At 35.9% G+C, this 72,089-nt stretch overlaps 4 protein-coding genes across 4 annotated transcripts; 3 read left to right on the plus strand and 1 right to left on the minus strand.

The window, feature by feature from the left end:
- The first annotated feature begins 15,989 nt into the window (after positions 1-15,989).
- On the plus strand, positions 15,990-17,904 carry LOC116170507 (ubiquitin-conjugating enzyme E2Q-like protein 1). The gene has a single exon (XM_031486956.1). It carries the CDS (start codon positions 16,036-16,038, stop codon positions 16,801-16,803), a length of 768 nt encoding a protein of 255 aa, XP_031342816.1. The 5' UTR covers positions 15,990-16,035; the 3' UTR covers positions 16,804-17,904.
- Positions 17,905-21,976: 4,072 nt separating this feature from the next.
- LOC116170508 (NEDD8) lies at positions 21,977-22,554 on the plus strand. Its single transcript, XM_031486957.1, has 3 exons — positions 21,977-22,157; positions 22,214-22,344; positions 22,415-22,554. The coding sequence occupies exons 1-3, from the start codon at positions 22,140-22,142 to the stop codon at positions 22,497-22,499; spliced, it is 234 nt and encodes a 77-aa protein (XP_031342817.1). The 5' UTR covers positions 21,977-22,139; the 3' UTR covers positions 22,500-22,554.
- Positions 22,555-22,688: 134 nt separating this feature from the next.
- On the plus strand, positions 22,689-32,940 carry LOC116170505 (transport and Golgi organization protein 6 homolog). Its single transcript, XM_031486954.1, has 5 exons — positions 22,689-22,880; positions 26,265-28,351; positions 28,399-28,594; positions 32,419-32,570; positions 32,620-32,940. The coding sequence occupies exons 1-5, from the start codon at positions 22,805-22,807 to the stop codon at positions 32,920-32,922; spliced, it is 2,814 nt and encodes a 937-aa protein (XP_031342814.1). The 5' UTR covers positions 22,689-22,804; the 3' UTR covers positions 32,923-32,940.
- On the minus strand, positions 32,848-53,361 carry LOC116170506. Its single transcript, XM_031486955.1, has 4 exons — positions 53,126-53,361; positions 40,660-40,992; positions 40,084-40,521; positions 32,848-33,443 (listed from the first exon to the last, which is right to left on the minus strand). Exons 1-4 carry the CDS (start codon positions 53,175-53,177, stop codon positions 33,178-33,180), a joined length of 1,089 nt encoding a protein of 362 aa, XP_031342815.1. The 5' UTR covers positions 53,178-53,361; the 3' UTR covers positions 32,848-33,177.
- Positions 53,362-72,089: the final 18,728 nt, after the last annotated feature.

The following is a 72,089-nucleotide window of genomic DNA, read 5'->3' on the forward strand; positions in this document are numbered from 1 at the left end:
TAACAAAAACCCCTTCCGAAGAATCATTCTCGAACAAAAACCGCTACCTATAACATCGAAACAATCAAACCCAAATTCGGAATAAGTTACAGCTTTTTTTTAGGGTAACGGCGCCTGAGACACACAATTCCATAAATTAAATCAATTACTTTTCCTTCTACCTTCAACTCCTAGAACACAAATACTTTCCGCATGACATTTTTTGTAACGAAGCGCCCCCAGATACCTTGTGTTCACATACCTGGTGTGATCATCCCACGGTTTATCTAACTTTCGCACTTGCACATAATTATATGGGAAGTGCTTTTAAAGTTGAAGTTTTAATATCACCATTGTGTTGGCCTTGAAGTTGCAACTATGCGCAGGCGCCATCTTTTGGGGAAAAAGAAATTAAACTATCCTTATTACAGCCTTAGTTATAAATGCCTTTTTAGATTACCTGTGCATTATTTTTTCCTTTCTCACACAGTGTGCTTGAATGATTGTCGTCTTTCATTAGACATTGCTGACCTGTAAAGAATATCTGCTTTAAGGACTATGGGCAATTTTTGTGAGATTGTGTTTGCCTTTGGGTCTAGCCTCACTCCTTACGATTATTGGATTTGCAAATCTACTAGCATTCACTATTGTTTATAACATATTTAAATATTTAAACAATCGTCTTGTAAATTTTTTCTAAAAGATGAGCTCGGGTAGATAATAAGGCATAGACGATTCTCTTATTGGATATTCTGCTTACCTGAAATTTAACACGCGATGAGGTAGGATGAGTGCAAGCAGGTAAGGTTTGGGTTACCCTGCTTCCAATGTTCCAATTTCTCTGATCTGCTTTTGTTCTTCGTCCAGATAGTTACCTATTACGTGTATGGTTTTCAAACGTGTTATAAGCATTCCGAAGAAGTGGGTGTTTTCGAACAACTTAATACACTTAAAGGGCTGTGAAAGAAAATGTACCTATTTCAGTAAACGATTGAATCTGCTTGTAAAAGAGATCATAAATTGAACGAAAACTGCTTTGAGTTGAATATCCACATTGTGTCAAAGTATCCATGATTGTTCTCTATCAGTACGGATTTTGGTAGCTTTTCCTACGTCTTATCTTCGTGAAACAGGATGAAACAAGGATGTATCACTTGCCCTGTTATGCAGTTTAATAATTCGGGTGCCCTGGTCCTAGCTCTAATGGATGAAGAGATTAGTAAGAGAGTTTTATCTCAAAATATCCTTCCGTTTAAACTAAGATTTCGAGCGTTTCGAAATTCATTTTTATCAATGTTGTAAAGTTATGTGTTTATAGTTCAAGTGTTGACGAAATTTCGATCAAAGTTTCCGTTATACCCTGCACTTGGAGTTTATGAAAAGCCATGAATTTTAAATTTCCGGCGTTTGACTTAATTAAATTAAAAACGAAAGCAACGCTACTTTCACATAGCAAAGTGTTTTAGTTTAATTTCGTAATTTGTAAAATGCTTATGATGCGGCAAACTGTGTACCCTGAAAGTCAACGTCCCTTCATAATTTTCAACACGTGTAAACATGGAAAACTCTGACAATCTAAAAAGCAGTGTAGTATCCTTCCCTTTTTTAAGGTAAAAACTGTTTATCTTATTAATTTAAGCCTACACAGGAACTGGTAAGTAATTTAGTTACGCGTCCCCTTAAATTAAGGTTTATAAAAAATTTATTAAATCTGTAAATAGGTCAAAATGTTTAGCGTGCTTTAATTTGTGGGTTACCTGAAACGCTTTCGTCATAAAATTGCAAATGGTTTGATTATAGGTATAGTGCCAAAGCACCAACCCTACATTTGTCTATCGAGCGCCGATCGTTTGTATTAAATCGGGAAAACTTAATTTCACAGAGAGCTTCCGGCATGCGCGTTATAACGACGAATTTATTTGTAACTGTATAAGGGACAAGGGCTTTTATGGCCGAGGTTTAGGATTTACAATATTATCTGCTAAGATTTACTTCCATTGTGAGAAATCCGTATCCCGTGACTAGAAAGCGTAAATGGGAAGAGATGAAATTAAATGCGTGGGAAGAGTGAACGAACTCAACTCAACAACGTTGGAGGTGCCAATAAAATCATAAATCAGAATTTGGATATTTCTTCCTTTCGTAGTTTTGCCGTATTTCATTGTAAATTTTATCTACTTTCTGTCTTATAGTGGTCGTGGCCCGGCATCCCTTAGTAGGTATGGGGGGGGGGGTGTAGAAAAAAAGATAGGATGTAGACCCAGAGATCCTCCCTGGAAAAAGCACCCCATAACCACCCCCAAAGGTACATTTTCTTATGTTTTTGCAATTTTCTCGGAGACTATTGATTTGATTGATTGAAAACAAGAGAACTAATTTAAAGAAAAGAACATTTTCTATGGATTGGTGTATACACTTGATATAATGGCCCGTATTAATAAAAGGGAGCAAATGCTTATACTTCCAAAATTCAAAGTAAATACTCGTAAGTGCCCCTTCATAGTGGTTTGTTTAGCAGCGCTGCACTGCGTCCTGTCTTGCTGCTCAGCAGCGCTGCTAAGTCCCCCAATGTGAAGGAGCACTTACGAGTATATTTACTTTGAATTTTGCAAGTATAAGCATTTGCTCCCTTTTATTCATATGGCCCAATCACTTGAAGAATAATCGAAAAAAAACGGTAATAAAATTAGGGTACACATAACAAATGTTAGGAGCTAGACTAAAACTACACATATTTAATAAAAATAGAAATTAAACTTCTAATGATCTATTTATTTTTTTATTTTAAATCAGCTCCACGACGAATGATTTCTACATTACCCATGGAAACATCCTATCTTTATTTCTAGTTCACAAGCAAAGACTTTTTGGGTAAAGGTTAAACTATAACACAACTCACACTATAGGCTCCACAGGTACCTGTTATTTTATAAAGTCGAGTATTGAGCTTTGATAATTGTAAAAAATCCTTTCCACTGTACTCTTACCGTTTTTGGGAACGATTCCAAATCACAGTAACTTTATGAGAACATCGATAAGGTTTCGAATAATTCTCCAAATGAGTAAAGTATGTCCGTTCTGCAGTGGAATTTCCCTATTGACAGATGACAGCGTACTTCGTCTTGGATTTCCCTTCCCACCTCCTATGCATACCGAGTTTTCCTACATTCCATGCATGCGAATTGTTGCATAATCCCAGATTACAAGATGAAGTGTCAAAGTCTGCAGTTCTACAAACAGTTACCGCTTAAAGTTCTTAAATATTTTTCGTATTCAAAATAACAAAATCTGATTATAATTATTGGTATGGCATTTTATTACTGTCTAATGATTTTCAAGTATAGATATGTATGTCCAAATCTGCACCAACAATTAAGGAATATAAACGAAGTAAATAAAAAAATCCTGGATTGCAACTTCACCACTCACCAGCGTTCTCTGTAATTAAACATTTCCAACGATATTTCATTTTCTTTTACAAAGGAGATTTTGTCTGCTGATATCGCTTTTAAAAGGGAAAGTACTACCGCGTAGCAGAAAAGTCCAAAATCAAATTAATTGATACTTGCACAGAAAGACAAAAAAAACCTTTGAATTTGTTACGTCATTATCCCTTCATTAAATGAAATTAATCTTCTGTCTGCAATTTATCCTGCTAAATCTCGACGTGAAAATTAATTCCATGTTTAATTCGTTATTAGATATCTTACGGATCTGTATTCTATTTACTAACCCTTATTTATTTATTTATAATTAAGTAAAATGGCATATTTTTAATTGACAAGCATATTTTCATGCCGCATATATACCTACATTGTTTTAATTTTAGTGTTCATTTTCTCACTTGAACTACAGTTGAACCATCTCTATTATTGTAAAAAAAATCTGACAGCCGTATATTTTGTGCATGTTTTGGCGCAACAATATACGGCACAATGTTTTTTATACACAAATTACGTTTAAACCTTACCGTTAAATTAGACACTTTTTTCTATCAAATCCAATTCTAATGGGTACATACAGACACGCAATACAAACGGTTTTAAATTTGCCTAGAGATTGATGTCTTGAAAACGCAGATCCAATTTGCCTTGTGATAATTGTTAAGTTTCAATCAATTATATTTATGACAACTATTCAACCAATATTTCGGGAAAATCAAAGAATCAAGCTGTATGTAGGAACTTATTGTCCTCCGCGTGGGAACGCCACTGTTTGATGATTTTACTTACTGACTCTTTGGCTTGTAGTTGCTCTATTATACCATTAAATCAATAAGTAGTGTCAAATGCAATAATACATCGTATGTTTTATTTATAATGCAAACGTTATAGGTTACAATTCAATGAAATAAACAATTCCATGCAATTTTCCTAACTGGAAAATCTATCTTCAAATTAATACAGAATTTGAATGAAAATTTACCCCAAAGTCTTACGCGCAAACGTCACAAACAATTATTCAGAGAAAAGCAAACGCAATTCAATTTATTAAGTATGTATAGAATGTAAACAAACCTACCTTTGTCTTGAACCGGCTGGTGTGATGTTACACGTGAACATCCAGGTAAACGGCTGAGGTTTCCAAATAATTAGGGAAAAGTAGAACGATGAAAGCAGGATTATGCCAACGAAGGCCTCCTTCCAATCTTACATCTTTTCCATAGCATTATTTTCAAAACCATTCTCCATAACCACATTTCCATACTTTCTATTCTTTTCTTCTCCCTCTCACCTAATGCCCAAGCATCACCACCATATAGATAGACCCTCAATAGAATTTTCACAGCATGCACTAACTCTGCATTCCTTTGCTCCCAGTCTCCCACCTCGACTGCTTTTCCACTCTTCATTTTTCTCACTATCACTCTTATCATCTACGTCGGCTTCAATTTCTTCCTTACAATTTTGTGGTTTTTTTTTATTTATCCAGATCTTCCATAGTATGCTCTTTCTATACAGGGTGTCAATTTTAAAACTTGCAGTCGGCCATATTTTCGAAACTAAAGAAGATATTGAAAATCGCGCAAAACCGTTTCGGGGGTATCGAAGGGGAACCAGAATGACGTTGAGTGATAGCCTCCCACCCCCTTAACCCCCCAGCCCCCCTCTTCAAAAATCCTAAATGACAACCCCATACTTGCGACAAGCTACTGAAAAATGCTTTCCAGTGGTACCAATAAAGTCAATTAAGACAATTTAACAAAAATTTAATAATTCATCCTTCCTGAATATTATACTTTCTTGTAAACCAGATCACGCTTTCCAATTTTATTTAACTGCTCTATCTCGCTACACTCCTCGGTTAACCATTTCTTTTTTTTGCCCTATCTTGGTCCTTCTTTTCTAAGCGCGGTATTGTCCCTCTTCGTTCTTTTGCCTTTTATATTTCCCTCGTTATTAGATACCAATCATCTCTTGAGTTATACAAGCTTTTTTTCTTTTCTTCCTTTTATGCACCCTAGGTTCTGCTTGCAAAAAACGGTCCTTATATTCTTATTTATCTTAACCCGCTTCACTTCGCTGTTTTCCTCTTCTGATTTCTTCGGCCCCTTTAGTTCTTTTTCGATCTATACCATCCAATCCCACCTTTAAACTTTCTAAGTCCCATTATTTGATGGTTTCCGCTGACTTTCACCTCTTTAGCCTAATCTCCAGCATGGCTATCAGCAGTACGTGGTTGGTGCTGATGTCAGCTCCTGGGAGCCTGTGCGATTGTTGTACCACTATGTCGTCCACCATTATAAAGTCTATTTGTTTCCTATAACGATCGCCAGGTTACTTCCAAGTGTATAATCGCCTCTTAATGATTTTCAAACCAAGTGTTCGTGACACACTCTCTGCACAACTTTCTTCTTTTCCAACCCTCTTCCCAATTCGAAACTTCCTTACTATACTTTTCACCTCACCTTTCCCAACACATACATCCCAATAACCCATTAGATTGTGGCAGCAACCCTTGCCTTCCTCGTTTATGATTTCATCAATTTTTTACATGTACTTCTATTTATCTATTCTTATTTTGCTGATGACTGTCTCCCTCTCACTTCCAAAAGACATACAATTTTTCGCAAAATATTTCCCCCAGTGGGAAACTAACCACAAATATCTGATTCGAGAACAATTCATGTTTTCATCCTTTCTCCTACGAGGGAAAACCCAGAGGGTTTTTAATAGGGTAGCTTCCCGTTGCCTTTGTCATTATGATGTCATTGGTGTTGGTACACTCCTCTGCCTTTGAGAATGTCTATAGGCAATGAATTCTACACGTAACAAAATTTCTCCCAAAGACCTTTCACGTGAGCTATTCGAACTGTTTTTTGTAATGACCATTAACTTTCCCGAACGCGCTTACTTTAAAACGGAAAGTATCGAGAGGGGTCTCAAAAATTAACAAAAAATTGAACAAGGATTTTAAAACGGGTTTCGGCAACGTTAGGAATTTAATTATTAATTGCTGGACTATTTCCGAAATTCATTTGCTATTCCTTCCACGAACGGAAGGTATATAAAATGCGACTACGGGGATGATCTGAAATCGTTGTATTAATATTTTACATTGGCAGACTTTATCTGCGTATTTTAAGCATTGAAAAGCTTTTAACCCTTATGGCGGTAGCGGACAAAGGTAAATGTAAACCATGGTTGTAAGGATGAATGATCTTTTGTTAGGGTTGGTAGATTACAAAGATAGGTTTCGCTTTGCGTTTTGGAAATATTAATTCTGTCGGTTGGCAGTTAGGGACAATGGTCGAACTGACATTAACGTAAAGCACCACTAAGTCTATAGAAATGGAAAGCAAATATAACTACTCATAAAGTAACCTTGTATTACCCCAAAATGACGATCGAGTATTGGACGATTTAGATCTATCACGACTTAACAACCATTTATCAAAACTTTCGATATGAGAATTATGACAGTTATAGAAGTAACGCACGAAATTTTCCAATAAATCGGGTATTCGTACAGTACCCGTATTCCGCTACCTTTAACTTTAAGAGAATAAGGATTGATCGAGCGGAAAGTTCGCCAAGTTTCCCTAATTTTACATACTAAACAAGAGAAAACTTCCTTCTGCGAATAAAATGTGAACCTAAACTTTCACAAATTGTTGGAATTCTTTTCAAATTAACTACGTTACAATGTTTGGAATGTCCATATTAGGAGATCGCGCAATGAATGAAATTCCCATTTTCTTTTATATTTGGCCAACGAGAATAAGTCGCTGACAGCATTGTCCGTTTTGTTTTACAAACTACGAGAAATGTTTATTTTTGGAAAGCGGGACAGGCGAAAAATGAATTGCGCAAAAATAAAAATCTATTACTGTTCAATTTGTCAGGGAAATTGAAGTTGCTCCCGGTGAGTGGAACCTATTACAAGCTTTGTTTTGTGACTCTTTCACGTTATATACCTATTTTGTTACTGAATTGGTAAGTAAACTAGAGAACGTGTTAAATTTTAGCGAAGAACACATTGTGAGCGGAAAAGTGGTAATTACATTTGCATCTTGTCTGTATCAAAGATCATGGAATTTTTAGATGTTGCTTTCACGTAACACATTCATCTGACACTATTTAATTAAAGCTGCAGAATTTTCAAATACGACACCCATTTCTGGCGTTTCGTGACAAACGATGTCTACCGCCAGGATTCCTGACACGCTCGTCCCAAGTACAAAGAGGAATAGGACAAAGAGAATGATTAAACTTTCTTGCGTATTTGAACCTTATGAGCCGTATTACCAACAGCTTCGCGCTTGATTTGTAGAAGGTACGTCTCAGTCTTAATGTGCATTACATCTGCAATGATAGTCAGATAGACAGTGGTCCTGTTTTGGTCTTGCTAAAGCTGAAAGGGGTAAAGGAATTGAGTAGCACATAAACAATAAATATTTTTACTTGAATAGTCACAGTCGATGGCACTTTACACCCAAAAACAAAAGACACGGCATATAAAGTGCGAGACAAATTTAACATTTGATACAGATCGGGTAACTCAAATACTATAAGTCGTAATTAATACTAAACAAAAAAACAATAATTTACTAACGTTAGAAAGCAAAAATAAAATTTTTGTTCGCCACTGGAATAAGTACGTCACTGTTCAGGTACAAAAAACAAAGAAGAAACAGGAAAAACCAAAAGAGAAAAGCACTAAAAGAAATATGTTAATGATGTTAATAGAGTAATTCAGTAATGTTTATTGTTCAACAGACTCTTAGTAATCCATAAATGAACAATTATAAAAGTAAATATAGAAGCGTATACATACATTATTATTAAATTATTATAAAAAAAGTAAAATAAAAAAAAGATAAATGGAATATAATTGTTAGTAAGAAAAGTAAATAAACAATAACAGAAAAGAGTGTTGCACCATCTCAAAAATACAGACCTACCGGCTTTTAAAACTTCTAGAATTATGTTTCAACAATATATCACTAAATCACGGACAATATATCCATTAAAATATAGACAAAAAGTCAAATAAAATGGCGTGTTAAATTTAAATTTGTGCCCAAGCGGTCAGCCAAGGGAAGGGAAGTTATTTAAAGACTAAAGTCTTACTAAAGTTTTGCTTAGCGGCGGTTTATTGAAGCATATCAGGAAGCCGGGGCGATGTGACTGGGGTTTGAGCACTGGATAGTGAGTGTTTATTTTTCATTTGTGTTTACAGAAATGATATAAAGATAGCAATTGTTTTAAATTCTTTTTTGTATATGCAATGTCATGGGTCATCTCTCAATGTGTAATTACTTAAATTTTGTTTTAGATTTTGATATCTGACGCGCTCCCCCTCCCCTCACCCCATTGCTTGTTTACGGTTACGTATAATGAGTCATGCATCCTTGTGATATATCAGAAACGTCAAACTTAACATGCAGGTTATCTGCCAAAAAACGTTCTCAACAGATAACCTGCGCGTTAAGTTTAACGTTAGTGATACATCACAGGGCCGATTGTCTTGTTTCAATGTGCACTTGGTTACACACTTATGCTTTATTAAGTATGCAGTGGGAATTGCCATGTATGTTTCAATCAACTGTTTCCTCCGCGGGGAAGGCACCCAATACTTATAAATCGCTTTTCTATCATCTGTTTCCTCCACATCTCACATCGGGCGGAAGGATTTGTGCTTGTAACATGTTCAACAAAGTTGATCCCTCTTGCACTTTATTTTCTATTTATTATACCACTTGCATCGTCCCGTATTTATTAATTTGCATTTACGGTTGATTCGGTTGGGCACAAATCTTCGTAACCTCCTTGCAACATACCATCAAGTGCGCCACCCTACTTTTTAAATGTGCAAATCTGGAAAGATATAAGGGAAGTAACAATGAAATCGTTTAAGGAAATATGACATATTGCTGTGACCCTAATCATTCTGACCGCACAAAAAAATAAATACACGTTCGACGTGCAAATAATAATGCTGTGTGCAATGGTCCGGCCAAAATGAACCATATTTAAAACATCTTAAACTTAAACATGAGACATTTATCTGGATCCAGGGGTTCGAATAAACACACGATTTACATGAATTCCCACAACCAACATTTAATTTACTCTAAACACGGAATACGCCGAATGCTCTTGTCTCAAGTAACATTTTTCTACGAAAGACACGCAGTTTTTGACCATTAAAATGCATTCTTATCGCTAAGAAATTACATCAACCTTTTAACAAAAGTAACGAAAATGTCCATAAATTTAAACAGAACTGTCACTTAAATGATTTAACAAAACAAAATTTATAACAAAAATAAACGATAAACTGCCATACATTTAGCAATTCTAGGAATTATTCTTTCACACAGAAAAACAAACCACTTGGATACAACTAGAAACACAATAATAATTCCGTGCTTAAAACGTAAAACCCCACAATACTAATAAAATTATTTACAAGGAAAATTGGACTAACCATTAAACATTATTTAAGGCGTCTGAACGTCCACATTGACATTGTTTACATAGCAACATTTATGGTTCTTTAACGACAATCCAAATCACTTAAGTACATTTAATTTAATATCCCAGAAAATATACCTATATATCTCAAACTTAATACGTTACTATCAAATACAAACCCCAATAAATCCAAAATAAATTATGCCCAGTTTTATAAACGATAATTGAGGATAATCAAAAACTAAAAATGTTAGAATGGGAAACATATAGCCTTATAATCAAAGGTGGTTAACATTCTAATATTTTTAATCATTGATTAACCTTAATCATCACTTATGAATTAAGGCATTATTCCCCTATTCCGATAATGATCGGTTACACGAATTGAAAAAGCTACATTAATTTCCAAAAATAATCAAAGTGATGACGAACAAAAATCGCATCGATATTGGAGGTACAAGTAACAAAAACTGATAAAATCTTACCTTTAATGTAGTTAACGCTGGCGCAAAAAAGAGCCCTCTTCGAGCAATACCAGGCTGAAAAAGAGAACCCGAGTCACATGCCTCGGTAATTAATGAATGGATTAATGCCTGAAGGGCCTTAGTCTACTTGTAACCAACTTCAAAATCATCTACGTGAACATCCACAACTGCGTCGTAAAGAAGGCAGAGTACTTAACCCCAATCGATGATATATCGAGGTTACAATGAACCACGGGGTCCCCGATACTCGCAAGTAAATGGAACATTTCGGTTACTGGAATTTATAACTCGAACTAATCCTGACATACTAAGTAGAACCACATGTCACCCCCAATAAACATATCTCGTAAATAATGAAATTACGGCAAAGGTGGACTGACGTCAGTTCGAACTTCCAATGGCACTGTCTAGAAGAATGCGCAACTCAACCATGGGTTTAGCAAATGAAGAGTAACTCACAGATTAATACATCCAAACTATATGCTCCAAACCGGAGATAAGTGCCTAACCCCGCTTCCAAGTTGTATCGAAACTATGCATAATCAAAAAGAGTCAATTGCCAGGAACAACAGAGATACCCACATGGATTATTACTTTTAAAAAGAATGACCTGGAAGAAGAAGTTGAAAATCAAAGAAAGTCCCCAGGCATACGCGAAAAATCCACCGACATCTTGTGACGCCAGTAAACAGTTAAAATTTAGGTATGCCAGCGAATCTTAAACAATTAATTACAGTCACTGTAAAACAGAAATAGCACGTCACCTCTCGTTTTCAGTGGGGCACATTTCTACGTAAAAATTAACCCCTCGCCAACCACCCTGTCCCCACAACAACCCTCATGTCAAAAAATTAAATAGAAATAATAATTAAGTGACACCTTATTTGAAAGGTCTATCTGTAGGTATCCAACCTTGTAACATTTTTTATTTGCTACTCAGTTGTAAACGTTGATTAACAAGACAAAACGCAAACGGGTAAACGTCATGTTTAAACGCTACTGACTTGTAAAACTGACAGCAGACTTGTAAAACTGACAGCAGACCTGTAAAAATTTTACAAGTTAGTAATCTAGTAATTTAATTGGCCAGAATTAATGCGAAGTCTCTGTTACATGGATAACATGATATTTTAGACATTTCTTCAAGATTAATTTAAGAACTAATTATTTACGTTTACTATTGTTTTCAAATGAGTAACAAATAAAATATTGTACATTATACGCCAGGTAATAGTTTTTACTGGCTCTAGGAGATGACAAGCTCGCCTAACGGCTCGCTAGTCAATTTCTCCTATCGCCAGTAAAAACTCACTTACCTGGCTAATAATGTAAAATACTATTACATTACGCCGATAAGCAATGTGAGCAGAAAATAAATACTCCCTTCGGTTTTTATTATTAAATTTAACGGTTTCAAATGGCTCGTTTTAACTGGAACCTTCTTACAACTAATTTCAAGGTACTGAATGGAAGCCCTATAATTACGACACTGTGACTGAGAGTCTCTCGAAGCGTGTTGGGGTAAAATTGTCGCTTCAAGCATTTGGAATTAATGACACGCGAACGCGAATTCACTACCATCGCTAATTTTTAACATGTTACGGTCTAAATTGGTCAACGTTCTGCAAATAAATCCAGTTGGAAGCAGAATATGTTATGGATAACTATTACTCTTGAGCTCATGACACTTTTCAAGGTGTTTCCACGAATAGAGGGGTAGAAGAGAACGAACGGTAGCACGAGTTATTTGCCTTGCAAATGTCATACACCCCATGTCGACATATTTAATGATGCATGGTTGGGATGCCGGGAATCCTTTTTCAAAATCCATTTTCACAACTGACATCTGTGATAATAACACGGAATCGTCAAAACGACAGTATTTATGGAGCATTAAAAACGACGAGACGGTCTACGTACCGTTTTACAGAATTGGGGCTCATTTGAGTTGAAGGGTGGGATTTAATTAAACGGTCTCATCCAATGTCATACGTAATTACCACCTAATGTACCCAACATAAAAAGGAAAAAATTACAAGGTCTTCGTATTTGAATGTGTTGAATGTTTTAAAAGTGTTATATTAGGAAGGAACCCACACGCTAAGCTCTATATATAGAAAATTAATAAAAAAATAAGTATTTTACAAGCAGTTTGCTGTGAATATTTTACGCACTCCATGTCGTCGCTTTAATGAGAAAGAGGCCCAGTCGGCATTGATTCTCCATTTTTTTTTTTTTTATATTAACGAAACCAAGCCAAGGGAATAAAATGAAATCAGTGTGGAAAGCGCTTTTCTAAAACATGCTGTGCGTGCTGCAGTTTCCGACCGCAAGCTAAAGTTGTAATGTAAGTTAAGTTGTGTCGCACTTTTCGAGCCCAGTCCACAATACAGTTGCGTTCTTTGCACTAATTTAGATTTAGCGCCTAAAGCTGGCAACTACTATAATACATCGCTGAAAAAAGGAAATGATCCGAATTTTTCTTTTTGGCGCTATTGTGGCCACGTTGTCCGTTCGTCCGTCCGCCCCTACGGCTGTGTCGCTACGAAATTGCTCTACTTTGTTCGCTATTTGGTTCGTTATGTTGTCGAGGATTGCACCAAGGAAGGAATTTTTTCAGTGTTTATTACTAAAAAGGTTATAGTAAATATTTTGTTTTATTTCACTTAATTATGGTTCGTTATGGAGTGGATAATAAAATTTTGTTCACTCCTCACACTTTTCAAGTTTTGTGCCTATTGTGGGTATGTATCAATCCTATACGCTTCTTGCATTTTGCTTCTATATTACGGAAAACTAAAACATGAACTTCAGCTTTAGTGATCATTTTGAAACAGAGACACACAAAATTTTTGATCTAACCTCAATTTTATTTAGGAAACGGCCAAAAATGTATTGATAGAGAAAATAAAATTAACTGCTGGCAGCCATACTTATTACTTTATTTTATAGCAGATGTTAAATTGACATTTCAATAAGTTTGAATGAGTAGGATAAGTCGCTCTTTAACCGTAAGGGGGGATAAAGTGAAGCAGATGATTGTGCATTCTAATAATATCTTATTTCAAATAGGACACAGAGCACGATATAAAATGACGTTCAGAACATGTGGCACTGCCGTTTCTATCGAAACGACTGTCGCGACTTGCTATTTTTGAGATCTAAACTAAATTCAGAATTGTCACAAGCTTTACAATGATTTCCATGGTCCAATTGTCTGTTTGTCTGTACATATATAGAAATCGAGAAAACCGAGATTTTACGTTTTATAGTCTGAAGTTTGCCATAACAGTGAACACGACTTTGACTGATGGGCGGTACAACGTTCGCCGGGTCTGCTAGTTTATTATACTGGGTGGTTTTAATCGACTTGTATCTCTTTCGGTTTAGGAGATGAAAATGCAAAAAAAAAACTCAACACGTATGCACGTGTTAAAAAGAAATGGGTTGCGCAGACTTAACTTTTTTTAATTAATGGACAAATGTTTCTTTTATTAGAAGAAGGCACTTCGTATAAAATCAAATTGAAATGTGTTAAAAAAATTGTTTGAGCATGCGAAGCACATAGCTTTCTTACTTGTAGGCCCTGAAAATGTTTTTTATAGAAGAATCGGGTATGAAGAAATAGATTGCGCATGCGCAAATAACCTTCTTTTTTACTTTTTGACCACTGTTTCTAAAACTTAATTGAAGATGAATTGAAAACACATTTAAAAAAATGGATTGCAGATGCCAACCTTTTTAGTTACAGGCAGATTTTTCCAAAATTTTAATAGAAGGTGCATTTAAAATAACGGATTTGTCTAGGGTGATTAATTTTTTCGGAAAAAAACTACTATCAATGTGGAAATGCGCTTTTTGAAAATCATTTACGATGATTTTTGTAACTTATTTAATATACGAAGTGGAAATGTTGTCTGGAACTCTGAAGATATCTTCAAAACTACAAAGTATCTACACTTATAAAAAGTTTGCTACCAATCTACATACTTTAAATTTGTGGTCAGTGGCGTACTTCTTCATGGTTAAGAGGGGCATTTTTTTGAAATGGAAACCAATAGTTTTCATTACATATTATTAAAAAGTGCACTTTTCCAATAATTACGAATAACTGTATACCAAAATTACATAAGCCCTAGATTTTAATATTCTTTAACAAACTATGAGAAACCACATAGTTTAAAAAAAAAAGCTAAAAGAAAATGTACAGGGTGAATATTTTATCTGGATCACTGGATATATCTTCAAAACAACATTTCTTTTAAAAGCTTCCTATACAGGGGTCCTAGGCAACTCAACTTTCGTGACCCCTCTTTCTTTCACTGCGCCCTTTTTAAAAGACACAATGCAATTGATACAGGGTCGCTATTAAAGATGGGCCCAAAGCTCTTAGGCTCAAACTTTTTGAGATATAAACATTAGAATACTTCCATTTGATATTATTTCAGATATTTTGATGTAAAAAAATATTTGTAGTTATATGATTTTTGAGTGCGACCGCCATCTTGAATTTGTTTCAATGGCAACCTTGGTCATGTACGATACGTCATTAGAAAGCTTATTTTTTTCTCTTTCTTACTACCTTAATCATGTGTGGTATTAATTTAGAAAAAAATTGCAGAAAAATAAGAAAAACCTCGTTATACGCTTGGCTGGATAATGTATTGCAAATTAAATTTAGATACGTTTAAATTAACAGAACGTCAAAAACATACTTAAGTGTGAGGTGCAGCGAATAAATAGTTTACATTTTATAAGATTCTATAATTTTTTTTAAATTTTCAAATAAAATTTTTTGAATATAGCTGATTAAAAAACATATTATATTACATAATTAAACTTAAGAGAGAAACTGAAATTATGGAAAATAATTGTGTAGTGTAGTGTTAATTAATTTTATAATTTTACTAGTTTGTTTGTGTTTTTTATGTTGTCATAATAACAAAAAGTTCATTCTTTAATATACAAATTGTCACCGTTCGCTACTGTATAAATAATTTTGATTGTTTGAAGTATGTACATAGATTGTGATATTTGGCTCATCAACTAACAAAAAAACCCTTCCAACAAAAACATTAGGTTCTTCCACCATTGTTGATGTCCCCGCGTAGAGAAGTAGTTTTCTTTATGTTAAATATGAAAATGTCCTTTTTTGTATTTTTTGTACTCCGTGGACTAAACGATCATATCTATACCTACCGTCGTTTTGAACGAGAATCTTTAACATAAACGGACATTTACTATTTATACGGTCATAATTTGACATGACGAGGTATATATAGATTTTACATTCAAACATATTTTCTTATTTCAAATTTGAACTTTATCATTGAAATTGCTGTATCTGATTATCAGAATACAAAAAATAGCGTATATACCACAGGACTAAAGTGCGTCCTAACCCTTCAGGTGCAAACTGCACCCTCAGGATTAAAACACATACTTTAGTCCCTATATTATACTATTATTAGCCACCTAATTAAGTGTAGTTTACGCCCTCTTCTGTAGCAGAGGGCCTTACGTCAAAACTTATTTGTCAATGATATAGCGCCATGTTCTGTTACCAATTACGATCCATAATATTAACATCTAATTTTCATTTCAGATTGCGTTTCAAGCACCTTACATGAAAAGAAACTAAATAGTCCTTTATGCAAGCCAACAAAATGACCTCGCGATCAAAGGAAAAGGTGACGTCAATGTTCCGACGGATATTTGGTTCATCAAACAAAGATGGGGAGGGACCAAGCAAAGCGAGCGGCTCGGCAAGTGGATCTCCAGCCCGACGACTTCTGAGGGGATGCCGCGACACCGTTTCTCCGGCGGCCGGACCGGTTGGAAGTCCAGGTTTCGCATCCAGAAAGAACAGCAAGAAAACCTCCGAAACACCTCCTTCCAGTAAAAATGTTCGCAGCAGACGACTTATGAAAGAGTTCAAGGATCTTCAGCGATTGCAAAACTCACGTTCCGACCCCGTCTTCACAGTGGAATTAGTTGAGGATAACTTGTACGAATGGCACGTGAAGTTACACACAATCGATCCCGAAAGTGACTTAGGGGGCGACATGAAAGAATTCGGTGTTACATATATATTGCTACATTTAATTTTTCCGGAAAATTTTCCTTTTGCTCCTCCGTTTATGCGAGTGATTTCCCCGCGAATAGAGAAAGGGTTCGTTATGGAAGGTGGCGCGATTTGTATGGAACTTTTGACTCCTAGAGGGTGGGCGAGCGCTTACACCGTCGAGGCGGTCATAATGCAGTTTGCCGCAAGTGTGGTCAAAGGACAAGGGCGTGTGCAAAGAAAAACAAAAGGCCAAAAGGTATTTAACAGACGAACGGCCGAAGAAAGCTTTCGGTCCCTAGTAAAGACTCACGAAAAGTACGGGTGGGTTACACCATCCTTGGCGGATGGTTGAGCGCTCCAATTCTAGAAAAAAACTTTATTCATGTTACGATTGTTTGTATATTCAAAGATATTTATTACCATACGTTTTTTAGCAAAAGGCTTTGATCTATGTGCACGATCTGAGTCTTTTAATTAAAAACTCGTTAAATGTTATTGAATGTTTAGATGGTGGGAATGTTAAATGTTGTTTCAATGGTGTACACAATAATTTTTGATATTAATGTTGCCAATTAATTAAGACTCTTGGTGGCAAAGGCGTTCTGCAAAACAGGGTGAACAAGTCAGATTTTTTTTATACTCGGTAATGATCATATTCTTTCTTGTCTTCCTGAATAATATTCCGTCCTTTGGTGCTCAATTAGAGAGTAGTAATTTTAACCATAACTACTAGACGATGACAATTTCTATTACTGCTCTGCACAAAGACGTTTAGCTCAAGGAACACATTTGCCATCAAGACTTGATATTTTCAAATCGCCGCGGACTATATGAAAGTATCCCCTTAGTGACCACAAGTTATTTCTTTTATATCCCTTTAGTTAAGAGTTTTGTGATAAATCATAAAAGCGCAGTCTTTGGCGGCTTATTTAGTATACGTAGACGTAGCTAGAAAAATTAAAAAATTTCCGATGCCGTTCAAAAGATAATAATGAAAAATTAAGCGTTGTTTGGAGCTTATTCAATCAAATCAGTGATTAAATGCTGAGAGTTTATACAATGTGTTCGTTTATTAAGTGACTCACGAGTAAATATAGAATTTTATATGACAATTTAGTATTATAATTTTAGGAATGATTTTAATGTAAACTATCGTAAATAAGACTGTTATTTGTAAGTAAACACGTTTTGTTCATTTCTGTTTGTTGTGGTGCGTTTGGTTTCTTTAACACAACCTAAGCGTCACACCACATAGAAAACGATGTCGATTCACAGGTGACACTTTTTTTAAGTTTAGCAATTAGGCAGGTCGTTTAGAGGCGCATGTTCTTAATTACATTTACGTATTTTGTCTTCCATTGTTGATTTAAGTTGGATTTTAATGACAGTTGTGTACATATACTTATAATTCATTAGTCAAAATATTCTTGTGAATAATAAATGTGTTACGTTACGCGGATTCTTCTTAATTTACTCATAACTTGCCTTGCAGCTTGTTGACATGTAACTAGTTTAGACTAATGTCTACGAAAAGTCACAATAAATTCGGTGTACTTCTATGGGGCGCCGTTTGTGTCATAATTATGCACCCGTTAAATATATTTTTTTTTCATTAAAATATTAATTGGTCGATATATATATACACAGGGTGTTCATTTGAAAACCACTGATTAAAGGAAACAACGCCGAGACACGTCAAAAGATTTGTCATGGGGGACAAATATTTAACCAAAAACTACTTCACTACCTTTCACCTTCTGTCACCTAGAGTCATTGCCTTAAAAATTTTAAATAACAAGGTATCGAGTAATAACTTAGTTTGAAAGGTCTTTCAAAGTCCTTAAATTTGACGTTTGATTTTTTAAAATCGATCGATTTTTCGAGAAAATTAGAAAAATCTCAATTTATTTGTTTATTTGCAACAGATCCAGTTAAAGTAAATTTTGTAACAAGGTCCAAAACGTACCTATGCCCGGATGTATATCGCCAAATAAAAGAGATCGAGGTGACCCTCTATTTTGAACTGTATAATATGTGTTCTCTGTAACCTGCAGGTTTCCATATGGGTGTCTCACTTGCTCTCGCACGGACACGTTTTTAGCTCGGGTAGAATGGTTAGTGAGAATTGTTTTCTGGAGTGGTTTACCACGGCCACAGACGACAGCCAGAAGTGACATTTAATGTTCAATAGATGTAGAGGATTTACTTTGCGATATTTCATGGCTTTATTGAAATATCAACCTAAAATGGTTATACTGATGGTGATGGTCTGATTGGTCTCTTATACCTATATATTAACAAGTGAATGTATAGTATAGGAAGACATTTACATGAAACATGTCTAGAATTTTTTGAGGAATCCGGAAATGCAATAATATACGGGTACCTATACATATTTCCATTTAAGGAAAAACTATTCTTTCTGCTACACTTTTTTGGGGCACCATGTAAATATACATTTTGTGCCAAAATATGCGCAATCCAAAAACAAAATCGACGTATCCGAGAGCGCTCTTTTGCGAACACCCCTCCATTTCATTCTTATTGAATTTATCCGGTCTTTAATCACAAAACCTTGATTTTCAGATTGAAATTTTTTAAATACGAGGGACTACAGAGAGTAACTGCGATGACGTTGAGCACGCGACTTTTTTAAGTTATTCGTAGGTTTAAAGATTGTTTTTTTTTACTTTTTTTGAAATGTAAACCCACACAACAATTCTTAATGAAGCTAGACGGCTCATGGAAGGTATGAAGGAGTCCCCTCAACGTATTTTGAAATGTATGCCATAATGGTGTAGTATCAAGGAAAACTCTGGGCTTCTAAGTTTCTAAAACTGAATAAAAGGTAGATTAGGAACATCACCGGTGTGCTCACTGTGCACTGGCCGGTCAACTATCACCTTTCACAATATTGGACTTGTAGGAGAGCCCACATGCAGGTTCTGTGGCGATGGCGAGGTAGAGGAAACAACCGAGCATGTGGTCTGGCACTGTGATCCTTGATCAGAGACAGTTGGCAACAGTTATCTGGATACGCGCGGGGAGGGTAAATTACTTAGGCTAAACAGGGACCTATCATTTATTGAGAGGAACGGGGTCTGAACCAGGTTGCGCGAAGGGAAGGGGGTAGGCACAATGAGCCTTTGGTGTGCCTAAGTGCTACCTGGTCGGGCTCCCCTTATGAATAGAATAGAAAATTGTGTTCAAGCTAATTCAAATCATTCAAAGGCTTCGAGTTCTTTAGAAATGGGCCTTGCAGGTAGGATAGGTTATATTTTCAGGTCTCAAAAACGGCATCATACACCGAATTGGTAGAATTTGTAAACTACACCAACGCCTCTAGTTAGACCTGAATCGCAAAAGGTCGACCCTCTAGGGTGCCCACGGGCCCTGCGGGCCATTTACTCCCGCAACCCCCCAGCATTGGCGGTCCTGTATTTATTCGCCCTTTTAGAAAAATGCCAGTAAAATGCAGTATGGTGCTTATGGACATACACTACATGCTTGAAAAACTTATTAACAAACGTGTCAATCAGGGCCGGATTTACAGCTTGCCGGCCGCCGGGCCTCCAAGCGCGAGGTAGGGATGGGGCCCCTGTCTATACTAAACCATTTTACAACCTTCTCTACGCGACTTCTTCGGTTGGAGGCCCATTACATTTCACTAGCAAGCAAGCATGTGCTTGTTCTGCTTGTAGGTAAATGGGCCTCCAACCGAAGAAGGTCGCGTAGGCGCGGTGACGCGGTCAGCGGCAGTCAGCGGACAGTAGCGGCAAAGTTTTTCAGGCAGCAAATCCGCTGAAAGGCTACGCTAAAAATCAGCTTTCTGTTAGCAGTTATGCGCAAGTTACTCAGAGGAAATTTCTTATGCCTACTTATGATTTGTCGCTGTTGTCCGCTGATTGCCTCTGACCGCGCCCCAATGACAGCACAAGGGCATTACTTATGTTGTGTTTGATGAGGAACAAGGATAGCTTTAATGCTGAATAAATGACCCAAATTAGTAAGAGAGTCATTTAGTCAAAGAGTACCCCTAATAAGTGATACAGCGCAATGGTATAAACGCGCGTTGGCTATAAGAACTCGCCCGCTAGGATTCCAAAAGCGGGCCCTCGCGTAGAGGTGGCCAGAACTAACCGCCTCTTTAAATATTGCCGCGTATTGAAAATTTACAGAATTCTTTATAGAATTTCGGTTTAAAATATTTGAGCGGTTGTCACATTTAATTTTCTTTCTTATTGGCTGTATCAAAATGTGGACATGATATAATTAGAAAACATTACTTAAGTATAAAAGAAATCAGCAACGATTCAGTACCTATTGTTAATTACATTGGTATTTTCCTGTTTAGTTGGCGTCTATTGAATAGACAGTAATTACTATTTAATTTAATAACCAATAACAGGTACAATTGTAAAAATGTAAATTAAATTTGCTATTATCCATCCTTTTTAGATCGTCTACTACAGTCAAATTAAAGTAGACAACATATTCATAAAATTGGATTTTATGATGAGCATAGCGATTATTTTACAGGAAATTTGGTTTGCTTTAATTTTGTATAGATGCCTAGGTACATACGCTGAGTTGTTTAATCATTAACAATCAATCATTACAATGCAATAATCCTTGTCCTCAGAAAAAAGAAACATCAGTCTAATCCAATAATCAGTCAAAATATATAGTGCAGTTAAATAATAAATTAATAATTCTGCACCCGTCGAATAAATTTAATTAAATATTTACACGTTATTCTCATTTAAACAATTCAATTAAAAAAATACTCTCGACCCGCATTTATGCTGCAGCACTAGCGCGCATCGGTCTCCTAGCAACTAAGCGTCGTACACATGTTTTTCAATCACCATTGGATAGTAGCGGAAAAACACATAAGTATATGTATTTAAATTTGCCGCTCAACTTGAGCCACCGCGCACTCTGCTAGTGATTCATCCATCTAAACAATTGATAATGCAGTGTATGTTCTCATTTTTGAAAACAACATTGGCTTCCACTCTAAATATAGGGTTTCTGGAGCGTTTAAATATCTCCGGAATGCGTGGGTCGATCGGACTGAAATGTAATGAGATTAAAGGGGACATTAATAAATTGTGCCATAAGCGTAGAATGGAATAACATATCTCTAAACATCATACATTTCAAGGAATAATAGATACCTAAATAAGTACAAGCAAACACTAAACATTTGGTAACGCTGGGATTTCTGCAATGATATTTATAAACTTCTAAACAAGTAGTTGCCTTGAAATAGCCCCTTAGGCGTAGCGTACGCCAATAAAATTGAGAAAAAGCAGTAAAATTTGTTAGGCAACACACAATACAAATGCAACACAATTCTCTATGCCGTTGAATCTCTTATTATGGTTACTCTTTGATTTAGTCCATTAAGATCTGCATATGGTGGTGTGAACTATAGACAATAGACATATGAAAATAACGCGAAAATAGGTACTGTATAGTAGTCGAAAAATTGGTTAAGTAAACTGCTAAAGCGAAGACGCGGCAACGTAGCGTAAATACTAAATAGTAGTAAATGAACATACCGGCAAATACCTATTCTTTTGTATTTAATTTTCCACGAATTTTGCAAGAAAACTCACTCCACAAAGCAAGCTCTAGTGCAACTTTTAGATTAAATTATAAACAAACTAATTTATTAGAAAAATGCTTATCAAAGTGAAGGTTAGTCATAGCGGTATTTTTAGGTTAATTCCAAATACATCCCTTTACTTTTGCAGACTTTAACTGGTAAAGAAATCGAAATAGATATCGAACCCACAGATAAGGTAGAACGAATAAAGGAACGGGTAGAAGAAAAGGAAGGCATTCCACCTCAACAGCAACGACTTATATTTTCTGGGAAACAAATGTACGTTGACTGTGGTTGCGATTGTATATCGCATGAAGCTCGATGACACTTATAATTTGTATTCTTGTAGGAACGATGAGAAGACTGCGCAAGATTATAAAGTACAAGGTGGCTCTGTACTTCATTTAGTGTTAGCCTTACGAGGAGGATATTGATAATAAACAATACTGTTACATACTATAACGTCTAATATACCGTAATGATTGTTAATTGTTTGCTTCACTTCGGCAACAGTACAACTGAGGCTAGGGTTTTAAAGCTTGCATACAATGTTGTGGTTTATTTGCATCTATTCAAAATCTGATAATGTAACTTGTAAGTTAGTAATGTAACTCTTTCACTTAAAAACTGTTTTATATATGGATTCCTTTCATTTACCTTTTGTTGTTACAACATTCCAGTCCAGTGTTAAATTGCAGCCGAGTTTTGTGCTTTTTGTGAGGTGGTAGATGCAAGTTAAATGGCAAATGTGAACTTTTCCAGTAAATCGGCAATCCTAGATTTACTTGAAATATTAAATTTGGATAATCCTGTTGGTAAGATTTAGCAATTCCAGAAGTTTTAAATTTGTTATTTTGTAACCTATTCTGGTTAATTGACAAGTGTCTGTGGCGACATCTAGTATGTAATCATGAGTAGGATGTTTCGCTTCATGGAAATCTGTAGTTGTAATTCACTGCAAGCGGAAAAAATATCAATTCATCTTGAATGGGAAGGTCAACAATAGATGGAGCATAGTGTGCACATGATTTTGTTTGTTGGTTATATACAGGGTGGTGGAACAATATGGGCGTAGTTGAAAGAATAGGATAATGTGAGTAATGAGACTTGCACCCTATATTTTTCGTAAATAGAAAATTTAAAATTTATAGGTATCGCATGTAATCATTGTACGCGGAATGTTGGTAGAAAATGTACTTCTTCCCATATACAGAGTGGCCCAACGAGAAGTATAGAGAGGGCTTTTAGGGTATTAAATTTAGAAATTCGAAAAATCCCCGAACACGTCAATTTTGTATTCGAGGGGGATAACTTTTGGAATACAAATCACGAACCCCTCTACGTAGGGAGCTTAACCCCTAAAATTTTAAATGGAATCCTATGGCAAATGGCACATTATTTGAAAGCCAATTTAATCGTGATTACTAATCTGCTTTGCTTTTTAAATTCTATTGATTCGTTTCGGAGATTATTCGCATTTGAAATGGTTTTTTCTAAACCAAAACAAATGCGATCTAAGTCACCTTGTATTAAAATTTTATTTTGACGCTTAATTTGTTGGTTAAACTTAAGTGAACCTGTCAGTTCTCCGAAACGAATCAATAGTTTAAAAAGCAAAGCAGATTAGTAATCACGATTAAATTGGCTTTCAAATAATGTGCCATTTGCCATAGGATTCCATTTAAAATTTTAGTTAAGCTCCCTACGTAGAGGGGTGAAGACTTGGGTTCGTGATTTGTATTCCAAAAGTTGTGTCCCCCCTCGAATACAAAATTGACGTATCCGAGGATTTGTCGAAATTTCTAAATTTAATACCCTAAAAGCCCTCTGTATACTTCTCGTTGGGCCACTCTGACCACTATACATGTCGCTATCCGCTTTCTTATGCTTTTTTTCTGATACTAGAAAAAAAGGCACGCATATAGGGCTTTCATTTCAAAACGAACCACCGCTAGTGATTTTGACAAAAAGTCAAACTGCAAATTTCTGTACGTTCTAGCTAGAAAAAAAAACTAAACGGCCTAATCGATAAAACTAACCATATTTCACGTGGTCCATCAAAAATATAGAGATTACTCGGGGATGTAAGGGATGAATAAATTAGGGAGTGGCGTTCTAGCTACTACTAAAAACGTTCATTGACACATTTTCAAATCTATCTCAGGGTAGGTATGGGTTTCTGGATATGATATAAACTATCATATTTTTAGCGCATTTTTTAAGAATTAGAAAAAATGTGCTATTGTTTGCGTTTTGTCCGCCCGTCCGGACCCACTTCTGCCGTTTGGAACTACTTCTAGGGGAATGGTCCTAGCTCGGGTCCTAGAGTGCTGGAATCCATCAAATTTCGCTGTCTAAAAGGGACCCACGAATTATTTCCTGATATGCTGTTTTTGAAAGTAAAACGTGCATAACTTTTACATACGACAACCAATTGGTCTTAGATTTTGTATACGCATGCCTTTAGTGGTGTCAAGTTAAGCTTTAGAAAAAGGGGGGGATAAACACATGTTCTACCCTTCATGGTATTCTAATGAAAAGTTTCATCTAAATAAATTGGTTTGTACAAACTATTAACTTTCCCATACTCTTTTTCGAGATCAGTGAGCGACGGGGTCTGGGGGGGGGGGGGGTTAAATTAATTTTGTCTCATTGTATTCTAATTAAAGGTCTCAATGAAAGCAACTAGTTTTATCCTTCATGGTACTCTAATGAAAGGTCACAAAGGGCGATTGAAACGTCTGCAAAACAAAAACTATTTCGGTTAAAAACATGCGCTTTATCTGCACAAGAGTTGTGCACAATGTATACCTACTTGCCATAAAACTGCATTAGTATTTGGTTTTGGCTGGAGCGCAGCTAGCTAAATTTTTCAGTAGTTGCTTCATAGATAGGATACATCATATGGGAAAATTTCTGATAATTTTCAATAGTTTGAATTGTAAAAACGTACGTGTCTATCATCAAGAGAAATGTAATAATAATTTTTGTTTTGTTTTCGTTAGCGACTTTACAGGAATTTGAACACATGCGAAATTAGATCATTCACTAGTAAGCGAGAGACACTTTGTGACCCAAATGAGTATAACTTTTGTTTGAAAACTGAATTTAAAAAAATGTTCGATAATTTTGTTCCTTAACTCATCAAGTACGTACACAACGAATTTCGTGGAATTTTTTTTTTCGAATTTTCAAAAACTAATGTTGGTTTCGTGATTTTCATGTCCCAAACCCCCCAAATACTAAACTTCATCGAAATTAGAATTTTTTTGTGCGCCCATTCGTGGTAAGAATTTTGAAAAATTTTTTGCAAAATCGGAAAGGGAATACCAGACGTGCCACCAGTCTTGCTAACTTCTATATGGTTGCTGAGAAAAAAATTAAAGGAGAAATGCAAATTTCACCGCTTTTTGGGGGTGACTCCCAGACAAAACACGTTGGACCCTCGGCTTATTTGGAAAAAGTGCTTGTTTTGATCACCAAATTTTAAGAGCAACAATGTCAAACGCATTTTTCTCTCACGAAGCGTAACGTGTCCACTACCGGACAAGAGAGGGGAACTGAAAAATACTTATCAATCAATTCCAGTTCCGGTTCCAACTCTTGACCAATATATACTAGTTTGTAAACGTTCTTGAAAGTATCATCGGGAAGATTTGGCCGTTAAAACCTTTAAAACTCATTGCGTTCACAGCCAATAAAATTGCAGCTTCCGAATTTTTGTAGGGTTGCACGTTTCTTTTTTTAGAGTTAAATATTATGAGAGGATATGTAATTGGAATTTTTAATGGCGTGGTAAAATGAAGTCACCATGAGTATATTACCGCTTAGTCATATCCGTTCGTTGATAAGCGCAGTTTGAATTTTGTCAATTTAAGAGAGCGAAATTTTTTTAAAATTAATACGGGTTGCCGTGATAGTGCCCAGGTCGAAGTATGCGAGAACGGAAATTACTTAATTCGTATTGAACCTTAAAAGTGCCAATTGAAAATAAAGATCGGGACTTTTGGTTCAGGGGGTAGGGTAATACGGCTAACAACCGGGCCCTTATCAAATTAAACAAAAGCAATAATTTCGCATGTGTATCTAATAATAAATTTAATTTAAATCAATCATGGCGTAATCAGTCTTTCTGATAAACAGAATAATTACGCAAACTCCATCCATCCGTTTATTTTGAATCACATTTTCCTTTCCAGACTGTAAGGAGCTGTTAAAGGTTTGTGAACGCAACCTACAAGCCTTTGAAGAGCGAAAATCATCACATGGAAATGCCATTGCTATCGCAGATGCCACGAAAATTAACGCGAGCGACTCGTCTCCTCTGTGGGAATATACACAGGTTAGTCTGTCACTCTGCTACGATTTAGGAAACGTACTAGACAGTAGTGACCTGTTAAACCCTTTGAGTGTCCAAGAAGTCAAAAATGTGAAGAACATTTTTCGTAACCTGATCGGAATAGGAATTTCGTCGAATTTACTACCGAACTTATCTCATCACTCAAAATTGCCTTACGACGAGTCCATTTGCGTTTTTACGCGATATAAAAGGCTCAACGCTACAACACACGGAATTATTGTTCTTTCAAAATTTCATTCCTTAAAACCGATTCTCTTCCCTTTTTATCTGAAATGGGTCCTATCGGCGCTGTATCAAATAATTTTTTGTCCAATAAAGCGACCGTCTGACACAGCCGACGAGAATGGGTTTATTATGACGCAAGATATTTATGACACCTTAGTAAGTAATCGGGAGGTATTTCGAGGAATGCTAGAGTACCTCGGTCAATCTGTCCACGCAGTGTCCTACATTAGAGAGACCATGATGTTAATTGGTCACAAACAGTCGCCGCTTTGGCTGAAGCGAGCTGTTTCGTCAACGTTGACCGCGTTGGTTTGCAAACCGAAAGGCGTCGAACGCGTAGCCTGGGCAATGCTGGATACTGTTGGAGTTGATGACGGTGACGATAGCACGAAATCGTGGAAAGTGCTAGAGGCTGTGGGCAAAATAGTGTTAGAAACAACGAAGCGTTCTGATTTTCGGGTGAATATCAGCGAACAAGTGTGTGGTTTGCTTGATTTAAAGGGCAGTTCTGGCGGATTTGTTAGACCTTTTGAGCGCTTGTTTACGCTGTGCACTTCCTCACTGTTCCATCAAAATGAACAGTTGTGCCAAGAAACTTTTATTAAACATTTGCTGTGCCCACTCACTAACCTCACTACCCCAACGTCAGATAATTTATTGCCCATTTTATCACAGAGAGTGCGCATTTTGCAATCGCTTCTCACTGACGAGAATTTTACCATACCCCTCGTAGCCAGGCGGATCTTACACTCAGTGATTCACGTCATATTTCGATTATACAGCGTAACGTGCACATCCTCCGACTTAAAATCGCTCAATGACGATATCAAGAGCGTCATGTTGCGATTTATTCGCGACTTGAACGCCGGTGAGCAGTTCGTCTTGTTCGATTTACTTTTATTCGATTTCGCCAGTGAGGGATATTCGAAATTTCGCGATGATCTGGAGCTGGAGGTGCAAGAAGATTATCTTCGAATTAGGTCAAGCGAATTTGCAGTGAAATTTCGAACCTCTCACAAAGCCGAAGCACTCATCTCTATAATCAAAGGAAACAATCGCGAGACCACGCATCTGTTCGCTTATTTCCTGAACTGTTTGAGTTCACCCGATAAGTACTTCGACACTAGTTCGGTTAACACTGATTTGTTGCACTTGGAATCGGAAGCCACCGTAAATGAAGTGTCTGATAGAAAAATTACTGTCTACAAGTTTCTGTCGAGTTTAGCTGAGGATTCTGATGTACAAGAGTACGTCAACAAAGACCCCGCTATTCTAATACAATACATGCGTATGGTATTGCTCAAAAGTATCGAAAAGGGATTGCATAAGAAGCAAAATTGCGAGTCGGACGATTTCCAAACCTTGTTCTTGGTGGTCATGCTGTGTCAGGTGTTGATAGACAATACGGAAGCCGAAACCATATCCCAGTATCGCACCTTAGTGCCTCAGCTTGAAGCAATTGCTAAAAGCAATAATACGGAGTTGGGTGCTTTAGTCCGGGAAGTGTTGACTAAATTAAATGTTGGGCAACCGAAAGCAAATCGCCCAAAGGAAATGACACCGTTGGATAAAGCAATTGAAGACATTTGCGATCCGTTACTCCCAGTCAGAGGGCATGGTTTGATGGAGTTAGCGAGGCTGATTGAAGCGAAAGATGGGTCTACGTTGGAAAGAAAGCATTACATTTTGAATATATTTCAGGTAAGTAACGGAATGAGTTGTTACTTTTTAACATTCTGTTATTCTAGCAAAACCTCAAGGATGAAGATTCTTTTATTTATTTGGCTGCAATTAATGGTTTGGCTGCAATGGCTGATTTATTTCCCGATATTGTGTTGACCGTTCTTACTGATGAGTTTTCTGAGTGCTCAAGAAGTGATAAAGATGGACACGAAGTGCGCATTAAGATAGGAGAAGTACTTGTGCGGGTTGTAAAACGTTTGGGTGAGTATATTTGTTATTAAATGCTGGTCCGTGAAGCAGGATTACATATTGCGGCACAAATGTTTAATGTGCGTTTGTGCCGGGAAAAGTTAGCCCATAAAATATATATATTATTATTATATATAATTATTACAAAATCCCTATACTGACTTGAATTTTAATAAATTTCGGGGACACAGTGGCTTCGATCAACTTTCGACAATCCAAAAGAATTAGCTAAATAAAATTTTGATGACATAAAAAAAATGACCAGAAAACTATCTTGGTCGCACAATGGGTTCGATTAAACACAGCTAATGAATTGACAATAAGACAAATTTATTTGACAAACATAAAAAATTTAAATAACAACGCAGGAAGAAAAAGAGGCATTTAGAGCCCTGTTTTTACACATACCACGCACGCACACGTTAGACAAACAAATAAAAAACCTTAATTACTAAAACTAGGGCTCCATCAGCAGTTTGGGAATGACACTCCTTCGCTTCATTCCGAACTCGCACGTGTCATTCCTGGTGCGACGGATTAAATTCCCGGCCCGGCTCGCGCGATGCAGTTTCAATATTGAAATTTTCAAATTTTGATGGTATCATTTTAAGTTTGGCCCAAAAAGAGCACATGACGCTTATACTTTTTAATAGCAGATACAGAAAAATGTTTATTAGTTTTTTTTTAATTATTTTTGTATAATTTGCCGTTTTCAAAATAAATATACAGGTCTAGGTAAGAAATGTATCGGATCTAACCTCATTTTTTAAATGGCCCTATGGATTTTCATTTAAAAAGAGAATAAATAATAAATTCTCATCTCAAAAATATAACACACCCGAAATGATACTAAAAAGAAGTTGAAGTAATTCAAATAAATTCAAAAAAGATTTAAAAGGATTCAAAAAATATTCCAAAAAATTTAAAAAAAGGGGTCGAATGAATAAAAAAATAAAAGAATTTAAAAAAAATGAATGCATGAGTATTTTTTTAATATTGTTAACATATCTCCTTTTTTGCTTGGGAAACTTTGTCTTGAGTAGTGTATGTTCGTAGTTTCCTGCGTTTTCACGAATTAATAGCGCCATTTTTTATTAGAAAATAGTGATATTTACTTTTTTGAAATCAGAAAAAAATGTTCTATCAAATGACACAAAAAGCAAAAATGACTTCAATAAGAAAAAAAAAGTTGATGATGGTTAACCAGAGACGAAACGTAGAAGGAAAAAAGTTTCCATAATTATGCGTCATTTATTTTGAAATATCTTTTTAAATAACTTCGGTACAAAATAACGATTTTGCAAAATTTGGTTTTTGCAAGATATCTCCGAAAGTAGTCGGAATTTTTTCAGTTTCAAAACGGCATTTTGTTAAGCATCAAAATACGCAACTTTGCCAAATTTAAACTACCTACTTATCTCTTACAGTTTCCTACCCGATACCCCCTCCCCCCTCCCCTCGACAATCATTGTTAAAAAAAGGCCCCGCAAAAATGTTTCGTTCCAGGTCGCGCATTTGCTAAGGACGGCTCTGATAATGACGTTGCCTTTGATCTCAATGTAGATGGTGTCGTGGTCTCTGCCTTCCGCATTTTCGTTCAGCCTTGTATTTTCGTTCCACTTAGGTCGAAGTCGTATTCGTGGTAGACGACATTACAGGAAGAGACAGTAGTCCGAAATATATAAGTAGATTGAAGAGATTCCTTTACTGGATCTATACGGCTCCGGCATTTCTTATGTTAAAGTGCGTCTTTGTTGATAATGGATTAATTAATTCCGAAATAAAACTTTCATCAGCTTCGATGCGGCTTAAATCACGTAATGCACGCGTAAAATATTTATTTTGTGCGAGTATAACTTTTCTATTTTTAGTTTGCGCGATTGTAAAACTATTAATTTTTGGTCGCACAAGTTTACGATAGAAACCCCATGCCACTAACGTGAAACAATGCAACCCGAGTATGGCGTCACGTATTTCTCGATGCCAATTAAACAGTGCACTCTTATTAATGCAAAAAATACCCCTAGCTTCCTTCAAATAAATTGGAACTGCGCGGTCGCGATTAACTTTCTTAAAATACTTTTACCATTAATTCGCCGCTATGCTTCCACTAATTTTGCAGTAACTTAGGTTCTCCCACAATCAAATTTCTAGAGAAAGACCTGTACTCTATTGCGATCGCTACTATTAATTTAGACTGTTCCTACGCTAATTTCGCTTTAATTTATTATCGCAAATTTAACGCGGACAACCTGCACGGTAAACGATTGCTACTCGTCTGTCTCCTTTTCACTTCAACTTTACCTTTTATGTTACCGAGTAGAAAAATGGTTCGTCCCCACCCACAGAGCTTCGATGTCTTCCGCAGCGCATTTCAACCAATCACGAACGTTTATCTAATTCTTCATCTAATCGGCTGCCCACCAGAAAAATCGACATGGAACCAACGCAATTTTCGCAGCTATTTTTAAACGCGCTTCGTTGTCGCCATTAAATCTACTCGTGTTCACTCTTCGTATGAAACGGTACATATCTATTTTACACATTTATAAAATTCGAAAAAAATGAAACCGGGCTCCCGTTACACCACTCCGCCAGAATATACCTCTTTTCATTGATATGCACTACTAATCCACGTTTTATTTTCCCGCAAAGTATTGGTTTACGAAAACAAATTTCCCTTTTTCGTTGAGAAACACACAAAAAAATGGGATGTTACAGTGCCGTTGTCGGATTTTTTCGTATTAGCTCGATGGAGTCTGTGGTATACAAAAACGTATACGTTTTATTACCAAATATTGTTTATGGTGTCTCGTAGATGTTGATTTAGAGCTCATCCCTCCTCGAGAAACACCCGATGGAGTAAAATGCTCTGATTAAAACCTTAATTCCTGATAAAGTGATAACATAAAATATGCATATTTAGAAAACTTATGAAATCTAGCATTCCGTGTGCCATATCACACAGAAAAGACCTACATCAACTTGTTGAATGTTGTGCTTTGAAGATTTGCTGTTGTGCGTGTAATATAACAGATACCGCGCATCCTGACAGCACACGGCATGCCGGATACCGGAAGTTTCAATATGCGATCGGATAGATCGTTAATGTCACATATAAATTCATATTTGACAAATTTTCCGTAAAATCGGCAGTTTTTTGTAGAATAGACTGTATACAGTAGAGAATATACCAGATAATGAATTTCCAGGGGCGAAAATTTTGTTTAAATTATACCGTTCGCGAATTCTCAGTAAGCGAATTTTTAGGAACAAATATAACGGTAGGGAATATTCCAGAAAGGAGCGAGGGGGAAAATTTGTCTACGTTCTTAAAGACTTTTCAGCCTACAAAAATATTCTATAATATTTTGTAACTCGCTCAAGTTAGGGATTTTTTGGGTTCCTAGAAACTGATGACAAGACTTCAAAAGCTTAAGACCAACGCTTTATTATTACATCTTATGATTTAGAGGTCACTAACCGACTCATCAGTTAAGTCCATTAAGAATATTTTCAAGGCCACTTCAAAGACCTCCATCTTATTAGAATCGGTAAGGGTCTCCGACTGTTGGGATACAAAAATCTCCCATATTTTAAAACTTCTCTTCTCTTCTCTTTAAGAAGGCTCTTAGCCTCCATTTCTCAAACCCGAAAGAGGTCTACATCTACATCTTGCATATCAATTACGACATTTTTAAGAATCTAGGACTATATGAACCGTTCGGCCTTTTTAAACGTTAGTGTCAACCTCAAGGATTTTCGGGAAAAATCTAAAAAAATGAAAAAAAAATTTGCAGTCATCAATCTATCTATATAAAAATCTTTGATTATAGGTGAAAGGGCTCCTTTGTACAAGTCTCTTCTGCTCAACACTTTTCTTGTTGGTACTAAGGACGAAGATCATCTCGTTCGTGCGTCCAGCTTATCGAATTTAGGTGAAGTTTGCAGAGTTCTGGGTTACAAACTGGGCACAATCGTCACGGAGGTGAGTAAAACTGTTTTTTGGTTCAACAGTTATCGCTTAATTTTCGCAGGTGCTTGTATGCGTTCATGGTGTAATAAGTACAGATAAAATGATCGAACCACGACGCGCCGCTGTTACGGTCATACGTCAGTTGTTCGTCGGTTTGGAAAAGGAAACGGTCGTGTTCCTCAAAGACGAAATACTTCACGTGTACCGAACTCTAAAGGAGATTTACAGGAACGACGCCGACGATGTCATGCGATTGCAAGCTCAATTGGCCTTAGAACAATTAAACGAGAACGTTAAGGAATTTTTATTTCTTAATCCTACACTACACTACGAAAAGAAAATTGTAATACTAGATGCGAAATAAACACATTTTTTTAAATAATATTCATTGCATACTATACAGGGTGTTATCCAGGTGAGATGCAGTCAAAACACGTGACCAACATTCAGATGCAACACCGCGTATATTGGACAAATATGCAATTTACTTAAACTGTAAGTATCTAGGAATAAATAAGCTGTATCACCCAATTATATCACACCCTTTATACGATGACCATCTGCCGCGGTTCTTCCAATTTAGCTAAATCCGTTTCTTTTAAACGTGTTACAAAGGATGCTACACCAAGTGAACTTCCTTTACTTTAGAAATTGTACTGTTATTAGATTCCAATTCTATCTCAGCATGTGTGCTGCAACTGCTCGTAGATGAATCGGAAGAGGCTATTGAGACATTGTCCATTTCTCTCGAAATTCTTTTCGATCCGCATCTGACTGCTGCCGCGACAAGCCCAACGATCCCCAACGTCATTAGTACGGCCAGAAGAGCTATTGGTATTGATTTTGCGGTTGATCGGATCTCCTGCTTTATATCTTCTTTTTTATCTGTAAACAATTCAAATTAGTTTATAACAGTGAAACTGATTGAAGTTTGTGCAATTAATTACATTTGTAAGTGTGGTGAATGAATTTATAACCGAGGTCGAGCAACCTGCTTGGTCGATTAGGCAGAAAATTATTATAATTTAGATGTCCTGCGGTAAAGGTTTTTTATCCTCAAATAGCGGTTCTAATGATAAAATTTTTCCCAATTAATTACGGGCTAGTATTTTAATTAGAGATGTAAAGTTTTTGGCAACGTGCAAATGCGCCGAAACCACATGTAGTTAAATTTAATTGCATACCTCTGCTAGCCACTTAAAAAAAACAAGACCCGCTTAAAATTTAAATAGAATACCATTTTTACATAATCACATGTAATATAAAACGTACACGCTTTTATCGTAACAGAATTTTTTTGTTACCATAAATTAAATAATAATCGGTTGTGTATCATATAAATTAACCTCCCTGGATGCATATTTGTTCAAAATAACTGTACATGCGAATATGGCCAATCTTTTTCTCATAACGGTACTAATTGTTCGTGTTTTAAGTTTAATTAGTAAGTTTTTGTATAGGAATATGAAGGTTCTTTGCAAATTTTTAACGTTCAGAGTATACAAGCGCGGAAATTATTATATTTGAAAATAAAGTGAAATATTTATTAGAGCACGACTTTCACATGACTGATTTAGAGAAAGTGTTTCCTTCCGATTTAACAACAAATCAATTTTCATATTTTTATAGTTCTATAACAGATGTAAAATTGTAAACTATACCTATAGAGTTGACCTGGTTTGTGTAAGGTGTTCACTTCCAATTCATTGTGACACTTCAGTAATTCAGTTGCCGAAGACTGAACGTTTATTGGTTGCCATATATTATTTCACGTAGGATGGAATGAAAAAGATAGATTTTCTTTGAAACCCGATGATTAATTGAAAGGTCTTTATTTAATTAGCATCAGCAAGAGATTAAGGTTGCAATGATCCGCTTTCTGTGTCATTTTGATGAGTTTTTCGTACAATTTGATTAATTATTCGAATAATAATGTTAAATTAAAACGAGGTGTGCCACTTTTTATAAAATTAAGAGAGAAAATGCTTTCTATTGATCTCACTTTTAGTGGGTTCAATAAAGCAGCTATTAATGTATAATTAAAACAGATAGGTCGCTTTGAGTTGTTTTGAAGTTTTGCATCTTTAACATTGGGTATTACACATCGTCGAGACATTTAAAAAAACAGAAAAAGTTAAAATGTTCCTTTTAAGACCTACGTCTTTTGTGTATACGGTTATACGAGGTGATAATAGATTATGAATAAATCAGTAACCGGTAAAAAGTTTAAAAACGATTAATTTACACTTTTGCTATCCGTTAAAACCCTATGTTTTGTTTTTTTGACATTTCCCTACTGCGGAACATTGGTAAACTATTCCAGTGATAAGTTCAACTACTAAATTTTGAGAAACCTGAAGCCCAGTTTGATCCTGATTCAAATCATCAATCATCTTTCAAAACCAGGCAATAGAATAAGTTTGATTGTATTGCACAAGGCGTCTCACCATCCAATTTTTAGCGCATTTCCACAAAAATAAAAAAAAACGCGCTATTGTGGCCACTTTGTCCGTCCGTCCGTCCGTCCGTCCGCTCGTTTTGCGACGCTACTAGTTCTTTATCTTAAGAGCTATTGTTCTACTTTTTCGCTATTTGGTTCGTTATGGTGTCGAGTCTTGTACCAAGGAAGGAATTTTTTCTGTACCGCTTACAAAAAAAGTTATTGTAAAAAAAACAAAAAACCGTTTTTTTTACATGTTCCATAATTTTACACTTTTGCCGTTTATTAACGATCCTAGAGATCGTTTATAATTTTGCATTGCTATCTGTCGTCTGCCTGTTGGTCTGTCCGTCTGTTCCTTTGTCTGTCTGTTCATCTATCTGTCCGTGTGAACGATAACTTTGTTTAGAAATGTTCGATCACTTTTACATCTCCGTTAGTTATGAACTGAATTGCATGAAATTCAATATGGGCATAGCTTTGGCCATATAATACGCAATGCCAAAAGTTGAATCGAATCGATTCAAAATTCACAGTGCCCTTTTCGCATCTCGACCATTTATAAACCGAATTGCAAACTTTTTACTTATAAAAGTATTTGAATGAAATTTGATACATATGCACTTGGAATAAAGGAAAATCAAACGCCAATTTCAAAATTTGGTTTTGCGCATGCGCAGTGGCAACTTTTTTATCTATGGAAGCATTTAAGTGAAATTTGATACTTAGGCGCTTGGAACAAAGGAAAATCTAACATTCGTTTCAAAATTTAGGCTTGCGCATGCGCAGTTCCAACTTTCTTATTTAGAAAAGCATTGAAATGAAATTCTTCTCATAAACTGAAATTGAAGTAGCACGTCAAAAACGGATTGCCCATGTGCAACGCTATCTTTCATATTTGTGGCCGGATTTTTACGATTTTAACAGAAGTTGCATCTTACAAATGGGAAATGAATGCATAAGTGAAAATGCGCTTTATGTAAAACGTTTACGATTACTTTTTAACTTGTTTAAACTGCGGCTACCTTTCAAAATGAGAAAAAAGGAAACTGTCAATTGGAGAAAACCTCGACCCCTCGAAACGAATTTCTTTGATTGTATAAAGTTAGGAATCGACCGTTTTTGGGGATTCTGTATAACATTTTTTTTATCAAGTCAATTTAACGTTCCTGAAGAGATCAACTCACGGGAGTTTATTCTGTGAGTAGGTTTGTGTATTTTTTATGAATGATAAGCGAACCCAGATTTTGCTGATTTTTTCTCATTAATTGTAAAGTGGAATTTCAAGTTCTTTTGTGTGGATTAAGATTTTATTTAGCATCCAGAGGCGTGTAAATTTATTTTTGAATAGAAAAATGTACCAGGTGTTGGATTACAATTTGTAATAGTAAAAGAATCTAAATAGTTATTAGATTTGAACGTGATCACGAGATAGGGTATGAGCTTATAGTGTTCATTCAATAACACCAATATTTTAAATCACGAACAATGCAAAGAAAAGTGGAGTTGGAACAAGATTATTGTCAGCAATATATTCAAACAAGTCAATTTACATGAGTATTTATATTTGCGAGTAATCAAACCAGAGCATAATTATTAGGTTTTGATTTTCAGATTTTAATGGGAAATAAACCGCAAGGTATGAGTAATTGAATGTTTAGTCATTACTGAGCTAGCCGTGGTATTAATTATTTCATTACACAAAATTAATTGGATATTACGTCATAAGGTTCTAATAGTGCGTACTACAGGTGAGTAGAAAAAATGGCAATTCTACGAACCTGTAATGCGCAAATTACAACCAAATTACGTACCATACTTTTTCTACGACCTCCGTGATTTTGAAATGAAAATAAGGCAAAACTCAAAACGACGTCTGTTGACAGTTTTAACATTTGTAGGTATTACTTCCAAACTCACATGATCTGTTTTAATTTTTTTCATTACGCACAGGTGTAGGTAATGGGTACTATATCATGCCTCTAAATTATACGTTAGGATCTCATTTTCAGAGAGGTCGTAGAAACAATTTTTTACCATTGCCATATAGATTAACATGCATTTTCTACAAGTGGGGTTTAAAACCATGGTAAATATAACCAAGCCGTTACAGTGTACCGGGTGACCCAATAAAACTGTTCCTCGGTCATATCTCAGGAACCGTTCGTCGTATGACTTAGGGGTAAAAAAAATTATTGGGTAAATCGGTTATGAAGAATCGCTGGAAAATATTTTCAAGTTCTAAAAATGACCACCAGAGGGCGTAACTGCCATCTTAAATTTTAAAATTGCATTTTCTTTAAATTGCGCATAATAAACTAAACATTCTTTTTCACATTTTTATTGAGAACCGGTTTATCTATCATTTTCGTAAAAACAAAAACTCAGTTATTTCAAAAACAAAGATGGCGTGGGGCGTTCAATTGTTTTTGCAATAACCTGCTTAGACTTCTTAACCGTTTGACCGATTGTAACAAATTCGGTATGGTTGAAAAGAGCATTTTTTGGACAATGAGAATTAACCAAAATATAGTTAATTTAGTTGCATCCTTCTCCCAGGGGGCTAGTTTTGACACCATGACCCAAATTTAAAGAAAATGCAATTTTAAAATTTAAGATGGCAGTTACGCCCTCTGTTGGCCATTTTTAGAACTTGAAAATATGTTCCAGCGATTCTTCATGACCGATTTACCCAATAATTTTTTTTTACCCCTAAGTCATATGACGAACGGTTCTCGAGATATGGCCGAGGAACAGTCTTATTGGGTCACCCGGTACATCACTGTAGCGCTCGGCACGACGCTGGCGCACATGGTTGGTATTGGAGGTTTCGCTGTACCTCGCTTCTTGTTGCGCACAAACCCGATCGACATTTACTCACATATACAAGATGTCACAGATCGAATAGCATTGCATGAGTAACTTTACAACAAGATACAATTTTCAATGCTAACTGTCAAAATTAATAAAAATAAGAAATTACCCAAATATATTTAGGGCCATTTTAAAAATTTTACTTACATTTAGCTTAGTATTGAAAATTGATTATTTCTTTCTAGATAGCGGGTACAGATACAATTAAATGACCCAAAGTTTCTAAACAAATCAGAAAATTAAAAAAAATACCAATGGCGCACCTAAAAAAAGTTGATAAGTAAAAAATGGAATATGGCCCCTGAAAAGACACCATGGTCTCTCATATTCTTAAATTGAGCCCCTTGTTGGATATAGAAACGTAAAAAATGGAGAACCGACTTCTATACTAAGGGTGTCTGGTTAGAATACGGGCTCGGGCATGGACATTGGGAAATGTATAGTGGGTTAGGTTGGTAGAACAGCCTTGCGTGAAACCCGACCCACTCAAAAATAGACACAAAATAAAAAATAAAAGTTGATATCCTTGGGTGAGTAACCGCTATCTTGAATTTTATTTTCGCTGGATAAACTAGGGGAGACGATGCGGCATCCTAAAGCCTCACCGGCACCTGACAGCATTTTTAACACCATATTTTGGCAATGCACGACTGGATGTAGGGTGTGACCGGCTAGCGGAAAGCAAGAATTGCTTGCTCCAATGTTTGCGGTGTGTGCTGCGGTGCGATCTCGACCTCGTTACTCGCACCGTTTGCTCCCCGTTGCCATTTTACCTTGAACGCGCACTCATATCTGCTCTCGAAATTGATCTGATCGGAATTGAGGGATGATCAAGGGCGGCGCTATGGAGTGCCGGGGGTGCAGTGGAGTGAAAAATTAACAATGCCGGGAAAATTGCTCGGAAATCGTTGCTCGGGGGTTTTCGCGGTTGCCGAGTCCAGATTTGCCCTCGAAATTCCCCGAGAATGCCAGGAGTGGTGATCGGGGGAAGTGGGGTTGACTTTTCAGTAAAAAATGTCAATTACTCCGAGTAACGAATTCCTATAGCAATTTCTGCGAACGCTTAATTTTTCACTCAACTGCACCCTCGTGGCTCCACCCCAGAGCATTACCGGGCAAAATGGAAGATATGGACTCGGCGGCCGCGAAAATCCCGAGTAACACATAGTAGGTATATTTTTTATCGACTCGGAAAACACTCGTTGAATGAAGGTATTGGCATTGTTTAAATACTAAACAATGGTATTGGCTCCACTTTTTGAAATATATAATTACAATTTTCGGATAATGTGCGATTAATACATATATGAATAATATTGACCCATGAATGCACCCTTGGGGACCTCCTTATACCTGCACTACTCTCGCACGTCTTAATCCATTACCATATAGACGTTTTTTACTACTCTATAATATTGCTCAGACTTCAACAAGCTGTGACCGATTGGTTAATATTTAGATACTATTATTTTCTTAAATGAAAATTGAATTAGGTTTCAGCATAAAGAAAGGAAATTGTAACCGATGCTTGTTGAATATCCAATCCAAATGAAAAAGTGATAAAGGCGACAGACAAGTATTGAATGAGTAAAGACATTCAATCACGTTTGTCGGTTCAGGTGAAAGTTTATTGTACTTTTACGTTGTGTATTGTTTCTGTTTGCGGTGACGGAAGACAGCGTCATCAATTACGCACAGCATTCGTTGCATACCTACGTATTAAGGTCAGAATATGCAATTACTTGAACTTATTTACACTGTGTTCTCTAATCTCTAAACTGGACCGAGTCCTTTCTGCCGCACTAGATCTACTACAGTTCAGGGGAATTAAAAAATTGAAAAATTATCTTATCAAATTTCCTAATTATTTCACTGAAGTTGGACTGCTGTTTTCAATGAAGACTTTTAGAGACATGATTAATGTTTACGAATCTATAATTGCCTTATTAAAATGAGATAATATGATTGCATGCTTTTGTTCTTTATTTCAACGCCCAACCAACTTCATTGACAAATTCTGAATGAGCATTATTAATACGCATTGAATCTCGTGAATTGGCATACTTTTTGGGGCTATTTACACATTTGTTTCATTTCAATAGATACGCTCAAATTTTGACGTGGAGTTGGTCTTGACATCTAATAACGCCAAAACAGATGCATAAAAATGACCGCGATTCTCTTATCGCTATGTTGCTTTGTCTCTCTTACCTGATTCTGGATCTTGCAGCAAACGTGCAGGTCTCAAATGCCTCGACCTTCTTGCGTAACTGTCTCCCTCCTCAAAACCAATTGGGTCAGATTGCCCTCGGCCCACAGCGTTTGAGGGAAGACTAATTCCAGCACGTACAGTTAAAGTTTCTGGTTGAAATGAGCACAACACTAAAAATCTTCTTGTGCTGTGCGTTAAAATTGGTAAATTTTCCTGTACAAGAACGAACGTGCCAACTGTCGTTTCATTAACTTGACTGCCACACTTCTCGTGATCTATTTTTAATGTGTAGGTGTCTCTTGGGCTGGACGGTTCGCCATCTAAAGCACATCTCTCCCCATCTGCCGCCTCGACGGCGATACGCCCGCCGAAGTAAGGTCCCGTTGAGACCTCAATGATACTTGCGTGAGGTAGACATTGTGTAGCTCGTGCAGAAACTATGAAAAAAGGCATCGTGAGTAATTACACCTTAGTTAGACAAATTATAAGTTGTTTGACGGAAATTAAGCTGCACGAACGGTAGCCTTCGTTAAAGAAGTATTTTAGCAAAAATTATTTTACCATTAGCTACTTACATCCTTTTGTCGGTACAACGAGAATATTTTGGTTTGTATCGCCATGGGCCCGATCTTCTCGCGAACTATTTTCCTTTTGCGTCCTAACTTCAAACGAGTAAGTTGTCGCCATTCGTAAACCGAGGATGTCAACGTCATACGACGTGAAGCCATTCTCGTTTGTGATACTGTTGTCTTCTGGCTGCGACACCTTTTGGTTTCGGCACCGTTGGAAGCCCCAAGTTTGCAATTCGCAGAAACGAACGTGAAATCCATTTTGAGGGACGTTCTGACTGTCGGATTCCCAATGCAGCCTGATTTTGCGGTAGTCAGATTCGCCCATTAAATTTTTAACTGGGAAAAAAAGGCACATGATTAATTTACTACTTAGATCATCACAGGCTGAGTGCAAATCAGTTCCGCGTTCCTTGTGTATCTCAAAATTGTTATAATACCGTTCTTCCAATTTTACGTTCCCAATTGAAGAGGAATGTACCTACGTTTTAAACGCATTTATTGCCCGGTAAAGGTGTAAATTTAATTACGTAAGAACAACGCTATGTACATTAAAGTAATGAGGAAACGGTTCAATGAAACACGTTTCGTTCGCGCTGTAGGAAGCAGAACGAAACTTTGATGAGTTTTTGATTGACGATAAACGCTAACGGAACGTTTTATTCTGTCTACTTTAAAAGATGATGACGTTCTTTTTCACCTACATAGTTCTAATGGTTCGGATGATCACTATATCCAAAAAAGCTCATTGAATTTGACTCGGTAATTATTCTATACATTGAATCTGGATACCTAAACATTTCTGCGGTTAAAACAGTGTAATTGGCACGACAGAGAAACTGCTGTCACAATTTGATAATTAGTCCCGTCATTCTATACCAAAAAACGACAAATAGAAGAAATAATTCGTGGTTTCAATTTTTCTGGGGATGTGTGGATGAAGGTCCCCTAATGATTGTGTAATAACGTCCCGAGCGATTTTGGTGACGCCGAAGAGCGGGGAGGGGGTTAAAGGTACAGTTTTACAATTTTTCGGCTATATCCCGGGAGAGTCGTAGGAAAAAAATTTCTCATCAAAATGGAAAGTTCAGAAAGTTTTCTACAACTATGTTTTTATACATTTAAAAAAAAGTATTGTTTTCCAGCTACGGGCTCTTGAAGTTCTTCAAAAAACTCTCGTTTTCGGTAGAATCTTTCCTCTAGCTTTCCTCAACGTACAAGTTGATGGTTGTAGTGAATTAAATTTCCTTCAAGAATTATTGACATCTGTGGTGTTTATGCTTCGACAGTTCGATTTCACTTACAACAAAAATGAAGTGAAATTTCGTGAGTGAAGATAATGTCCAATTTAGATGTACGTACAATTCCTCTCCATGAGAATCGTCTACGTCCTCTTCATCTTCTGCTTCTGCTTGGTGGAGAGATAAAATCAGCTCCTTTGACTCTTGGCACAGGGAATGGTGTGAAATATGCCAGTTTTCTTGCACCCAGAGCTACCCCTGCAGTTGGTAGTAGAACAACGACAAAAAATGGCGGGTAAAATTTCCAAATTCAGCAGAGACTGGAGAAATGACTCCCTCAAGAACAATGAGGTTTGGACAAGAGGTGACGATTGACACCTTCACCCAATATGGAACACCAGCCCCAGAGGAAATTTTACAATCCATTTTTTGCAGTTGTTCTACTAACTGCAGGGCTAGCTGTGGGTGGGGTGGGTGGCCTGGCATATTTTGCACCATTGCCTGTACCAGCTGCCAAGGAAGCTGTTTTAACTCTCCGCCAATCTCAGCAGAAGAGGAATTGTACGTATACCTGAATTGGACATTATCTTCGTAGGTAGCGGCTTTTCTTCTGCTTCTGCAACAAACCACTTTATTCCAAATTCATCTTATTTCCAAAGACGGTGACTGATGAACAAAGTTCAAGTGACATTTCCATGGCAACCATTGAATTTTGAATAAGCACCCGCTTAATCAGAAATGTATTCGATATGATTTTATTTTATTTCCCTTATTTTTAAATTATATTGCTGGTGTAATAAAAAACGCGTGTACTTGCAACGTTTAAAGACACTATTAAACTCTTTTTATTCTCTCCCAAACTATTTAAAACGCGTTAAATGTAGTAAATTTCAAAGATTCAATTATGTTCCAGGAATTGAGTTATACCTCAAGAACTGACAACATTTTCATTCGTCCTGATCTATCTATAGACCGGGAGGCAACGTACATAGTAACTAAACTATAAGCGACAAAATATCCGATAATACAGGCTAAAAATACGTTGAAAACTAATAATAAAATCACTCGTCTGCCAGTCGTAAGTGGCAGCATTAACTTGGGGCGGCGCTGAATAGGTGACTTCTTTAGGTGATCAACTAAATTACCAAACTATATGGGTCACGGAAAAGATTTGTATCAAGAAATTTTTTCCATAGTTTTCAAATATGCTATGGCAGACGATTTCAAGTGCAGCGTTGGTAGCGAAAGACGCCCTTCAATGTAGGGAAAAACACCCCTGAAGTAAATTGACGGATGACGTTAGTTACCTTTTGGATGATACGTGGAACGTTAAGACCATTTCTTCAATAACGGTATAGATATTAACTTTGCAATATTCACAAATGAAGCAATTATCATTGAATTGTTTATACTTCAAACATGCGAGCAAAACTTCCTGGGACTCTTTTAGGCACATTACAAGGCATAATTGAATACGTGATGAACCAAATATGTTTTTCTAGTGTTCTCCCGTTTATGTCATAAAAGCTCTTTAAAAATAATAAAAAGCAATTACATTCACTAACAGAAAATGGTGGCATCTGTACAATCTCCTACGATTTTTAGTTCAATCCAGATAATCCGTTATAAATCTTTTGGTGTCCAAATGCCACTATTCCGTTTTTTCGTCTGCAGTATAATAGGTGTATGCTGTATTCCCATGATTCGACAAAATCTGTAAAATTGCTACTCACCTAAATTAATATCACAATCGTTTCTAACAGTAAAAGTATTTTGGAACTAACAAAATTGTAGCTTTATAACAGGCAACGTTTTTGCCCACGCTACATTCTAACTTTTATATTGGCAAAATACGTAGGTAAATAGGGAATCTCTAATGCGAAACGACTATAGATCAAATTAGATGTTGCACTTCTCTCATCCTACTAATTGAGAACGAAAAGATCTAATAAATCAAAAGAGCAACAAAGGAGAAATTAGCAACTTCTTCATTTCCCGGTAATAAATTTCACTTTCAGTAAAGTTAATAATTTCGAGGCCAAGGATTCCAAATCAGTTTAGTCGTCCTTCGAAGTCATGCAGACTGTGTGAAATAAAGCAATTAGCTACCTGCTTCATTGTATGCTTGTAATTTAATGCTAAAGCAGAAAATTTATTAGTTACAACTAATGCCAAGAGTAGAAATGCGAGTTAATTACAATTATTGACACTGGGTATAAAGAAACTCAGTGTAAAAGGATTCTTTTCACATAGTTTACGAGAAAATGTCCCCAGATAATATCGCACTAGATCGAGGCCATTATTTTCCCTGTCGTTAAACCCGGTAGAAGCTCTCTCAAGCATTTTTATAGATGCATGTACACACATTTTGTGAGCACTGGATATGCGATATCTAAAATGTGAATGGAAAGGCGCGTTCAAGTAGGCAATACATTATTGAATGGCCGATTTAACAGTGCAGAAAATTCAATTACCACCAATAACCATAAAATTTGAAAGTAATTATTATTCGTAAAGTCAACAAATTCGTTTTAGTTTGTGTTTATTAGGTTCGGTTTTTATAAATATGTCCGTCTAGTGTAACTTCTCCTTCGCAACGGAAGGGGACAAATTTGGCACACCACGAACCCGGAACTCATTACATCTACCTACGTCCATTCAATTTATTTCCTTTGGTGGTCAAATAAAAGATGACTGGAAACCTCTCAAAAAGATATAAAGTGGGCAGCATAGGTAGGTACTATGACATGAGATATATCATTCGAAAGAGAATTGTGTACAGTTTCAGAATATGTAATAAAATTTCGTGCCCTCATTTAATAATTTTGAATTATTTGCTGCCTGTAATGCAATTTATTTTCAATTGATTGGTTATAACACAGAATACAAAATTAAATGTAGAACATTACTTCGTCATTTTGTCATATCTCTAACAGTACCTAACCGAGATATCCAATTGAGGTAAACCACTGAGCAAAAATGTGTACATCAGAATTCCAGTGTAAAAGAAGTCCGAAATTCCAAACAAAATTTCATCGGATTTTCAAGAGATATCCAAAACCGCAAATTGATTCTCTTGAATTTCAAAAGATTCAATTCAAATGAAATCCAAAAATGTTTATTGCATTCCAAAAAATTGAATTGACTTCCAAATAATTCCATTGAATTTCAGTGACTTCCAAACAGAATTCCAATGAATTCCAGTGAGAATTTTAAGTTGATAATAATGTTGTCAGTATAGAACTGACACCGGTGTGGCATCAAGTGACGATTATGTACCGTACTAGTTAATATCAAAGAGACGCATCGACAATTTTAATACGATGTTTCCATCAAATGCGCTTTAAAAAGATAGCCATTACGCATAGCAGCTCGTGAGAATGAGATTAATACATTAAATTATTGTAATTTAATTATGTCATGTATTTATGAACTATTAATTATTAATGAATTTATAACAGTCTTTAAATAAATTGATTTATAATAGTTTATTAATACTACTACTACTATTTATCACTTCAGCATAGATGTTGGAACTAAAATTAAGCACGTATCAATTTGCTTATATAGCAAAACATAATCCTTTTCGAAAAGTTTGTAATAGTTTTATTTTTACAAGTACGTAAAACTGGTTATTGGTTGACGCGCACTGTAATTTTTGTTTGAGATTCTCTGTAACATCTAAAAATGTATCAGCGATTTGGGTGAATCACGGGCAAACAATGACGTTTAGATTAATACATAATTATCGTTGAAATAATCCTGAAAGAGGAGTTATCCAATTAATTACTAACTTATTTAATTGCAGTGTAATCGGGTTTTTTTATTCGACGCTAATTCGTTATCTAGACCCCAACCGCTGGGATGACAGATGAGCCTGACTAAATGTTGACCTTGCAGTCACGTAGCACGGAAATGTCCGTTGTCTGGCATATCCGGTGCTTGATAAGAAACTGGTATTGACAACGCGCAATTAACTTTGGATGTAAAGTTTACTGGAGAATCCCCATAACTTGAAATTAAAGCTGGAACCATAAAGAACATGTAAAACCTCATTGATCAGATATATGTTTCCTACCTCTAATTAATAAGAGAGTTTATTAGAAAAGACAGTATGACCTCGAGTATCAATCTCCTAGAACGCACCTAAGGTCACAAAATGGTTAAGAAATGACGGTCACTTACATATGCAATCGCTTTGAATCCCAATTATAGCCTCCAACATTGAGAGAAAATGCAAAAACACTTAAAACTTTGCGACTAAACCTCAATGGACATTTTTAGCGAAACCACCACCAATGACAATTCGCCGCGCACGAAATATGATACAATTTATAAGTTAAAGTGAATGTCAAACGCCGACTTGATGGCGCCCCGATGTTGCTCTAAAATATTTGCTACATTATTAATAGTGTAAAACTTTCGAAGTGGTCAACTCCTGAGTATGTTCTTTCCAATGTTGTAACATGTAACATTTTTGCACAATTTGCAATATGAGATACGTTTATCTTTACTAGAAGCATCTGTGGCTGAAATTTCAAAAAATATATGTCTATAAATAAGAAAGTTGGCTCTATGAGCTCTATATTGCCAAAATCGGTTCAGTGGTGTAGGAGTACGTGTGACGGACGGACGGACGGATGTACGACAAAGTGCAGCCAATAGCGATTTTTCACTTCGAGGAAAATACTCTAAAAACCTGTTACACCACATAGATACTTCATAAGGTGCAAGCATTAGAAGGACAAGATGACCGAGAACGGAGTAATGCTCACATTTCTTCGGAAACTACCCACCAACGAAGATTTAACCTACTTACATTTGCCCTCTAAAGAAATAGAAACGTGTTTAGATTGGCAGAGCTGAATAAAGATCACACCGAGCAGAACGGGACGCCGACTCATAAAGCGCAGCTAGCCCTAAATTGTTTAAATCAGACTTTTGGAAAGCGTATACATCACTCCACCGGACGATTTGGGATGTCGCATAACAGATGCCTGTTCTGGAATTCCTTCAAATATTTTTAGAAACGCAACTTCCAAGTGTATCGAGATGGAACGTTGAAACCGGCGTGCCAATACAACGCAATATGCCATCCATGGCCAACTTGATGCAATTATTATTTTTGTTTTTAATCTTATCAGAAAAACTTATTATGTGGTATATGCATTTAGAAAAATGAACATCAAATAATGATATAAAAAATATAAAGCCATATAAGAAAATAAGTTATAGGTATTTTGGTGAGAGACTGGGTACCTTATGGAAAAATACCACGCACCAGCTTACAGTACCTCTTTACCCATTTTGTTTAAGTTTTATATGACGTGCCGTTCTTTAACCGCAAGGGCAAATAAAGTGAAACAGATGACTGTGCATTCTAATGACATCTGTCATTCTTATTTCAAATGCACGATTAAAATGACGTTCAGAACAGGACAATTCTGTTTCTATGGAAACGATCGCGACGGTAGAATCTAAGCTTGCGATTTCTGACGTCTCTAAATTAATTTCAGAAGTTTCACAATGATTTATGTGGCTTCTGCTATAAAATAAAGTTTCGTATTATACAAGACGATAAAGGGAAACTAATCATCTCGTTAAATGGCTAAAATATCCTTTTATCGTCTTGTATAATAAATAACTATTATATTTCCAGCCGAAGTGGTCAAATTCAAATTCGCAATCGGTGTTTGGAACAAACAATCTGATTGGAGTAGCTTTAACTAAAAATCGAGTCAATTTCATGAATGATACCAATAGTCGAGTCAAGGAAGGCTTCTACTCTTTAATCCCTAGATAAACAGCTGATGTTTCTTTTTGAACAATTGGCACCAAAAATTGACTGACACCTTTTGACACTTTGTGAATTACTGATTGTACTTTATAGATCATATTAAAGGGACCAGTGAATTGTTGCTTCCCATTATGTTTCGTTTGAACTGCAAGAACTGTTAACTTTTATATCTCTCAATTAAGACTTGCCAGTCCATAAAAAGGTCACATTAAACAGAATTTTTACGAACATGACTGGACTATCAACATCATCTACACTACAGCGAAATATACGATTCCGTTCAGTATAACGACCACATTCTCGCAAATATATATATATTATGCCCTAAAATTTTTTACGACCTGTCATTATTACCTATCCAGTTTTACGTTTAGTACGTGCATTAACGGAACGCATACTTGTAATCTGCATATGGCTAAATAACAGTACATTTTTATTTATATCTCGATACTGGAAGGAATTTCATATAGAAATAACAGTTTTAATTATTGCCCACAAGAGCATCGCTTAGTACGTATTACTGTTTTTTAAAGTTACACAACAATGAAGAGATCATCTTAGATAATTTCATTTAATACTTCTATTGTATTTAAATTCATTAATACGTTACGAAACTCATTTGTCTTGGAAAAAAACGAGGTTTATGACAACTCAATTATACATCTTCCTAATTTTTATTGATGTGCTTCAAGCCGCGTAATTATCTCGTTTTTTATTTCACACCTTTCAAGATTTTATTATGCATAGGTACGTTCTAAGAAAATTACGTTGTAATTATTATTATTTAATAGTCCATGAGCAAGTTTGCACTAATAAATTACGTAATCACCTGTTTTTACTTTTACAAAATTAGTTGATGTCGATTTCAAAACTAGATGCAGAAGATAGTGGTATATACTCGGGTATATTATAGCAAACATATACAGACTTCTGTAACAATGGTATTGCAAAATTAAAACTAACTATCATTTTATTGGCAAGGGAGATAAACAAAACAAAACGAGAAACAATTGCACGTGCATGTATAGCTTTTCCAACAAGTTACAAAATAAATTTTAGTACTTAATTTATGGCTCCTTACATTTATTGAGCGGCTCTATCGTCCAGGATGAACGACCAAGGATGTAGAAGAATAACTAGCAGTAGCGAACGAGGGGTCAAATGACCCGTACATGGGGAGGGGTTTTTATTTCCTATGCCACCGTTTAATTTTTTGAAAATCAATCGATTAGTTACCGAGAAACCACGATGTAAAGTTTCAAAGCAAAAAATTAAGAGATGATTAAACTAACGAATGCACTACTTGAAATGGCTTCCACTACCCAGTAATGCAATATACCGGGTGATCAAAAAGTAGTGCGGACAGTTTGAATTTTCCGTAAAACTAAACATGTATAACGTTGGTAACATACCAAATGTCATTTATGTAAAAGCAGTGGTGGATCAATTTAATCACTAATACATAAATAAACTACCTTCCAAACATGTTTGCCAATTCCTTAAGTAAAAAACTTAAAGCGTCCAATTTAAACTGTCTGCAGTTCTTTTTGATCACCCGATAGACCCCAAACTCAGATCCTACATTTCTCAAGACTAGAAATTATGTTCCGTCATTGGGCGATATTTCTTTGTCGTAATTCTATACATTTTCGTTCGGACACCTTGTATATTGCAGCATACTACTACTACAACACCGTGATTGCACTTAATCACCGGTTGATAGGAAAAAGGCGTTCGATGTTAATCGGCGGTCGATAAGAAGGAGGCGGTCTATGGAAGATGCGAAAGGTTCCTTCCCCTTTCGAGTGATAAAGCGGTCGATGCTAGTCAGAGGCTGAAACGAAAAAGGCGTTAAATAATAATGGGTCGATAACAAAGACGCGATCTATGGAAGGTGCGAAAATTAGGTATCCATTCCCCTTTCGAGTGATAAGGTGGTCGATGGTAGTCACCGGCTGATACCAAAATAGCGTTCGAAGTTAATTGGCGAAAATACGAAAGAATGGGTCTATGGAAGATGCGAGAGGTGTCTCTGGTTTTCCCTCTCGGTGGTCGATACGGAAAAGGCGATCCTTGCCAGATGCAAAATGTAACTCTCTTTACAACGTTCTTCTTTGCTAAGGCGTTAAAGTTTGCGGTTCCAAAAGTGGTTTTATTAACGTGTATCCACATGTAACTTGGAAGTGTCGCTTATTTTGTCAAACTAAACTTAAAATTATATTGTATATTATACTTATTATGCTACTTTTATTACATTAACTGTTAATATACACGTGAAACTCTATATCAATCTATATCAATTTGGTAGACGAAGAAGTTACTATAACCTCTTAAAAAAATTAAATGTGACTTCTTAAGATTTTCCAGCTTCTCCAACTTTAGAATGACGAAACATAAGTAACATAACCTCAGATTTCTCCCGCAATTTTTTTTGTTGAAACCGCTGAATTAAGGTGCCCTCTCTGCACCCATTTTCATTATTTTAATTCACAAGCGTGTCGCAGTCATATTTCGGTATAATTAAAGACCATATATTTACAAATTTAAATTTGTTCGGTAAACAAAGTTACCATATTGATTTAATAATTTTAATAAATTGTGGTTGCAAATATTAATCTTTACTAACAAGGGTAAAAACTATTAAAAGTTCAAAGATAGGTACAACAATTTATGAAAGTCACATTCAGATTTGATTTTTTCAAATTTCTATTACAATTATTGACCTCGACATTAACAAGATACCAGTGGAAAAAGAATTAACTAAATTCTTTCTTATTATTAAACCCTTTAGTTACCTGAGCTTGCTGGAAGTAGAAGAAAAAAAGGTAAGTTCCAAAAGTATCACAACAAAGAAAAAAAAGAGAATCACACTTTACAAGAAGAATTTATGTATACATCGAACCACCCTTATTTGAAATCTTCCTCTACATAGCAAAAAACCGAAAAATTTTATAGAATTTTGAGAAGCGTGTGGATCTGAAGAATAAAAAATCCGAGAAATTCCAAGAAACCCAAGGTTTTGATAATTTGGAGGAACTTTGAACAGTTTAAATAATCTGACGAATACAATGGATTCAAAAGCTCAACTGAGAAATGTGATGAATTGGATATAGGAAAAAAGTGGAAAAATCTGAAACTGAATGTCGAGAACGGTCCAAAAGATTTCGAAAAATTTGAAGTTTGGTCAATTTGAACAAGTAGCAAATAAAAAGAATCCGAAAGAATGTAAAAACGGAAGAGCTCAAAGGGTCTGCAGAACTTGAAAATAGACAATCCACAGAATCTTCAGGATATGTCAGGTGTGAATCCAAGGTATTTGACCAAAATAAAAAAATCGGACGAAATTAAAAAAGTTGAAGTTAAAAGTGACACCACGCGAATTCGTATACAGAGTTCCAATTACATTTGGTGCAAACACTTACAGCAGAAGTTAGAAAGTTTCGAGGAGGGCATCTCTCAATTTATTTGTAAAAAGTAGCTTTTAATCTCACTTTGGCTGGCGAGCTGGCGCTTGTAGAAAGACCAGGAGTGCGCCATCCGCGAGTGTGGTGTACTAACCTGGATATTTTTCAGTTTTTTCTTACTACAGTTTTGGTCCGATTGTTTTCAAATTGGTGTCGTCGGAAAGATAACTCCTGTGTGGCGGAATTTTGTTTTTTTCTTAGGGAGGAAATTAACCATCTCGCGCGCGTCTTCGAGGGGTAGTCGACTTTTTCGTAGAGCTCTAATCGCGGTCTCTGTTTCTTGTGTCGCCAATAAAAGCTCGAGAAGAGCCCCAGATTACTATTTTAATGGGGGGGTGTTTAGCGAAATTTACCAAAATGCGAATGGCGCGTGAACGGGACGTCGGAGGCGGGTACTAACAAAGGGGATATAGAAGCCCCCGACGAGATCTTACTGATGGTAGAGTCAAAAGCGAGGTCAAAACTTCCAAACCAAATTGCGAGTGAACGGGACGTCGGAAGTGGGTACCGGCAAAGGGTTTTCGACAAGACCTTATTGATGGTGGAGCCAAAACTGGCTAATGAATACTGATCTGTCCCGCAAAAATGCGCTGAAGTCCCTTTGATCTCCCATGAGGACTTTGATAATTTTTTCTGTGCAAAACAGCAATAAATTATTATTGTTAAATATTGAATCACGAATTTTGCCATTTTTTGTATATGCACCATATGCATATTTTATGTTGTCGCACAGAAAATTGATTGCTATTTTCAAAGATTTTAAAAAATAAAGGCATTGCAATTGAAAACCCAGAGTTGTGTCCAATTCCGATTAAACCGAATGTGATACCGATAATTTCAATATGCAATCGGATAGATCGTATGTGTCATATCATTGAATAAAGAATCAGATTTATTATTCAATGGTAATATATAAAATTATATTTGACAAATTTCGCGTATCTCGCCAAGTAAAAGAGATATTGAGGTCACCCTCTTATCTCGAACACATTGTATATTGACAGAAAAAATTAGGAAAATTTTTAGATTTTCTAGGCATAGGAAGACTTTCTGGAGCAATCGCAAGGGTTACTTTTAAATGTTCTGTGTTTATTTTATAGTTGGAAAGGTGCTTATTTGATTACCTCTTTATTTTTGAAACGCGCAAGAAATGGAATTTAGACGCTGCGAGCTTTTATGCCGACATCGATTGATGCGAATGTGAAAGATCATTGAAACGATAAAGACCATCGCAGTCTTCCTGGACCTCTGAATATAGAATAGGTAATGAATATCAATGAATACAGAAATACACGGTCCTCTCCTTTTTATCATGACATAGTCAATATGCGTGAACTCAAAATACAGAAGACGCACACCATTTTTACAATAAACTTACTAATTAAATTGAAAACGCACGCACATAATAAAATTATAACAAAAACCTACGCACAGCAAATGTTGACGAAGACGAACAAAAACTTTCGACTACAAATTAACGTTTTAATTCGATCTATCGGTTCATTAATTCTGCTTATTGAAACATCTGTGCAACACTATGGAACGTATATCCGTTGACAGGAAGGACGTTCCCTAAAAATATTCCATGACAATGGTTTTGCTAGAAAAAGAAGGCCCATTAGTATCGATGGTCCCATTTCAAAAAAGTAGAGTAATTACTGTGCGTTTTATATTATAACTTTCTATGTCTACGGTAGAATAACAATAGTGTTTGCACAAATGCTAATGCGAGTTTGCGTAATTGTTTATTGTTACCATCAGCAGTAATAATCGCTATGTACAGATACACAGTTCGAATGACAAAATTACTTATTTACAATTCATTAGGGGAATTGTCCCAGTTTGTGGAAATTGTCCAGCAGAAAATATTTACAAAGTTCAAAAGTCCTCTTGAGTGTGTGTTTAGATGAGCGTCATTTAGCACGATTGATGATTTTTTGTGCAATTTTTGAGCGAGCATGAAAACGTACCTGTAACATCTTGAGCGCACACGATTCCAACACATAATAAAAAACGTAACATTTCACTTAAATTAATGTAACATTCACTCTATAATTAAGTACTTTAAGTAAATTAAAACGCGATTAGAATAATTATGCGAAAAGTGCTCGCGATGGCATCTGCAGTGCAACTCAGCCGGCGAACGTCAACTGGGATGTCACTTCTTGTGGTACCAAACTGGGTACTTCAACTCGCGAAGGATGGAACTAAATTTACAGACTACTACTGTCGGGGTACTCGTCGGATTGCTTTAGTAAGAAGGGTCGATGATCCCCACGATCTTTCACGTCACCTGTCCAGGTGAGGAGGGACCATACTTGGTCTTCAACTTGCCGTATTGTGCACATCAAAACTTTAACCAAAAAAATTGCAAGTAAACAATTTCATAAATCGCAACATCTACGCTAACTGTATACCTACACTTTTATTTTCTTATTGAAAACGTGTCTGGTTATAATATTCTTGTAAGAAGAGTAAATGTGGTAATAAGATGCCTTTTTCACACGGTTATCTAGAAAACACTTATAGCACATCACGCTATTAGTTGCAATGACACTGTGTGCGATAAAAACACCAACGTCCGTTTGTTCGGTTTACAGTTTAGAAAATTTAATAAGTATCCAGATTGGCCAGATCCTTATTGGGAATCTTGAAGCACATTTTTTTTATTTTTGAACTTCCTTGTTGGCAGTGCGCTAGGAAGAAAGTTTGGTTAAATTTATGAAGTGCACCTACGTCTTAACATGCAAAATACACGTAGGCCCACGAATCATCAAATAAAGTTATCACCGTGCTCTACTTGCAATATGCTACATCCTGATGATGCAAGTGCAACTTATATGTAAGGGTGTATTTGCAGTTCAATGTGGATAATTAAAATTTTTCTGCTGTGGAACAAATTTCTAGCATCTATGATTTGCAGATTATTCGATAATAGAAAACGTTGTTTCCTGTAAGTTTCCCTTTGAATGCTCTTGTCTCCTTGTGGTGTTTTTCTAACTGGAAATTTGTTGGCCAACATTCATTTTTAGCGTTACTATGTTTTATTGAAAAAACATGGAACAGATCGATTTTTATTCTTCTTCTTTCAAAATAGATCGCCTTCTGCCTGAATCTCAAGATCAAGGTAAATCGTCAGGCGATCCAAATTGGACACTCTTATGAACACCCTTTATTTTAAGATCTAGGTGTCTGGAGCTCAATTTTAAAGAGAAAAATTACTCTCGTAAACAGAATATCTCTAATCGTTTAGCCGCTAGGAGGCGTTTCTCGATTTTTTAATGCCCCATAACTGTCTTATTATTAAGATTGATCTTGACAATATCTTCCTCAGAGCACTTTATGTAGAATCCATGGCGATCCAATTTTTTATACGGGGTGTTTGGATTGTATACGACTCTAAAGAACATTTTTTCATACGGACTACCCTATATCTTTTGGAGTTTCTAAAGAGCGTAAAATTTCCTAAAATTCCCTAAAATTATTCGCAGGTTCTCATCAAATTCTCTTTCGATTTGGTCTTAAATTAATTTTTCAGATTCCATCAAGTTCCTCAGTATCACCAAATTCTAATCGTATTCTCTCGCATCATGTTTATTTAGAATGCATTGCTCTTCTCAATTTCTTCTTTAATCGTGCAGCAGTCGCCCTATGAACATTTTTCTGGCGAATTCTGGAAATTTTGCGAAACCACGTTTCCACTTCTAGCTGACCTTTCAAGCTTCCTAGTCAATATGCACACTCCGAATCTTATACATGACCTCTGGCAGAGAGCGAATGAATGTTTTTTTATTCCACACATTCCTTCTTTTCTGAATCATAATTGTCGCACCATAATCCCAATTAATAGGTAATACGTATGCTGTTAACTGAATCTATCCATTAAGTTACACTGTCCAATTCAAATTCTACCCTACTTTTGAAGGTGAAAAGAAATTAATTTTTGAGAAACGGTAAGCCATTACAGTACCCCCTCCTTGTTTTTTAAAACCACTGAACAGTTGAATCGGAAATAACCTACTTAGAGTTTCTAAAATTCTAAAAATAAAAGTATCAAGCTTCTTTACAAAAAGTACAGTGAAAATAAAACTTTCTAGTTCTAGAAAACAGTATATTTAAAGTATTAGGTTTGGTTATGTAAGATGTGGGTCACTAACTGTAAGTTTGTAGTACTATTGATTTTTTTTCTAGTGGTCTGTATCTTTCTTTCTTTTTCTTTCTCTTGTTCCAAAATTTTTGGTTTCTTCTCAGCATTCTCTTAACTGATTCTGTCTTAAAAATGTTCACTTTTTCTTCTTCCTCGTAAAAATCATCACCTCTTTTCCTGGTTGATGATATCTACTTCTTTTTCTAACCCAGCATTTTTTTCTAACGCCACTCGTAACTTCTGACTTTATCATCTAATATAAATGGTAATTTGAAATCTTGTGGTATTTGTTCAGTTAATCCTAACTTCTCTTTTATATTTGCAATTTTTTTTCCAGCTTAAGATCATCTTTCAGTTGCAATTGTTCTAATTTTTGGTTCTCTTGTAGTAAAACGGACTCTCTTTTGGTATTTCTGTTCTGTTTTTCTAAAAGGTTGATTCCCTCAACTGGGGATCCAAAGTTGACTGTTGTGCTTTGAAAAGATCTTCTTGTAGTTTAGCTAGTCTTTCTTCTAACTCTCTCTTGCCAGATATTGATTTCTTCAATTTCCTTCTCTACCCTGTCCACACTTCTTTCAGGGATCGGTTGGCTTCCCATAGCTTCTTTTTCATCTTCATAAATTTCTTTTTTGTTGTAGGTCTTCAATTAATCTTCTTCTCCCTTATTAGAAATTTCTCCTATTTTTCTATTCACCTCTTGTTCTCTTTGCATTCTCAAAGAATAATAATAATCTAAAACTGCTTTTCGCTTTTCTTGTACTTTTCTCAGTACCCAATTCTTTTGCAATCCCTCTCTCTTTTGCAAAATATCAACTTCTTTGACCATCTCTCCTATCCCCTCCACCACAGTTACAATGAGCTTGATTATTTTTTCTTGTTAGTTATTGATGTTTTTGGTTGTTTAATTTTAGTGAGTTTGGTTCTTTGGATAAAACTTTTTACGAAATTGATGTGATTAGCTTGTTCCCGGAAAATACTCTTGGTTGATCCATCTCTAAATGGGGTGATGAACCATGCAGGAAAATAATTGAGGAATTGAGTTGTTTATTTTCCTGTATAGCTTGTTCCCTTTGTTGTTGCTGATCCAGCTTATACTCATTTCCCTGACCTCTATTCTGCCTTCGTGGGGATCGTCCCTTTCTTCATAATTTCTGTCATTTTGGTTCCATCTCCTAGTTGGACTCCGTTCTCGAACTCTTCTGTATTGCACAGCGTTTACTTGTCTTCTATCATGGACATATTTATTTTTTCTTCTGTCTTTGTTTTCTTGGTTTCTGTGACTTTGCTGATAATCGTTTCGGTTTTGGTAAGTTATCTGATCTTGGACTCATCCTCCATAATTTTCTCTATTGTCTGTTCTATCTTGTGTTTCTGGGTTTCCGTTATCTTGCTGATTATCCTTTCAAGCGTGTTGACCAAATTCTGTACTATTTTTTCTCCGGACCCAATCAAAATATTTTCTACTTCTTGAGGGAAGTGAACTAATTGCTCTTCTTTCAGTAGGGGCTGAAAATGGGCCATCTCCCCTACTACAGATTTTGGAGCTCTTCAATCTGACTTCTCCTCTGTTTTCTTCGTTTCGTAATTGTTCCATATTCTTTTCTTGACTTTTGATAATTTGTTTCTGTTTGTTGCTCTTGTTTTTCTTCTTGTTTTTGTCGTCTTCGTTCTTGCTGAATGTGTCCTGCTTTCAATTCTTCTTGTCCTACTGTCTGCATTAATTTCACGACAATTGTTAGGTCCATTTTTTGAGTTTGTACTACTGGAGCTTCGATGATTTGTTACTTTCTTGGCTGAAAATTATTGTTCGAGCAGGTTTCTTAAAACCGGACCTTAATTCCATACGATGACAGTAAAAACGTTGGTTTTTGTTTTTTGTTTCTGAAGTACATTCTTCGTTACGCCACTGGTATAGATTTATTTGAGACTCTTCTCTACAGGCGTTGCTGGTTCGAAGCCCACCGGTTGGATGCCATTTTATAGCGGGCGGTTAAAATTACAGGGTGGTTCGGTAATCCTTGCCCGAAGAGCGTTAATTTGTATTACAAAGAAATCGTGGTATAAATTCTTCTTGAGAGAACTTACGAGGCACCCGAGAGGAACTTGACAAAGGGTCGAGATTTACTTTAAGAGACCTATGAAAAGCTGAGGAGAAATTGAGGAGAGTGTCTCTCGTGCGAGCAGTAAAATCACTCCAGAAAACTTACCCGGGTAAATTCGCGCCTCCAAAAAATTCACCCCCGGAAGATGATATTTTCATGTTTAAAGGACACCTACAGGTGGGCAAACTTGGAGTAGGAATTTTGGGAATATTTTTATAAAATCGGAAAGGGAATATTAAAAAACCTACACAAAGTCGTGGATTCCATTCTCCCAAGTGTTTGTTGAGAAGAAAATTAAAAGAGATTCGAACATTTTGGAACTCTTGGAGCCGTAGTCCCCAAACTAAACATTTTGGGTTCTGTATTGGTTTGGACAAAAATCTGTTTTAGTCTCTTCTACCATCCACGTTTTGATGACGTCTTTAATTTTTACACGCGAATGAAACCTACTGTAGCTCTAAAACCAAAGCACTAAATTTCTAATTGGAGGACTAACTCAGCACTTATTTTGAAACGTGCAGTAGTTACTCTTAGTAGTCTCCTTTTCTGCTGCTTTGTTCTGAAAACTACATATGCACCCCTGTATGCACCTAACAGACCGTGGTGTAAGTTTAAAGACAAAACCGCGCTAAATTTATCATTGGGACACATTGGGTACTGCCCTGCTAGGTATATGAACATAATATTTTGCAACATTTCTATTGATTACGGGTCCCAAAGAGCTAGGGGATTTGTCCAGGGACGACATTCAAACATTTCATTAGGTTGGGAAATATTTACAGATTCACTTGGATTGTTCAGTTAGTGGAGCTTACGTAGTTTCAAGTCTGGTCCAAAGGTTCCCTTGGGATCTTGTGGAGAATAAGTTGATTTTATTTTGCCAATTATGTGTCGTTTTGGATAGAAACGAAAAGCGACCTGGTTTATCTTTAATGGGATAAGGAGTTTTTATCAGGCGAATTTACTTAACGCACGTGTTCTTATCGCAGTTAAGAGTTGCAGGTGTTTTACCAAGATGAACGCGTTATTTCGGCGTAAGTGGAGAGAGAAACATTGAATCTTAAGGAAACTTGAGGGTAATCGGACGAGAACCTGGAGAACACGAAAGGAAATTGAGAATTATTTGAGAGGAACCTGAGATGATCTCGCGAACAATTTGAAGATATTAAGAGCGGGTAGAGAAGATAAATAAGGAAAATGTAAAGATAAACTTCATTGGAATTGAAATGACGCTAGGAAACTTGAGGGCTTGAAGACAACTGGGGAGCGTAATGTGAGGAAATTGAGGGAAAAGTCTGAGGAAAAATGAAGGCAATTTGAAGAACACTTGAGAAGGATTTGAGAGGAATTTGAGATGAGAGCGAACATAGGGAAAACTTAAAAAAAAAGCATGAGATCATCTTGAGAGGAACAATACATTTGAAAGAAATTAGATGGGAACTTGGGATATAGATAAAACTTGAGAGTATTTGACGAAATCTGAAAGGCGTTTAAGGAAAACCTGAGAAACACTTGGGAAAACTAGGACGTAATTAAAATTAATTGTAAATTGCGTGACCTATGCGGCCCCTTTTATGCATGCCCTTTTTGCGGATACCGTCCAAAGTTTCTTATATTTGGTTATTGGAATTACCTACTCTATTAAACCTTTTTAAAAGGCCAGTGGTGAGCTACCTCAGTCCATGTAGAAAAATGTATTATTATGTCCTCCCCCGCCCATAGTAGGTACATAGTCTATTTATTTTTGCGGACATAACGTCTTTAATGGGGGCTGAATCATATGAACAAACAATACGGAATTATTGCGACAGAATAATAAAGCGATTATGGTTTCATACTTAGTGACAAGAAATTGTGGATGCACTGATGGTGGTGGCACAAAATTGGGGAGAAACTCAAACGGATGTTTAGTGCAAAATTCTAGAAATGTGATTAAAAAAAGTATACCCGAATACTTAAAGATATTAGCCGCACGTCGCAAACTTAATAAAGCATAATAACACACATGTAGTTTGAAAACCATGTAATTTGTTTTGTGATGAGAAACCAAAAAATTGAATCACGAAAATTCCTAGAAATTTATCTAGCATCTCTACAATTTATGTTGCTTATTTTTCTCCAACAATTTTCTGTGTTTCAGCACAGTTACTGTGTACAGCAACGCAGGGTTTAGTAAACGACATCATTTAAATTTAATGTATCATGAAATAGACTTTTAAAATTGAAGCTTCCAAATCTTTCAACTGACATACTGCGGATTGATTTTACAAACGTGTCGACTCCCTGTTCCTCCATTTTAACACGGTTTTAAAGTGCCGGAAGGGCTCTTCACTGCAATAAATTACACGCTTACGTTACATTTGAAGCCATTATCGTGTACGTGCATTGTCATGTTATCCGTTACTGTTTTTCGACCTTTAATTGTCTGCACATTAGTTTAAGATCCAAATTAGCGTTTCCGATGCGATCGGCGAGATAAGTCCTAACTCACGTTAATCTAATAGTTCCACTACAATGCCTATTTACTCGTTAACATAATGTAAAGGCGAAGAGGAATGAAATCTAGTTCAATTCAATGTTTAATCTATACGTTATCTTGTACTTTATCAAAATGTTGGCCGGTGCCGACAGGAATTTACATATAGTTTTTTTTTCTAAATACAAGATGTACCTTATACAACGGTTATTCTTACTGTAAACCGATTAATTCATGATCTGAATTAAGACTTTTAAATGTCAAGAGTTCGTTTTTATACACCGAGCAAATCGTGCGTTACTTCAAACGATTTCCATCATTATGATATTTTTTAAATTTTTCTCAAGATTTATCTAATTGGCTAATCCTCGATGGATTAACGTTATGTACTTATAAAACTAGTAGGTACCTAGTGGACACAATCAGGTCACCCAAACATCTTTTGACTTGCAAATGTAATGAGTTACTTAGATAATAAGATAAATAATTAGCAATTCAAGTCTAGTTAGATTACAACAAATGGCTTGGAATTACATCGTAATGTAGGTAAATTAGTAGATATAATTATTTGTGCAATGTCGATAATCTTAGGGCATATTTCTTCTTCTGATTAAGACGTTTAACTGGAATCGAGTTTTGAAACAACTATGGAATCTAATCTCCAGCTCTCAAAATCTAAATTTGTGTTATAAATTTCTTTCCGAAGCTAAATATTTTGAAATTTCAAAGGGTAGAACAGTAGAGCATATCAGAAATTTAGAGGGACAATTTTCCATTAATTTATTTGACCAGTGGAATTGTAAGAATAAATAAGCGAACATTCGGTGGAATGGAAGATTGTCTTTCTGGGTCGTTTAATTTCTGTAGAGCATTGTTTTATTAATGGATGTCTGAGGAGATTTGGATCACATTCAGTTATTAGAAGTTAGCATGAGATCATTCTCTAGACCGAGAGAAGACGAATCGTATTCTCTGCGCAGTTCCGAATAATAGTTTCTAGCAACGGAAAAGATCACGACAGTCATCTAATAGTTAATTCGGAAACAGTTCCAGAAACTTGATCGATCGGGAATAACCACGAAGTTTTGTCGCTAAATAAAATCTTTCGGATTTCGTCATGGACGAAGTAGGTCTGTGTTTCTCGGGCAGAAAAAAAAGTGGTGGTTACGAGTATTTGAGCTTTATTGGAATGTAAAATTTAACAGTGGGAGTTCCGTTAGTTAAGTTTTATACCCGCAACAAAATACGAATTATCGCGAATTTAAAAAGAAGTTATAAATAATTCACGCTTACTTTAGGAAACTTAAAACAACCTATGCGGTCAAGGACAAACTAATTAAGCGCGCCAGTATATTTTAGTTATTGTTAAGTTCCGGTGTTGATTTACGTATTCGATTATGCGACAAAGGGAATTGTACTGTGTCGTGAGAATCTGTAAATATATGACACAAATGCATGTTAAAATTTGCGTTTCCTAAAACACTAATGAAAGTAAAATACATATAAACATATAGAACGAATTATTGTCCGCGATCACATTGATTTTTAGAGAGATTTATGATATAGTTAAGGCCGGTTGCAGGAAGGCGTATTATAATCAAAATCCTACATTATTTGGCAAATCTGAGTTTAAACAAGAATTTTAACATTTGATTGGCTGCCTACTGCAATATAAAGCCAATCAAATGTCTTAATATCGGATTAAACAATAATCCTGGATTTTTTTGTGCAACTGGCCGTTAGTCTAATAATTTTCGATCATCGTGTAGGAGAGCATAAACGGGGTATTTCGTCAGTCAAGTAGGGTTTGTAAATTACTATTAATTGGCACTGTTTATAGTTAAGAATATTATGTATATGTGGGAAGTGTTGGAGAATGTTAATAGATTTTGGGGTGATTTTATTTGCTACTAAGTGTAATAAACCAATATTTCTTGTGTCAATTTGGATGACTCTTGTAGCTACCCAGTTTCATACAGGGTCGATAACAGAGAAGTTGGGTGGCGCTCAAATTAAGGTAAGTTCCAAAGAAGGCGAAATGATATGCCCCGCGCGTTTAATCGAAGTGGTACCATTCACCGTTGTTTTTGGGTTGAGTCTCTCGCTGTTGAGGCTTTAATTGAATTTTAATGGTTGTACAAGTGAGTACGCACCCATTTTCTTTAACTATACCTGTTACATTTCCGTTTTCGGATTTTGCCATTGAGCTTACTTAATTTGCATTCTTTGCCCTGTTAGTATTATTTTTTTCTAACGGTTTGCCACTCAATTTCTATCGCCAGTAAGAACTCACTTACTTGGCTAGTAATGTAAAATACTATTTAAAGGTTGTAAAATGCGTTACGTTTCATTTAAAAGCAGTGTTCGAGCGGTGCATGGGATAACTAAATAATAATTAAAGAAAATTAATTTGCAAAGCACAAGTTTACATTTAGTCACTTATTATTCACAATGATTGTTTCTTGGTAGTAGTCCCAAGACAACAAAACGATGGATTTTAATATAAATATGTAGGTATGTCATATCCAATAAATCGAAACTGCAAAAATCATTTTGGGAACACAGAAGAATTGCTACAATCGAATGAAGGTTGCACATTTGAATATGCTAATGGTTTACATTTAACAGGAAATAAGTTCGTTACCGTTTGAAATAATTGTTTCAAGGTAAAATCTCTATTGTTATTATACATTAGGTATTGTATATTGTGGCAATAGTCACATCACCCATGTCACCCTGTCGTTTGTTTTACGTGTACTCTTGTATTTATGTAATTTGGTGTTGTCTGTACCTAGACCAAACGGAAACCAAATATTATCTAAAGAACGAATTGTCGAATGAGGTAAATTCAATAAGCTATAGAGCCCAATTATTTCTCAAGTCTTGCGAATATGTCCAAATAGAAGTAAACTGGGAAATGAGCTCACCATTGCAATGAATGATGACTATGACTATTTTTTTAAAAACGGGCCGATGAATAAGTATAAAAGGAGTCGTGATGAAGGCAACGAAATAAAAGTGTTCAATGGGAATAATTCTTCTACAACGTCATTCAGTTCGTAGAACAATCACCATTTGCCCACTTAACCCACTAACTGATTCTTTACTAGGTACCTAATAACCAAAAATTCCACGTAACAATTTAAAATCTAAGTACTAATGACATATAAATAGTTGGTGAATTAATAAGGTTTGCCCATTCAAAATTAAGAATAGGAAACGCCAACGTGGCCGGAATGGTAACCATATCTGTTAATGCAAATGGCTCAACCACCTAATAACATAACGTCCGTTACAGCTTTTGGATATGTCACCCTCGAACCTTTAATTTTCCAATTAACTATCAAGATTTTCTTAAGTTGCTCTCGAACTCCTCTCAAGTTCCTCCCAAATCCTCCTCAAATTCCCATCTTCTCCTCAAGTTTAATTCCAAGTTTCGCATTAAGCATCTTTTAAGTTCCTCTGATTCTCTTTTCAAGATGTTTTCATTCTCGTTACCCCAATTTTCACTTTATGTTTCTCTCACCTTCAGTCCAAGTTCCTAACTTGTCCCTCAACCGCCACACAAGCCGCAACCACATTGGCCTTAAACTTCCATTAGGTAGTTTTTTTGTAAGTTTCTGTAAAGTTCCCTTTTTGTTCTTTCTTGTTCACCTCAAGCTTTTGCCAATTTTATCTCAAGTGTCGTTAAAGTTCTCTTATCAAATTAATCTTGGGTTCCTTTCAAACATCTCTTAAGTTCCTATTATCAGTGTGCTTAGGTTCCTTTGTGTCCTGGTAAGCTCGCCAAAGTTCTATCAAATTTTTCTCAAGGTTTGTAACGGCTTAGTTACATGTGTAAAGATCAAAGACCTCACTTGTATAAAATAAAATTGAACCTGTACGGCACTGGCAAAGTTTCAATGTGACAATTAATTTTTAATTTACCCACGGCTAGCTCAGTAATAGAAATGTTTTTATATCCTCTACTTTGTGGAAGTTTGACCCTTTATCAATAAAACCTGAGTTTCAAAATCTAATGACCTAGTTTGATTGCTCTCGAATAAATACGCATGACAGATGACTTCAGTTTATTAAATATATTAATAAAAACAAAGGCGATCAAGTTCCATTTTCCTTTACATGTTCTTGGATAAAAATTATGAGTTCGATTCGTAACTATGCGATGCCTAATTCGTGATCACGTGTTCAAGCTTTGATTCGTATCTAAAATTCATCTTTGCCCCATAATAAATACACACATCTCTCAATGCTAAACAAAATTTTAATCCAACCAAAGGAATGGTAGGTGTAGCTGAAATTAAATCAATGAAGCAAAATAACCAAAATCTTTTTGTTTGGATTCGCTTATCAATAAATACAATACAACATCTGTTCGTGCAAATGGTTCTCATAGGTCGACTGCTTTAGGAATATTAAAATTAGTGCAAACAAAATTAATATGTAAATAAATATTAGTGCATCTAGTGGGAAGGGAGGGTTTTCCAGCCGGCAGTTATCGGTGCTGAATCTGCGCAAATCGTTTTTGCAGAGCGCGTCGTGCGATTTTGAGTTACTATGATGGATTTAGAAGAACGTAACTACGCCAGGTGCGAGAAACCATCTTCACCAAGCCCCCGTCGCGCCGCGGACGAACCTTTAGCAATATATTCAAGAAAAACAAGCTATTTGAAACATTTCCACGAAGCCACGCCTATTAGGATTCTGTGGCCGGTCCGTGCCATTTGACCATCTCAGTTTGCAGGAGTTACAGCTGAATTCATTGCGCATCGTAGAAGTGGTGTAAGTTCACCTGTAGCTGCGAGTGCAAGAGCAGTGAAGGTATTTTCGAACGTTTCATTGCGTCGTTGGTTTTGTCATTAATTGTTGTTGTTTAGCCAATTTATGTAGTTTTCCGTGTTGTATGTTTGAAATATGGATCGTAGTCTAATTATATACTTAAATATTGACAACCACTTAAGAGTCTTCTGTACCCACTGCACCCAATGTAAATTTCCATAAGAGCACCCGCCATAAAAACTCAAGTTGTTTTTAAAAAAAAAAACTTTTTTTAAGAACTATTTTATAATTTTAGACCTTTACAAAATGTTCGGGCTATTTTTTTAAAAAAGTTTATAGCAACTGAATACCGATTGTTTAAAGATTAGATGTTTTGCACCGATTACTGCGCTAATCTGTTTTATTTTTTTACTCTCGATCAAAACAGTTTATGGAAAAAGTAAACCGACAGTTTTCTACATAAGTTACTTCTAAACATTACCCCAAAAAATGAAATCATATTTTTTGTAAATAAAGTCTGTATCTGGGCGGGCGGTAAATCAACAATTTGAGTGTAGCAAGTAGCGCCGCTGCACAGTGTCGGCGGGAACTAACTAAGGACCAAAATAGGAGCAACTATAATCATCTATACACCATAATGTAAAAAAGTTGCGCTTAGGTAAAGAAGACTCTTAACAGAAACACTCTCTGATAGGTTCAGGACACACAAATGTTGCTGATGAATGAACTGGTTTGATGAAGACGACAACAAAAATTATCGGTGGCTGTGCGAACGGTTTAAACTTTTAACTTTGATTAAAAAAAGGAACCTTTACAGATGGCCACAAGGTGGACTAAATTGATTGTTTTTTTCCAACTTTAATTCGACTAACTTTTTCCGTAAAACAGAACAAGCTTTTCACAACTTTTACACAACAGTTAGCTTTCTTCTGTACAGAATTATTACGGAAATGACGAATTCCGACTTCAATCAATCAATATGGACGGACACATGCATTATTTTATCTGTTGCAGGTGTGCATTTTCGTTTAAGTTAATTAGCTTTCGTCTGATATCAATTATTCTTATCGCAAATGACCAGATGTTTCTACATATTATCACGCAATTTCACAATAAAATTAAATAAACAGATTTAATAAACAATACGTACGCAATCACAAACAAATCTAAAAGGAAAAATAATACTGCGGAAACAAATTAAAGTAAAACGAACAAACTCTGTGTTTATTCGTAAATAATCCTCCCGATTTACATTAATTCCTTCAAATGTTTTTCATATACAGGGTGTTCCGTCATTATTTTCTGTGTTTAGACCTAAATAATTCCAACAGTACGTTGTTTAGACAATTATATATTAACGTATTGCAGTTTACTTTGTTTTTATTATACAGGTTGTATGAAAATACAACTAATTTTCTTTTAGCAACTAACATTATACATTGCGTTTAGTTCATTTATAAATAAAGTTGAATATTTCCTATCAATGCGAAGTGCAGCCAAAATTAATCTTAAAGAAAATAAGAACTGTTTCATATTTTAATAAAGATTATTGCTTTATTATTTATTTTTTAAGAGGACAGCAAAGGAGTAGTGACTGGGGTATATTTACATATGATTATATAACAAGAACTACCTCAATTTCAATTCAGGACCGGATTTGCGTAGAAGCAGAACAAGCACGTGCTTGTGGGCCCTTGACGCAAGGGGACCAAGAGTGGTTTAGTATTATTAACTCTTCATAACCTTTTGTTAACTGCGGACGGAGTCGAATTAATTGTAACATCAGTTACAGGAGTTCGTTATCGCTTCGAAAAAGCTAATTAATTAGAATATAAACAGGTGTTCGCCGCAGTAACACCTGTGTTAGTGTTAGTGATTGGTGAACGTTGACAAAATGATAAAGAAGTATAGGTTCCTAAGGAATAGAAGGTGTGGAATGTTTTAAATAGGCGTAACAGACGTTAAACGTAGCTTTTTTTTGTGAAAGACGGTCAGTCTTGATAGTTGTAAAGTTTTTTTAGTAAAAAATTTAGATGGTGTTTTAAGAGATTTTAATTAGCCGTTAGAAAAGTTAATGTTCTAGTTCGAGTTAAGCTCAAACATTGTGTCACGTATGTATACGGAGGCGTTTTTGTTTGATTGCCAACCGTAATAGAGCCATGCTTTTGCGATTTTTGGAAGTAAACAAATACTTTGCTTTACGTCTCTTGACACCAAGCAGAAATCCCAAATACTTTGAGAGTGGTTATCTCAATTCTTTTTAACTACATATGGCCACAAAAGTTATATGCGTACCAAATCAACAAAACGTTTTCATCGAGCGCCTCGTTAGCTTTGTTTGCTCAGCTCATACTTTCTAGGCTCGTTCGGTAAGCAATTATTTTACTGACCTGAAACTGGTATGTCCGATATGAGCTCCGAATCATTCAATGATTTATTATTTCTGATCTTTTTGCTGGCAGCACTATCAAGTTTTTTGCTAACTTCACTTTAACTTGACAAATACGAGCTCAACATTGGAAATAATGCTTGTTTATGAACTTTAGCCTTCCTCAATGCAATTCCAAATTTTTCAGCTCTTGTGGTAATGTGACGTATCCTGTATAAGTTAACAAGTACAGAGACTGCTTGACGTCGCACTACTACAATTTAATAAATGCTCATTATTTATTGATACCAACCTTAAAAGTGGGTTCTTCGGAATATTTAAATGACCCCAGTTTTTGTAGCCATTGATCATTAATTTTTGATGGGTTTAAGCATTATTTCGTGTGTTCAATATGCAATAGAACAGCTTACGTTTAGTATTATTATTATATAAGACTGTGGAGATCTTCAATAATACTTAAAGTAAAAAAGTAATGCACATCCACACCAAATTGTTAACCCAAATTTTTCGACTTGGCGTACCCATTACGAACAATAAAATACCATTTTCTCACAATGAACGCTGTACATGTGCGAACGGTACTTTTTTCAAGATGCGTACCTAAACTATTTAGTATTGCTATCCCGATGCGAATTTGCTGTTACACTATTCAGCTGAGAAAAAAAAAACGGATGAAACCAGGTTGAACCGCACCTATCAATACCAAAGTAAAAGAAATTATTTCTCGTTTACAAAAGGTAATTCGATAGGAAAAATATTGATGTAGCTAACGGGTTGCTTAAATGAAATTCATACCAAGCTATTGGTTTAGATCGTCTTGTAAGTAATATATAACTGCATCTTGCAGAAATTAGACCATAACTAATAATAAAAACTGCACTTGCCCTTATTTAATTAATTGTTTCTTACTAACCTACATATTAATAAATAAGCCTTACTTAATTACAAAGCACGTAAGTAATTAGAGCAATTTAATCGACATTAAAGTTGTTGCTTGATAATTGTAATTTTTTCATTCAGTGAATACAATTAAAAGGTGTGTATTATGTTGAAAAGTAGTACCTACCTATATTCAATATACTTTCTTGTGTTTAGATTTAATTTTGATGGTTATCAGACAAAGAAATGTTACGTTTATTTCCTGCTTATCAGTCATTTTATGCTTGATTTCAGGTGCACTATATATAGGGTGGTTCAAATCCGTGGCTCATCATGGGGATCTTCGTAACGGTGAGAGACAGTCACTCTTTAAGTGCACAAATTTACTTTTACATAATGATGGGTTTACTGTGAAGGTTGTAATTTTTGTAGTAATGTAATCTAGTCTAATCGTAATTTGTAGCTTTTAGGTTGAGTGGGGTCAATCTACATTTCCTATTTTGGAAAGGGGCCATTAAAACAATTAACAATATCTGGAAGTATTAGGAACTTCTGCGACCGTTAGAGTTACAAAAAGTAAAATAACAACATCAATAAACCACAACAATGTAAAATATCGTATAACATAGGGAAATTTGCAATTTGTGCCGCTTCATAGTACACTTGAACTAAAGTAAGTTAGGCGATAACAAGCGATAAAAATAAACTTATTCAGGAAATCGAGCGATCTCTGTCGACCTGAAAGTTGCGTTCATTCCATTTGCCCGCTGAAATTCCTCCGTTTCGGTTTTTATGACGGGCCAGATTCATAAATCATAAGAAGTGGGAGAGCGAGTATTTAAAGCTGATTTTTTCGAGCGAGCAGATATCAATTTGGGTACGCTAATTATTGCGATTGGTGGGTTATTTCAAGTAAAAACAAAAAGTTTTAGTTAAACTTCAAGAGCGACCACGTACAAATACAGGCGTGTGAAAAAATTGATCCGCGTTCGATATTTTTAGCTACGCATTATTTTGTAAAGTAAGGAAGAAGGAAAAGGTTTTAAGCAAGCGAACATGGCGCTAAACAGCGCTTTTTGTTTGGTCAGGTGTTTGATAGTGGCTCTTTTTTTGGTGGAAGACGTGAATCGAGTTTTTTGTGGACGTTGAAACGTAGCCGTGTTTGAGTGTATTTGTTTGCAAAACAGTCACTGGTGTCATTATCGAGGCTGTGTACAGGAAAATTGATTGAGCGCTACGAGTTTTAAAATATTGAAGTTGTCGTGTCTAAAAGTGGGTAGCGGTAGCGTATTTTCCCGTTTATGAAAAAGTCATGTTGCAACGAAGCGGTGAACTCTGTAGATGAACACCCGGCATCGAGAAGGGTTTTAAGTTGGGCGCTTCTTTACAAAGATTGTCGCTCTGCAAATATTTATTTCTGCGTAGGAATTGGAAATATAACGTAGAAATTAGTAGGTTAATTTGTAGAGTTGCCCATTAAGAAAAATAAGAATCCGTACGTAATTTGCCGTTTGCAACCGTTCCTGTAGGAATATTTAAGTTGTTTTTATGACCGCTGAACGCTCTCTTGCCAAGAAAGAAGAGAGAGAATCAATCTTATTCAGTTTTAGGTCCCTTAATTATCCATTAATTGTTTTTAATTATCTAAATACGAAATCCAGCATTAAAATCCGCAAAGTCGTGCAGTTTACGGAAATAGGAGACCCCACATTCTAAGGATATTGTTGGACTGTCGAATTGGGAGATTTCATTCCGACTATTTGGATAAGTGTAATTAACCGTAATTAGTTGAACAGGTTACAGATAACAGTTTCCGATTACGTCGAGATTACATCCGTTAGGTGCGCCCTTAAAAAACTTGAATTTTGACACAGGTCCTGTATTTTTAAGACATCTGGGAAGGCTGCAATTAATTAAAAACAGTTTTAATTTTCGAGCGTTATCGCAAGGACACGCCGTCGAGCAGGCAAAACCGTCGATTCCACCAACACATAGCCGAAGTAAGGTAAACGCTAACCGTATTTAGATCTTTGGCATCTTTTTGCATTTGGTTGTTTACCGAAACGCAAGTTTAACCAAAACTTAAAATCTTTTGCCTTTTGCATCTTTTTGCCTTTGGTGGTTAACCGTATTTAAATCGTTTGCTTTCTGGCTTTTGCGTCTTTGTAAACTACGTTTGGTCAGTACCGTATTAAATTTGCATATTTTCAGTTAATTTATTTTGCATTCAGACCGTCTAATTGTTTCTTCTTCTACATTGGGTTATCTATAGTTTTTGATTTTCCCTGCGGTAAGTGTTTTGCTACTTTCCGTTTCGTTAATCATTTATAAGGGGGTGGGCAATATTCATTCCCGTACATACGTACCGAATCCGCTTATTTACTATTCGCGCTTACCCTTTATAATTCCTGGGACCGCCATTCTCTATTCGATATACTGGAGCTTACCAACGCCGACCGCAGCTTGTCCAGAAGCAAGAGAGGCCGGAGCACCCCCGCTCCGATGTCTCCTGCCGTCGGGCGCCGTCACGTCTACAGATTTTGACTAGTAAATTACCGCCGAATATTCCATTTTCTTACCTTTAAATTACATTTTTTTGTATAAAGAAGAATCGAAGTCACCGTTTGTGTGCGAACTTCCGGTGAAAGTTCATCGCACTGTGGTTATCGAGCGTATATCGCCTTAGAGAAGGGGTTCAGGTTATCAGTTAAAGGGAGTTCGTGTCCATCAAAGGGCCAATAATTGGCTACTGATCGCTTGTAGCGTGGTATGCGTTACTCTGGCCCTGAGTGCCTGTTTTTCTTTCAGCCTGATTATTTTATGCCAAATAATTTTCTTCGTCTGTAAATGATTGGTTTTGTGATTAATCTAGACCCAAACTGCGACGTAGATTAGAGTTTTCATGCAAAATTGTTCTATTTCGTACCCAGGTGTTAATTAAAGATTTGCTCACCAAGTGGGGGTAAGGCTTCTGGATTTTGTTTTCAAATTAATAACATTTACGCCAATATCGAGATTTTCGCCGTGGCGGCGACTGAACAAGCCCTAAAAGAATTGTAATTGTTTTTTTTAATGTTTTATTAGTACTTGAGTTTAGTGAAGGTAGGTGGACAGGTGTTTTGTGGGTGGCTTAGTGACCATTTGTCATTGTACATATCATTTTATATTTGGGGTACAACGTGAGGCATACAGCAATATTTAATTTAAAAAGATAACATATTAAATTCTCTTTTCTAAAATTAACATAACAAAATTATTACTAATGTATTAAGTAGGGAGGTACTTTCAAGTACGTTTAGGACTTATGTTGTTTCTTTCCTTTTTTGTAATAGAGTAATATTTAACCGAGATAATTTTGTATAAATGAGTAAAGAAAGTAATACATAAATAATTTTTTTTAAAGGTTTTTAAAATCTGTTTTGTATTTTTTGAATCATTAAACTCCTTTTAAAAATTTTCTAATCACTCGTTTTGAATCTTCTTGAATGTTATAAAGAAACTGTTCTAATAAATATTATTCTGTCTTTTTGAACAAAGAAAATAAATGGTCATTCTGGAATTGTGTATTGTTCGATTTTCCCCCTGTATATCTTAAGCGATTTTCAAATTTTGATTTTATTATTTTAAGTTCGACCTGATACCCGTTACACAGTTTGGCGGTTTTTAAGTGAGACAATTTATCATTTTACAATGTGCAGGTATATTACTCAGTTTCCTTTTCAAAAAGTGAATATATAATACGATTTAATTTTTTGCGTTGACCTTCTTAGTATCTTGGTCGAAGATACGGTACAAACCTACCTTCTCGAGATGCTCCTCTTCTTATATGGGCTTTACTTGTTTTGGATGGCACATGTTGTTTTCTTATATACGATCCTTTTTCATCCATAGCACATATTGTAAATTCTTTTACGAAAACTCTCTGACAGAAATATGTTTTGTCCTGTGCAGGGTTGCCATATTTACTTATATTGGAAATGAGGCACAGAATGAGATACAGACGAGGGACATTCCGTACGGCTCATACGGGGCACGTAATATCCCTAAGACAAGGGGTATTTTTCCCTGCAGAAAATATGAAAATTTGCATTAGGTTTGGCAATACGTAAACCCGAAATCTAACTAATATAATTTGATTTTATTGATCACCATACGTGTACAT

Source organism: Photinus pyralis, unplaced genomic scaffold (genome assembly GCF_008802855.1).
Source record: "Photinus pyralis isolate 1611_PpyrPB1 unplaced genomic scaffold, Ppyr1.3 Ppyr1.4_LG5, whole genome shotgun sequence".
In the NCBI taxonomy this organism is placed as follows: Eukaryota; Metazoa; Arthropoda; class Insecta; order Coleoptera; family Lampyridae; genus Photinus; species Photinus pyralis.

Coding starts and splice junctions, on each gene's coding strand:
- LOC116170507 (XM_031486956.1), top strand. CDS start 16,036: ATGCAAGCCAACAAAATGACCTCGCGATCAAAGGAAAAGGTGACGTCA.
- LOC116170508 (XM_031486957.1), top strand. Junction 22,345..22,414: donor ATATTTTCTGGGAAACAAAT/GTACGTTGACTG, acceptor GTATTCTTGTAG/GAACGATGAGAAGACTGCGC.
- LOC116170505 (XM_031486954.1), top strand. CDS start 22,805: ATGGCAAATGTGAACTTTTCCAGTAAATCGGCAATCCTAGATTTACTT. Junction 28,352..28,398: donor ACATTTTGAATATATTTCAG/GTAAGTAACGGA, acceptor CTGTTATTCTAG/CAAAACCTCAAGGATGAAGA. Junction 28,595..32,418: donor GCGGGTTGTAAAACGTTTGG/GTGAGTATATTT, acceptor CTTTGATTATAG/GTGAAAGGGCTCCTTTGTAC.
- LOC116170506 (XM_031486955.1), bottom strand. CDS start 53,177: ATGTTACGTTTTTTATTATGTGTTGGAATCGTGTGCGCTCAAGATGTT. Junction 40,993..53,125: donor GTGCGCTCAAGATGTTACAG/GTACGTTTTCAT, acceptor TTTTTTTCCCAG/TTAAAAATTTAATGGGCGAA. Junction 40,522..40,659: donor CGTTGTACCGACAAAAGGAT/GTAAGTAGCTAA, acceptor CTTTTTTCATAG/TTTCTGCACGAGCTACACAA.